The 72,089-nt window shown below is 44.0% G+C and overlaps 3 protein-coding genes across 3 annotated transcripts; 2 read left to right on the top strand and 1 right to left on the bottom strand.

Annotated features, from left to right (window-relative positions):
* Positions 1-12,175: 12,175 nt before the first annotated feature.
* LOC123124319 (BTB/POZ and MATH domain-containing protein 2-like) lies at positions 12,176-13,740 on the bottom strand. Its single transcript, XM_044544955.1, has one exon. The coding sequence runs from the start codon at positions 13,680-13,682 to the stop codon at positions 12,342-12,344; it is 1,341 nt and encodes a 446-aa protein (XP_044400890.1). The 5' UTR covers positions 13,683-13,740; the 3' UTR covers positions 12,176-12,341.
* Positions 13,741-14,130: 390 nt separating this feature from the next.
* LOC123124318 (BTB/POZ and MATH domain-containing protein 2-like) lies at positions 14,131-19,879 on the top strand. The gene is made up of 4 exons (XM_044544954.1): positions 14,131-14,341; positions 14,387-15,161; position 15,447; positions 19,643-19,879. The coding sequence occupies exons 1-4, from the start codon at positions 14,176-14,178 to the stop codon at positions 19,877-19,879; spliced, it is 1,179 nt and encodes a 392-aa protein (XP_044400889.1). The 5' UTR covers positions 14,131-14,175.
* Positions 19,880-67,913: 48,034 nt separating this feature from the next.
* Positions 67,914-69,412, top strand: LOC123124317 (F-box/kelch-repeat protein At3g06240). The gene has a single exon (XM_044544953.1). The coding sequence runs from the start codon at positions 67,983-67,985 to the stop codon at positions 69,324-69,326; it is 1,344 nt and encodes a 447-aa protein (XP_044400888.1). The 5' UTR covers positions 67,914-67,982; the 3' UTR covers positions 69,327-69,412.
* Positions 69,413-72,089: the final 2,677 nt, after the last annotated feature.

Here is a 72,089-nt window from a genome sequence, read left to right as displayed (position 1 = left end):
CAGGAAGGTGTAGGTGACTCATCATTTGAAAATTTGCTGAAAATGTTGAAGAATATGTTTCCGAAGAATAACGAGTTGCCCGCCAGTACGTACGAAGCAAAGAAGGTTGTCTGCCCTCTAGGTTTAGAGGTTCTGAAGATACATGCATGCATTAACGACTGCATCCTCTACCGCGGTGAATACGAGAATTTGAATGAATGCCCTGTATGCACTGCATTGCGTTATAAGATCAGAGGCGATGACCCTGGTGACGATGTTGAGGGCGAGAAACCCAGGAAGAGGGTTCCCGCCAAGGTGATGTGGTATGCTCCTATAATACCACGGTTGAAACGTCTGTTCATGAACAAAAAGCATGCCAAGTCGTTGCGATGGCACAAAGAGGACCGTAAGTCCGACGGGGAGTTGAGACACCCCGCTGATGGAACGCAATGGAGAAAGATCGACAGAGTGTTCAAAGATTTTGCAGCTGACGCAAGGAACATAAGATTTGGTCTAAGTACTGATGGCATGAATCCTTTTGGCGAGCAGAGCTCCAGCCATAGCACCTGGCCCGTGACTCTATGCATCTACAACCTTCCTCCTTGGTTGTGCATGAAGCGGAAGTTCATTATGATGCCAATTCTCATCCAAGGCCCTAAGCAACCCGGCAACGACATCGATGTGTACCTAAGGCCATTAGTTGAAGAACTTTTACAGTTGTGGGCCAGACCTGGTGTACGTGTCTGGGATGAGCACAAAGGAGAGGAATTTGACCTACGAGCGTTGCTTTTTGTAACCATCAACGATTGGCCTGCTCTCAGTAACCTTTCGGGACAGACAAATAAGGGATACAATGCATGCACGCACTGCTTACATGAGACTGAAAGTGTACGTTTGGTTAATTGTAAGAAGAACGTGTACCTGGGTCATCGTCGATTTCTTCCCCGAAATCATAACGTAAGAAAGAAAGGCAAGCATTTCAACGGCAAGGCAGATCACCGGCCGAAGCCTGCGGAACGTACTGGTGCTGAGATATTTGATATGGTCAAGGATTTGAAAGTCATCTTTGGAAAGGGTCCTGGCGGACAATCAGTTCCGCGGGGAGTTGACGGGCACGCACCCATGTGGAAGAAGAAATCTATATTTTGGGAGCTAGAATATTGGAAAGTCCTAGATGTCCGCTCTGCAATCGACGTGATGCATGTTACGAAGAATATTTGCGTGAACCTGCTAAGCTTCTTGGGCGTGTATGGGAAGACAAATGATACAAAGGAAGCACGGCAGGACCAGCAACTTTTGAAAGACCCAGATGACCGGCATCCGGAATGGTTTCAAGGTCGTGCCAGCTACGCTCTTACCAAAGAAGAGAAGGTCATTTTTTTTGAATGCCTGAGCAGTATGAAGGTCCCGTCTGGCTTCTCGTCGAATATAAAGGGAATAATAAACATGGCGGAGAAAAAGTTCCAAAACCTGAAGTCTCACGACTGCCACGTGATTATGACGCAATTGCTTCCGATTGCTTTGAGGGGGCTCCTACCGGAAAATGTTCGAGTAGCCATTGTGAAGCTATGTGCATTCCTCAATGCAATCTCTCAGAAGGTAATCAATCCAGAAGATCTACCACGGTTACAGAACGATGTGGTCCAATGCCTTGTCAGTTTCGAGTTGGTGTTCCCACCATCCTTCTTCGATATTATGACGCACCTCCTGCTCCACCTAGTCGAAGAGATTTCCATTCTCGGTCCTGTATTTCTACACAATATGTTCCCCTTTGAGAGGTTCATGGGAGTATTAAAGAAATATGTTCGTAACCGTGCTAGGCCAGAAGGAAGCATCGTCAAGGGCTATGGAAATGAGGAGGTAATTGAGTTCTGTATTGACTATGTTCCTGACCTTAAGCCGATTGGTATTCCTCAATCGCGGCACGAGGGGAGACTAAGTGGAAAAGGCAAGATCGGAAGGGAATCCACGATATGTATGGACGGTCATTCTATGACTGAAGCACACCACACAGTTCTGCAAAATTCCAGCTTGGTGGCTCCGTACTTCGAGCAACACAAGAATATTTTACGCTCGGACAACCCGGGGAAGCCTGAATCCTGGATTAGAAAGGCCCACATGGAGACTTTCGGCAGTTGGTTGCGAAAACATTTAATGAATGACAATGATGTTGGAGATCAGCTGTACATGTTGGCCAAGAAACCATCTTCGACTATAACGACTTTCCAAGGGTACGAGATAAATGGGAATACATTTTACACCATCGCCCAAGATAAAAAGAGCACCAACCAAAACAGTGGTGTCCGCTTTGATGCAGCAACCGAGAATGGGCAAATCGTCACATATTATGGTTACATAGAGGAGATATGGGAACTTGACTATGGACCCTCCTTTAAGGTCCCTTTGTTCCGGTGCAAATGGTTCAAGCTAACAGGAGGTGGGGTAAAGGTGGACGAGCAATACGGAATGACAATGGTGGATTTCAACAATCTTGGTTACCTTGACGAACCATTCGTCCTTGCCAAAGATGTCGCTCAGGTTTTTTACTTGAAGGACATGAGTAGCAAACCGAGGAAACGGAAAGATAAGAAAACGATCAGTACATCATGCGATGATCCAAAGCGCCACATTGTTCTTTCAGGGAAAAGAAACATCGTGGGAGTGGAGGACAAGACAGACATGTCAGAAGATTATAATATGTTTGGTGAAATTCCGCCCTTCAAAGTGAACACTGACCCAAGCATTAAGTTAAATGATGAGGATGCTCCATGGATACGGCACAATCGTAAGCAAGCAGGGACACAAGGGAAGAATTGATGTGTAATAATTTATTGTACCAAACTTTGTATTTGGTCGATGAACTGAATGATGTATCAAACCTTTTGTCAAACCTTCAAGGGATTTTAAAATGAATTAGTTTTATTTTTCTGATTTTTTTGATATATAATTGTATTTTTAAGATTTTAAAATGAATTAGTTTTATTTTTCTGATTTTTTTGATATATTATTTGTATTTTTAAGAAATTAAAATGAATTAGTTTTATTTTCTGATTTTTTTGATATATAATTATTTTAGATTTAAAATAAACAAAATATAAATTAAAATTTTAATAACATAAATAAAATTGATTCAACTAAAATTATCGAAGTATTTTCTGTTCAAAATCATTGAAAGCTAAAAGAATTTTCATAAAGAACTTTTTTTGTTAGAAACTTTAATAGCAAAAATAATTATCACAAAGTAAAATAAATAAGTAATTAAAAACAAAATAAAATAAATAAGTTTTTTGTTGTAAGTAGAAACAAAACAAAATAAATAAAGCAAAAAAGAAAACAAAAAACAGGCAAAAAATAAAAAATATGCCTCCTACTGGGCCACCACGGCCTGAATACGACTAGAAACCCATCAATGGGCCAGGATTCAGGCCCGCAGAAGGCCCAGTAGGCCCACAAGCACATAGTGACAGAATAGGCCCGTAAGCCTGCATTTGAGAGGAGCTCGAAGTGGTGAGCGCAGCCGCGCTTATAAACCACTGTCGAAGCCTCTCGGCTAGCGAGGTGGGACTAAACATCCCACCGCACCGCGCCAGTTCCAGCACAGACCCTTTAGTCCCGGTTGGGGAGGCGGACCGCGACTAAAGGGTACCCTTTAGTCGCGGTTGTTGTCCCCAACCGCGACTAAAGGGTCTTTCTGCGCGGGAACGAAAGCGGCGCCAAAACCCTTTAGTCCCGGTTGGGGAGGCGGACCGCGACTAAAGGGTACCCTTTAGTCGCGGTTGGTGTGGCCAGCCGCGACTAAAGGGTACCTTTAGTCGCGGTCCGCCTCCCCAACCGGGACTAAAGGTGCGTCTATAAATACTGCACTTAGCAGTTTCCGCCACTTCCCATTCTTCCTCTCTCGACGCCGAAGCCCTGCCCCGACGCCGATCGACGCCGAAGCCCTGCCCCCGACGCCCGAAGCCCTGCGCGCCGCCGCCGCCGTCCCCAGTGAGCGCAGCCTCCGCCCGTGCCCTGCGCTTGCCCGCCGCCCGTGCCCTGCCCTTGCCCTTGCCCGCCGCCCGACGCCCTGCCGCCCGCTGGCCCTGCCTGCCGTCCTCCGCGCGCCGGCAGAAGAAGAAAAAGGAAGAAGAAAAAGGAAGAAGAAGAAGAAAGAAAAAGGAAAAAGGAAGAAGAAGAAAGAAGGAAGAAGAAAACAAAAGAAGAAGAAAGAAGGAAGAAGAAAACAAAAGAAAAACAAGAAAAAGGAAGAAAAAAGGAAAAAGGAAGAAAACAAAAGAAAACAAAAGAAAAAGAAAGAAAACAACAGAAGAAAAACAAAGGAAGAAGAAAAAAAGAAAGAAGAAAAAAAAGGAAAACACAAGAAAAACAAACAGAAGAAAAAAACAAAGAAAACAAAAAAACAGAAGAAAAACAAAGGAAGAAGAAAAAACAAAAGAAAACAAAAAAACAAACAGAAGAAAAAAACAAAAAAAGGGAAACACAAGAAAAAAGAAAAAGGAAAAAGAAAGAAAAAAGAAAACAAAAGAAAACACAAGAAAAACAAACAGAAGAAAAAAAGAAGAAAAAAACAGAAGAAAAAAGGAAAAAGAAAAAAAGGAAGAAAAAAACAGAAGAAAAACAAAGGAAGAAGAAAAAAAGAAAGAAGAAAAAAAAGGAGGAAGAAAAAAAGGAAGAAGAAAAACAAAGGAAGAAGAAAAAAAGAAAGAAGAAAAAAAAGGAAGAAGAAAAAAAGAAAGAAGAAAAACAAAGGAGGAAGAAAAAAAAGGAAGAAGAAAAACAAAGGAAGAAGAAAAACAAAGGAAGAAGAAAAAAGAAAGAAGAAAAAAAGGAAGAATAAAAAAAGAAAGAAGAAAAACAAAGGAGGAAGAAAAAAAAAAGGAAGAAGAAAAACAAAGGAAGAAGAAAAACAAAGGAAGAAGAAAAAAAGAAAGAAGAAGAAAAAAGGAAGAAGAAAAAAAGAAAGAAGAAAGAAAGAAGAAAAAGGAAGAAGAAAAAAGGAAGAAGAAAAAAGAAAGAAGAAAGAAAGAAGAAAGAAAAAGGAAGAAGAAAAAACAAGAAAGAAAAGGAAGAAGAAAAAATGAAAACCAAATGAAAACCAAAGAAAGAAGAAAGAAAAGGAAGAAGAAAAAAGAAGAAAGGAAGAAGAAAGGAAGAAGAAGAAAGAAAGAAAAAGAAAAAGGAAGAAGAAGAAAGAAAGAAGAAAGAGGAAGAAGAAAGGAAGAAGAAGAAAAAAAGAATTTTTACTTAAAGAATCTTATTTTTTAATTCCTCCTCCTCTATGTCCCCTTAATCTTATTTTTTAATTCCTTTATACTTAAAGAATTTTTACTACATGCAGGAGTGACATATGGCGGACGATAGAGCCGAGCCGCTTAGGGATCCGGAGGCTGAACGTTATTTAATGGGCATCATCAACAACGAGATTCCTTATGTGCCGGGCTCAGAATATGAGCAACAAGAGGATGTAGTCTCTTCTTTTCTGAACCTTGACGGTGGAACAGAGATTGTCGATGATCAAGAAGGTGAAGGAACGGACATTGTCGACGGAGGTCAACCGTCAACAACCGACGATCTCGAATTGCAAGTAGCAACCACCTCCGGCGAGGTATATATATACATTGAGCCTCTCGTGATACAAACTTACTGAAATGTGAATACATATGTATTAACGCGCGCGACTCTCTTTCTTTTTTTAGCCCTCCGGATCGAGTACGACAAAGCGTGGCAAATCCAAGGCGATGAAAACAGGAGAAACATATGCCATTGAGTTTGTCAGTGAAACCGGCAAGCCCCTACAGCACACCTCAAAGTTTATCAACCAATGCGGAGTCGTTGTTAGAGACAACGTCCCGATCACCGTCCAGGAATGGAAGGAGCCAAAGAAGGCACGTCTTGGTTTCAGTTTTGTCGACAAGAGAACGAAAAAGGATTGCTGGAGAAAGCTTATGGAACATTTCATTCTACCTCCGGAATACAACAAAGTCGATGAATTCGGTAACGAGGTTCCGGGTGGACGTCAGAGGAGGAGGCTAGTTAAAGAGTTCGCTCTTCAGAAGATGGGCGAAGCATTCCGGAACTTCAAGAAAAATTTAACCCGTGACTATGTCAACAAGGGCAAGACTCCGGATTTCAATGGACAACATGAGAAACTGAAAGATGATTGGCCAGAATTTGTGAGGCAAAAGCAATCGGAGCATTTCAAGGAAATATCGAAAAAAATAAGGATAATGCGAGTAAGAAAAAGTTCCATCATATTATGGGGCCAGGAGGATACCGCCTTTCGGAGCCTAGGTGGCAGAAGATGGAGGAGGACCTGAGGGTGCGAGGAATCCCTCTAGGTACAGAGGGATGGGACCCAAGGGCCAAAAGCTGGTGGTACGGGCATGGGGGATCGCTAGACCCGGAGACAGGGGTGTGTGTTCACCGGCAGAGACAGTTTGCTCCCACCCAAGCCCTTATTGACGCAATGACCCAAGCTCAAGAGGGCTTGATCAAGTTCAACAGAGAGAAAGACGCACTGACAACAGCCCTCGGGAATGATGAACACGGAGGACGTGTACGAGGCAAAGGCAAAGTTCCGTGGAAAGTAGGGTTTTCCCAGGACAATGACCCGTACTGTTACAGAAGCCGTAAGAGAAAGACGGACCGGGATGCAGATCTTATGACGAAGTTTGCATCGGAACTCCATGAGTTGAAGCAGACCGTGCATGAACTAGTGAAAGAAAAATCGGCTGCAGGGCCGCATGAAGATCATGAAGCGGATCGCGGAAGCCAGCAGCGGAGAAGCAGCGTGGCTTCCACGGATGCCCCGCCTGGTGCTAGTGCACCGATGATCGAGATTCGTGCACCGGAGCCTCACTACCCCGTGGATGATGTAAAGGAGATGAAAGAATGTGATCTGCATTATCCCGTGGGGAACGTTTCCACGAAGGTAGCTAGCGGCAGTGCTTTACCCTGTACACCTGGAGCACTCCACCACAACAACCCCATTGCATATGGCTATGCTCGTGTCACGGTGGAAGACATAGTCCAAGGGTTTGAGGACCTGGAGATTGACAAACCTACACCCGAAGGGGAGAGAAGACTTGGAGATGTCAAGCGCCAGTTCATTCTATGGAAAAAGAAGTACATAGTGTTTCCAGGCGAGGCGCCAAGGCTAGCAAGTCCACCCCCTCCGATGGTGGTGGTGGTGGTGGTGGCGGTGGTGGCGGTGGTGGTGGTCGTGGTGGTTCACCTACACCTCCTTCACGCCATTCGACGCCGTCCCCCGATCCACAACCTCCGGCGGGTACGACGCCCCCCAATCCTCCTCCGGCGGGTACGACGCCCCCCAATCCACCTCCGGCGAAGAAGCAGAAGCAGGCGGACAGCAAGGAAACCCGCTCCTGGACTATTAACCCGGACCCTTATGTACCTAAGACCACAAGGGTACCGGAGCCATCACTGAAGCCTCTCCTCCCAAGGCCTGGGGAACTTAGTGAAGCTGAAACCAAATTGGCCGCGTCTGCTGATTATGAGAAATGGAAGGCGGATATGAAGGCGAAAAAAGAGCCTGAGCCCAAGCAAGTATTCACTGAGAAGCAAAAGAAGTGGGCTAAGGATTTTTTGACGACACCGTCCCAAGCCGAGCTGAATATGCCTGACGACTATGGACATGAACTTCGTAGGCAAGCAAAAATATTGAAGGAGGAGAAAGAAGAAAGTAAAAAAAGCGGGAAACAAGTTGACCAGCTCGGGATGCAGAAGAAACAATCGATCCCCCCGCTCATAGTGAAAGCCGGTCCGGAAGAGGACCCCGAGATCATAGCAGCTGCGGCAGCACTTGGATTGACTGTAGCGAGTGCCATGAAACAAGCGTCCGAGATGGGTTTGACTCTTCGTGCCTTCTTAGGCCTTGAGGATGCGCCAGTATGTGAGATAGCATTACAATATGTGCGGAATGGGCCTCTCGTCGAGCCTGCGCGGGAAAAGAGTCTACCACCACAAATGCGAAATCTGCTACGTTGGTACAAGCAATTCATAACATGGGCCGACAAAGAATATATTTATGCGGATGTTACAGATGAGCATCACACCAAACGGTACTCTGTAGAAGTTCATATGAGTGAATTGTTCCAGCTGTTCAATCTGCGCGACCTCGACAAATCTATGCTGAGTTGCTACGTTCTGTAAGTGATTTATTTCTACCTCATCTCGTTCTTCATTGCCTGCACTATATATATATATTGTCCTAACTATATTGTTGCGTACGCTATTATGCAGATTGAAGATTTGGGAATGCAAAATAAGAAACATCCATGATGTTGGGTTCATTGACCCACATATCGTTAATGGACATGTGTTACAACATCACCCCGAAGACGTGGAGAAAGACTTGTACAAGTTTCTTAGAAAGCATCAACTCAAAAGTCATATTCTATTTCCTTACCATTTTGGGTGAGTGTTTCTCTCTTGTGCCCATTCTCTTTTGTTTACTCCATGCATGGTATGTCTAATCGATGAGTTATGCATGACTGTGCATGTAACGTGTCCGCAGGTTCCACTGGATTCTGCTAAATATTGAACTTCACACCTCCAGAGTTCTAATCATGGACTCTATGGATTCGGATCCAAAGCGTTGGGCCGACATGAGAAAAATGCTGCAAAAGTAATTATTTTCAATCATTTGAGCTCTATATCGATCGGTCTCTTTCGTTCATTTCCTAATATCAAGTAACTAATAACTCCCTTGTTCATTTAATTTTCTTTGCCCTGTAGGGTTTGGAGACGGTTCTCAGAAGAAATTGTCGGTGAATTCAAACATGAGCTAGATTTCAGAAGGTTAGTTAATGTGGATAAGCAGCCACCGGGGACCAATCTATGTGGATACTATGTTTGTGAGAACATCCGGAGACACACCTCTGAGCGGAAGGCATCGGATAGCGTGCGGAACGCGACGGATAACTTGCGGAGGAGGCTTAGTCCAGAAGCTCGCTTCCGACCAATTCAAGAAGAATTAGCAGGATTTTTCATGAGGGAAGTCATCAATCCTAAAGGAGAACACTATACCGAGGACGAAGAAATTTATATGCATACCCGAGATTGAAACTTGTACGAAGTTGTATATGGTCATCCATCCTAATTGTGTATGGAAACTTGTTCGAAGTTGTATATGGTCACCCGAGATTGAATATATATTATATATTCCTCTTGAATTCTTCTTGTTTGAAATTTCATATGCATGTATATAGTAGCGTAGAATATGTGTACTGAAACTTTATCAAAATTAAAATAAAACACAAAATATAATATAAAAGAAATAAAACACTCCAAACTAAAAAGAAACCAGGTTTAGGGGGGCTAAAACCCTAAACCTGCGGAGGAGGCCTTTAGTCCCGGTTGGCCACGAGAACCGGGACTAAAGGTCCTCCGCCCCGACGGACCACGGGCGCCCACGTGGACGGGCCTTTAGTCCCGGTCAGCCACAAGAACCGGGACTAAAGCCTTTAGTCGCGGTCCGTAAGAGGCGCGACTAAAGGGGGGGGTCTTTAGTCGCGCATATTCAGTCCCGGTTGCACAGCCGGGACTAAAGGCTGTTGCGAACCGGGACTAAAGGGCTTTTTTCTACCAGTGTAATCTTGCTTGAATTTAACAAAACAAGTAGCTAAATAAAGCAATTCTTAATATGGTTCAAGAACATTACTTGCCTCTCTAGAGGAAGGTGGGTTGTATCAACAAATTTCTTTGACCATCCAATAGCCCAATCAGAATTCCAATCATTGAAATACTTTCAGTATAGTTACACATGCTCGGTGTATTATATCTGTACATACTTCATTTTTGTCTTACATAAATGACACAATACCATTTGAATACTGTGAATCAACAATGTTAATCATCTTATGTTTCATATCCCACACATAAGATGACCAACCTTGCTTCATTGGTACGCCAATGATTAACTGAATTTGTTTGAATGAACAAATCATAATGAACTTACAATGAAATATTGGTACCAAATAATTCATAACTATCAACAAATTACCATTCTCGTAGATGCAACATCATACTTCATATTGCTGCCAATTAATATATCATGAATTGACTTCACCTTCGTTACATCATTTTTTGCAAAAGCAAATGTCTGCATTTCACTTTGACAATATTAATAACCATTTAAGATGTTGGCATCTTTAAATAATACTCTGGTTCCAGAAACATCTGACTCTATCATAAATTGTCAAATATTATATTCTCATCATCCAACTGATTTAGCCTCCAAGCACATACAGTATAAACTTCGTGATACATATATTTTTTGCCAATTGGCATGAAGATCTCCCGTGATAGATCAATGAAGCTGTTTTGGCTCTCACATGAAAGATATATTGAGAAGATACTTGAAAGGTTTAATATGAAAGATGTAAAATGTGTTATCTCTCCACTTGTAGACCATCACAAACTGAATTCTAAACAATGTCCTACAAAAAAGAAGGAGAAAGAAGAAAAGAGGAAAGTACCATACCAATTTGCTGTGGGCAGTTTGATGTATGACATGGTATGCACTAGGCCTGATATTGCCTATGCAGTTGGAGTTGTTAGCCGGTTCATGACTAATCCAGGTAAAGCTCACTGGGAAGCAGTGAAGTGGATTCTTAGGTATCTCAAGGGAACTTCTACATCTTCTTTATGCTCTGTAGACGATGATCCTATATTGCAGGGCTATACAGATGGAGATTATGCAAGTGAGAAAGTCCACATCTGGATAGCTAATGACTTATGCGGGGAGCAGTGTCATGACAATCAAGATTGCAGAAATGTATTTCTGCGTCAACTACAGAAGCTGAGTACATAGCAGCAGTTGATGCTGGCAAGGAAGGTTTGTGGATGAAAAACTTCTTGCAAGAGCTCGGCATGAATCAAGAAAAGTATGCTCTGTTTTGCGAGAGTCAAAGTGCTATTCACCTTGCCAAGAATTCAAGCTACCAGTCTCGAACCATGCACATTGATGTGAGATATCATTGCATTTGAGAAGTTGTGAGTTCCAAGTTCCTGAAAGTTGAGAAGATCCATACCAACGACAATGGTTCAGATATGATGACCAAGATATTGCCAAATAAGAAGCTACAAGCATGCTGCAAGGTAGCGGGCATGGCTATGCTCCCCTCATGTGTCCGAGGGGGAATTTCTTGGGATATCCTTCTCATGTAGGATGTGAGGATATGCCCATTTGAAGCCTTTTAGGCAGCCCAAAGAGGTGCATAAGCCCACTACCCATTAGGTTTATGACCTAGAGTCATTTTGGACTTTGCACATGAGAGGATAAAAATGATTTACCCTCCATTCAGCAGCCACTATCAAGGGTGACGAAAATCGGTTTGGCCTCCATTGAAAAAAAAGAGAAACCAAGAGAGAAACGGAAGAAGAGAAAATTTGAAGGAAGAAGCAAAGGAAGCTCCTCCCCGAGGTTGTGATGGTCCAGATCCACTACTTCGTCTCCTTGAAGCTGCGCTTCCACCATCTTTGGTGAGATTGCTTCAATCCCTAGCTCTTGAGCCCCAAATTTTATTGTATTCATCTAAGATTCAGAAATCTCGATGTATGAGATCTTCTAGTGCTATCTAGAGAAGAATTTATTGTATCACATATTTAATAATAGTGAAAGAGGATTTGGGTGGCGTCGACACGTGGTTTTCCCCCTCAAGTTTTGGGGGGGGAGGGGGGTCCACGTAAATCCGGTGTCTTTGTGTTGATGCTTGATGTTGTCCAGAAAGTTACTCCTACCACCAAATAGTGTCCGGGAAGCGTCTTGTGTGCCGAGTTACTAGTTTTCTATGTATATATGCTGCGGATTTACTCTTTCGCGATCGGCCGCTCCAGCACTCGATTCGAACCAGCGCACAAGGCAAAACAGGATTTCCAGGCAGGGCCAACCACGTGTGACAACCAGCCAACAAGGGATGGTGTTGTGCGCATCCACACGAAGGCACCATCGTCAAGGCCCACCCAGAGTCAACACTAATCGCCCCCCCTGATTTTCAGGGGGCCCACCTTAATTAATCCCCTAATCCTCAAAGAAAACAACTGCCTACTTTCCAAATCAGGAGCTGTCCGAAACCGAGCGCTCCAACGAGCGCGTGCGAGTTAGCAATCCCCTATATGCTGTTGCATTTTTTTTCCGTGCTAAGCAAGGCTCCTTGAGTGTGACAAATCCTCTCCCAGCTCTTACCTCCTCTTTTAACATGGTAGGAGGTGAGAAGGTATTGTTTTCACGAAAATCCATCTCTGCACCCGAGCTCAATTTTCATGACTTCATTTTTCATCATTTTCTAGCAAAATATAAAAAGGATCTACATGATGCACACAAACACAATTATGTTTGATCAATTTTTAGACGACCAAGAAATGATGGTAGCAATATCACGAGTCAGGTCGGGATGAATAGGGGTTCGACGATCAGGTGTCTCGCTTGAAGACGTGTGCGTTTCAATGCTCCTAGAGCAACCAAGATGCATGTGGTGAGTCGGTTCAGGTAGTTTATCCCCTTCGGTTGTCCTGAGGACGAGCCCGTGGTTGTCGTCTTCCTCCCATTGTTGAATTCTTCGCCGGCGATCTTGGTGGGTTGCAAGCTTGGACAATATATCCTTCAATAGACCGGGGTTGCTTTTACACAGATGGCCGAAGCCGTCGGTTGCCATGACTGCATTTAGTGTGGTCGAGGACGTGAGGAGAAACTCGAAGCATGCCTCCCTGAGACGGTGACAGCCATGTTGCTCAGCCAGCAGCAGCGTGGTCGCCGCCGTGCTCGCATCGATGTGAGTCCACAGTTTGTCCTCGCAGACCAGCTTGAGCCTCTCCATGTCGTACCTGTCAGCGGCCTTCAAGAGATCCTGAGCCATCGCAGCACCATCCTCTATTGTCTCCGGCGGAAGCTCGTCGGTGTATGCAAAGTGCAGCAGATTCCTGAACACCTCGGCTCTCATGTCGTCGATCCGTACGTATGCGTTGCGCTCTTCCATCGCGCCATAAAGCTCGGCCTCGAATACCGGCGACCGCGCCGCGAGCACGCACCGGTGCGCCGCAAAAGTCTCCCCGCCGACGTCGAGCATCACGTTTGCGCCCTGCTTGCTCCGCAGGAGGTCACCGAAGTGTTGGGCCCAGTCGGGCGGTGGTATGGCGGCCACGACGGGCCGCGGAGGCGGTGCAGTCTCTCTAAGGAACTCGACCACGGTGATGTTGCACCTGACCCAGAAACAGTCGTCCTTGAGGAGGAATTCTTCGAGCTCTTCAAGCCGGATGAAATTTTCATAGCCGCAGAAGGCACCAATGCACGCAAACCGGCGTATGACCCCGGCGCCAGGTCTACGGTAGCGCGGCATCGGCTCCCCGGTGGTTGGGTCGAGGACGTCGAACCCGATCTCGGCCTCGACGGCGCGGCCGGCGGCGGCATCGTCAAGAACGGCGAAGACGGAGACGGAGTCGTCGGTCTCCACGCGATTGCCGTTGGGGTAGAAGGCGATGTGCCAGCCAGTTGTGCCTCCTACATAGAAGGATTTGGACCGGAGCCCCTTGCCGGTGTCGAAGCTCTTGCTCATCCATGAATATCCTTGGATCTTGAGCACGTGCTGCACGGTCGTCCTGCTAGCGCGGAGGGTGGTGTTTGGGATGGACTGGTGAACGGCGACGGGGTGCTGATGCGACAACGCTGCTTGTCCGGCGGCCATCGCCTGCAGCCGGTGACCGTGGATGTCTACGGTTTATTATTGGAAACCCTAATGTTGTTTTTTATTGGAGAAGATAGGAGGACCATAATGAAAACTCTAGTGTCTACGTATCTGATTCATATAATAGTCACACGTGTAACTGTAGCAGGAGTCAGGAGACATACAAATAACTCCAAGGTGGGTTTTTTCTCTTTTTGCATCGAACTCCAAGGTGGTTTGCCCGTCTCAACAAGGACACACATACAATACAAGTGTAATGCATACCTTTTTTTTGCAACTGTGTCTCAACAAGGATACATACATACATACATACATACCGTCTCGTATACCATCTGCCTGTGGGTCATCTCCACAAGATTTACGGACCCAGCACGAGTCGACCGATCGGGAGTTGATAAGGGCCGATCAAAAGCAGGTACACCTAGACATACGGAAAACCTAAATAAGATCGATCACCGGCATACCCACCCGCATCTTTTTGCCGCTGCCGGCGATGACCATCAGACTCGACGTCAGAGCTCCCACCGGCGTCGCGGTCTCAGACTCCACCCTCCGTGCCAGCATTACGAGCGTGCACCACGTGCTCAAGATTCAAGGATACTCATCGATGATGAACAGCTTCCCCATCGGCAAAGCCCTCCGATCGGAATCCTTCCGCGGTGGAGGCCGCACTAGCTGGCACATCGACTTCTAACCCAACGGAGAAAGTCGCGAGAGCAGCGGTTTCGTGTCCATTCATGCTGTTCTTGATGCTGCCTACCTCGCCGTGAAGGCAGATATCGGGTTCGACATGCTCGACTCCACCGGGGAGCTGCTGCCGCGCTACGCTCAAGCTAGTAGCGACGTGTGCAATTTTCGTCTGTTCGGCGCTTACCGGGGCTACGACAAATTCATTGCGCGGGAGGAGCTGAAACTCCTCGACTGTTTCTCGGTCAGGTGCAACATCACAGTCATGGAGTTCTTTGCGGGCGGCGCCACCCCTTGCCCTCGTCCTCTACGACCCGTCGTGCCACCGCCTGATTGGCGTCGTGAGCTTTTGCAGAACGGGCAGGGTGCAGACGTGAGGTTCCTAGTTGGCAGGGAGACTTTCCCCGCGCACCGCTGCGTGCTTGCGGCGCGGTCGCCGGTGTTCAAAGCGGAACTCTTTGGCGTGATGAAAGAGAGCAGCGCCGCCGGCATAGATATCCACGGGATGAGGCCCGAGGTATTCAGGAATCTGCTGCGGTTTGTGTACACCGAGGAACTACCACCCGTGACAGAAGAAGAGCAGGATGAGGCTGCTATGACCCAGCATCTCCTGGAAGCCGCTGACAGGTATGGCATGGAGAGGCTCAAGCTGCTCTGTGAGGACAGGTTGTGCGAGCACATCAATGTCAGCACGGTGGTGACCACGCTGGTGCTAGCTGAGCAACATGGCTGCCCCGGGCTCAAGGAGGCATGCTTCCAGTTCCTCCTCGATTCCAATTCAACCACACTGGAGTCCAGATGGCAACAGGGACGAAACCCATCAGGTTTTGCCTTCCCAAACCCATCCCCACGAGAAAATCGCAAACCCGTCCCCGTCCCCATCACCGTGCGTGGGGCTAGTTTTCCACCCGTCCCCTAAACCCATCAGGTTTCGGGGAACCCACGAGAAATCAAAATATTTAAACAAACATAGTGGCGACAAAGAACAACATTTGAACAGCAAAACAAGCACATTTCAGCAGCATAACGAGAGCAAATTTCAACAAAAAAATAGTAGATGGTTCAACAGCTATATAGAGTTTATTTCAGCAGATTTAAACAACATACATAGTATATTTCAGAGGCAGCAACATAAGATAAATAGTAGCAACAATGATATCATTTCAGCAGCAACATAGTATATTTCAGCAGCAAAACAACAGCAAATTTCAGCACAATACTCAGCAAATTTCAGCAGCAACATAAGCATATTTCAGCAACAAACAAAAGCAAATTTCGGTCATACATTGTTCAACAAGATGTCCAATTATAGAAGTTCTGAAATAGAAATCATGGTTCACACATCACGAGCACACATGATACGAAATTGTCCAATACATAAGTTCTAAAATAGATTTTGTAGTTCACAAATCAATTTAAAGTGGTCATCATCATGGCATCTTTCACATCTCCAAGCCTCCAAAAGACAATCTTCAAAGCATGCCAATTCAGAGTGCCAAGTCCTATAGAAGATCAAAATTCACTCAAGCTAAAGTTAAATATGAAAAATATGCAGATTGGTATATGAAATGTGAAAGTACTTTGTACTTCACCTGCATTCCCTCTTGAATGTCTTGAAGACAACTCCAAAAGCTTTGTCCATCTTCATTGTCAGCATCTATAAGAATGAAACAAGTAGTAATGAACATCTAATGAAACATTGCAGCAAGATAATGATAAACTATATGATGATATGTAAAGAAAGACACACCTTTATATTTGTTTCTTATCCAATCTTGTGAACACATCAAGGCCTCTAAGATTTCAGGGGTAAGACGACTACGGTGGTCACTTAGAACTCTACCACTTGTGCTGAATGCTGATTCTGAGGCAACCGTGCTGACCGGAGTTGCAAAAACATCACGTGCTAGCAGCCTCAAAGTTGGATAGCGTGTTCCAGAAACTTTCCACCAATCTAACACACTAAACTTATCTTTGGACAATGGAACTAGCTCATCTTCCAAGTAACGGTCTAGTTCAGATTTCATCCTAAAGATGCAGGCCTCTTTTGAGCAACACGTGCATTGAAGAGTGACATAAGGGCTGGAGCTTCCAAAGAAGAGACTAAGGAAGATGGTAGCCCATGATCATCATCACTCTCAAGATTGTACTCCTCCAACAATGTGCATATCTTGGCAATTATTCCATTAACACGGTCCTCACATTCTGGACTAGAAGGACTAATACCATGCAACATAGCAAAGCAAACAAGTAACATTTCATTTTTGTACCGAGGATCAAGAAGTGTAGCCATTCCCATTAGACCTTGAATATTAGTCCAATACTTGTTAAATTTCTCTTCCATGCTAAATGTCATGGCTTCTATCACCTCATTACCGCAAGTTGACCATTGCCTCATATTCATTTTAATTTCACAAATCTTGGGAAAATAGATGTTGGCAGTTACATAATCTGTCCCGGAAAACATTTCAGTGATTTCAAAGAACAGCCGCAGCCTTTCTACAACATCACTAGCAAATGCCCATTCTTCCTTAGTAGGGAGACTCTCGTATTGCTTCTCAACCTTCTTTAATCGCTCAAATACAACCTTATATGGTAGAGCCACACTAAGCATTGTGAAAGTTGAATTCCACCTAGTCTTACAATCAAGTATTAATCTTCTTGTTATTTTGACCTTTTGAAACTTAGCAATTTCCTCAAACTTCTCTATTCGTTTTGGTGAGGCAATCCAAAAAGCTACACTATCTCTAATCTTTTCAATTGCTGGTTTCATAGCATCTAAGCCATCTTTGACAATTAAATTCAGAATGTGGGCACAACAACGCATGTGAGTCAAGGTACCTTGCAACATGAGTTTGTCCTTCCCTATCCTCTTCACCAACAAGTCAATTGTCTTGTCATTTGAAGAACAATTGTCAACAGTCACCGTTGATAGCTTCTCATCAAGATTCCAAGATATCAATGATTCATGAAGTTCTTCGGCTATAACTTCAGCGGTGTGAGGAGCTGGCACATAAATAAACCTACAAATGCAATGAATATATGTTATACAACAGCATATGTTGATAAAAACAACACCAAACAATTTACTACAGCAGCAAATGTTGATAAAAACAACACCAAACAATTTACTACAGTAGCAAATGTTGATAAAAACAACACCAAACAATGTACTACAGCAGCAACTATCGATATAAACAACACCAAACAAAGAACTACAACAGCAAATATCGATTAAAACACCAAAGAATGTACTATAGCATCATATACCTCATGATAACACTCCTAAGTTTCCAAGAGTCATCAATGAAATGGCCTGTGATTGCCATGTATCCTTTCTTTTGATTGTCAGCCGTCCATAAATCAGTAGTGATAGCCACTCTTGATCGATTTGCAGCCATGTACTCGATAGCCTTCTTCCTTTCAACTTTGTAAGCATCCAGAATATCCTTCCTATGAATAAAGAGGTGACAATCAGACATTTAAGATATTAAACAAAACATAGCATATTAGTAGAACAATTCACAATTGCATAAGACATACCTAATAGTGTTTCTTGTCACCATAGTAAACAAGGGTTGCAATGCACTAACAAATCTTCGAAACCCCGTATGATCAACTATGGATAAGGGGTACTCATGCAGCACAATCATGGAAGCAAGCATCTTTCTAGCAAAAACTTGGTTAAAATTATAGTTCTCCACCGAAACTTTTCCTTGGCTACTAGAACTGAACCTCAAAGAAGATTGGCTCAATGTTTTACCATTGCTATGGACCTTCTTCATAGTACAAGACGCCAAATGAACATGAAGATGCTTTGTCCCATTCTTTGATTCCCCTCCAAGTTTCTTCTTACAATGCAGACATTGTGCCTTCCATCTCCCACGGACCCTCACTTTCTTGAAATCAACCCAAACAACTGATGTGAGCTTTCTCTTGGAACCAACTGCATGTCCTTCTTCCTCTCCATCCTCATCCTCATCGTCATCTTCCTCTTCATCTCCTTCATCCGCAGCTTCCTCTTCATCCGTAATTTCAACATGTTCTCCAACAAACATTGCATCATAATCGACGGATTCATCAAATTCTTCGTCCACATCCACAGATTCAGGCACACTACCTGTAACTGAATGTACAATTGCAGTTTCTGTTGACGGTGTCGTCAATGAATCAATTAACCTATCAAAAGAATAAAAACAAAATTATTAGCTTCGGTGTACATAGTGGCAGTAGCAATATGGACTCTACTATATATATTTCTTGCAAGTCTACTAAAAACAGTAGCAATTTGTACATGTAGCCTGCAATATGATGACCAGAAAAAACATGCTGCATATTGTTTGTACAACGGTTCCGAATCTATTTTGTTTCTTTCCTGCAGAAGTGTAATAGCTTCAACTTAACTTCTGAAACTTTCATGAAAAAGACCATATACTACAGTCTAAACCAAACCCTAGCAAATCTAATCCATGAATTCACAAAAAATTAACATCATCCATCACAAACCCTAGCACCATCCATCTCAGATTGTGAGAGATTGGGGTTACTCACCTTGTCTTTAACTTCTTGCGGACGTTGTAGTTGGATGGAGGCTCGGGAATCGGATTTGAAACCCCCCTGCCTCCTCTTCCACGAAGGCCACGACCTGCTGCCCTTCCACCACCGCCGCGCGTAGTTGTAGTAGAGAGAGGAAGGCGGCGAGTGGCTGCAGACTTCGCCGGCGGCACCGGCGGCGGCGCCCTTTCACCAGACTTGGGACGGGAAGAGGCCACCATGGGGTTTGTCACCGGTGGCGACGCCCTTTCTCCAGATCAGACCGGCGGTGGTGGAGAAGACGTGGAGGGAGGAGGCTCACCGGCACAGATTGTGGTCGGCAGATCTTGCGAGATGGGATCGAGCCAGGCGGCGGCTGGGGTCCTAGGTTTAGGGTTAGAGCGAGGGGGAAAGGAGCGAGCGACTGGCCACCCCAGCGAGGGCGGTTTGGCCTTCGACACTGCGGGGTGGGGGGGGGGGGCTCGGTCGCTCTCAGGCTTAGTTTTGGGTTGGGCCGCACCGGAGCACTGCTTCGTAAAAAAATGTATTTTGCCGGGTTTGCCGGGTTTCGGGTTCGGGGACTACCTAAACGGGTGCAAACCCATGAAATGTGTCGGGTTGTATAATGTGCCCAACAACAGCCCCGCGGGGATGAAAAGACGCCCATTCCCGTCCCCTAATAAGGTAAAAACCCGCGGGGACGCGGGTTTCGGGGCCCCGTTGCCATCTTGACACTGGAGGCAGTCATGGCAACCGATGACTTTGACAATATTCTTAGTAACAGCTGTCCTAATCTATTCAAAGAGTTGATGTCGAGGCTTGCTTCCTCTGCCTCTCTCCACGATTGGCAAATAATTGATCGATTGGAGGAGGAAGACGACCTTACCCTCTGCACAACCGAAGGGGGTGAGCTCCCTGAACCGGCTCATGGCATCTTGCCTTTGGGAGCGAGAGCACCAAAACGCATGCGTCTTTAAGCATCCAACCTGGACGTGGATTTTTAGAGCTCGGGTTTCTGGACATCCCTTATCTTTACCCTGCAACATTGTTTTGAGATTCGTGCTAGACAACTAACTTAGTACATCAGATTTTCTCTTTTTTGTTTCTTGAAAATAAAACAACATATGAACTTCAAACTTTGCAAGACACCAAAACATTCTAGCTAGAATGTGAGAAAAAACTTTCAGATTTTTTGTCAAACATAAATATACGAAATTAGATTTTTTGTATTAAAAAATATACTTTTTAGTATTTATATTGCACGAAAAATTTCGAAAGTTTTTCCCACATTCTAGTAAGAATGTTTTGTTGAGCTGCCAAGTTTGAAGTTCATATATTGTTCTATATGGGAGCAACAAAAAAGACAAATATACTCGCACGAATCGCGATGCAAAAATGAATGGCTAGATAAGGGGTGTCCCAAAGCCTATGCTCTACCAACTCCTACTTAACGTTCATCAAGCTGAGTTCAAAGGTTACAAGAAACATAGCAGCCGTCGTCTTCTCACGTTCTCGACAGCCGCCTCACCCAAATCTTACCAGCCGTGTCCTACCTCCGGTCTTCCATTCCTCTCGCAGGTGCAAGAGACTAGTAGTGGTTGGGCTAAGTCTCGTCTCGCCCGACGTCCCAAGTATAAGTCGTACGCGCACCCTACACGCGGATGAATCACTACTCCTAGTATATATAGAGATAGAAATGGCTTTAGATGGTTGAGTTGAGCTTGGGAGAGGAGGTCCATGGGCATGAGGGAAGACCATGCCACGGATCAATGAGGTGGCAAAAGTGAGACCACATAATGATGATGATAGGAGGCCATGCCACGGATCAATGAGGTGGCACAAGCATGTGAAAATCAAACTAAATTTTCTTAATTCAGTGGAGCTATTCTATTCTACTTTTTTTAGGGTGTCAAAAATCTATTGTTCGAGAGTTTGTAATTTATATTTCTAATGTTCATGGCCACAATAATTAGGGTGCCAAAAATCAATTGTTCATAATTTATATTTCTAATGTTCATTGCCACAATAAGGAACTTACCTTTCATTCTTAACGACCTAGACACACCAGTCCAAAGCTCCAGGAGATTTGTACGTCTTTTTCATGAAGACATGTGTGGAAATTCAATTTGGTTGAGACACGAACAGACATGTATATGCACTGAGCGAACAGTCATTCATTCATGGGGAATAACCAAAGAAGCATGCATCAATTCGTTGATTCATGGGAAATAATCAAAAGGATTCAGCCAGCCAGCCAGCCAATCTTGGAGTTGGCCCTAGCGATTCAGTCAAAGACTTGAAATCAAAATCATCATCGCCACCACAACCTCATAACATTCAGCGGCAACAAGCTCGGATAGATTTACATATCCTAGAAAGACATGCGGGATCACATGCTACATATCAACTTCCCTCGCTCCTCCCGTCCATGAGAATGCCACTTCCTGTAATATTCAAAGAAACGGCCGAGTCAGGTCTCTCTCTAATCTAATGAACACAACAACCCATCGCTAATACTTGGTAAAATATCAAGTAGATAATATATATCTCTTCTTATCCAATCATATCAAACAAGACCAAGAATCACTTGGACCAGAAATATGAACTCCAAAGGCCAATCTTATCGGCGACACAATAGCATAACCATGATCTGGAACTTAAATCTAGAAATCAACATCATCTGGACATAAAGTTATAAACGATAACTCTAACTTTATATGTTCTCCGGCGGTAACTTGCTAACACAAATGTTGTCCCTTTTGGTGCTTAAAAAGAATTAGGCACATTTATTATGGTCATGCTATGAGTGGATGTCACGTTAAATTTGTGATTCTAAGACTGGAAATCAAAGTCCATTATTTCTCCACTATTTAGATGTAGGTCCAACGTCAAACCATCCGATGGAGCTCAATAGGTGGAATGGAACATATATGTAATTGGGGAGTTAGGGAGAAGATGCATACCAGGGGCTCTGAATGCTGACCAAAAGAAACAAAAAGTTGCTGGTTCGATCCTCCATTTCTTCCTGCAGTAGATCTCATGCAGGCAGGCCAACAGACTTGCTGGTGATATTGGACGCCTTCTCCCTCGCTTACACGATCACTTCAGCACCTGCACGAGGAAACAACATAAGGGAAAAAGGGCAAACTAGACCCCGGTTATCAATATAATAGAAACACAAAATGAAACCCTGCAAATCTGGAGTTCAGGGAACATAATAGATCGGGAGTTCCGCCGCCGCAAGCTTCTGTCGCCACCAAAAACCAATCGGGACCCTGTTCCGGCATCCTGCCGGAGGGGGGGAACCCTCACCGGTGGCCATCTTCATCATCCCGGTGCTATCCATGACGAGGAGGGAGTAGTTCACCCTCGGGGCTGAGGGTATGTACCAGTAGCTATGTGTTTGATCTCTCTCTCTCATGTTCTTGGTGATTCGATCTTGATGTATCGCGAGCTTTGCTATTATAGTTGGATCTTATGTTGCTTCTCCCCCTCTACTCTCTTGTAATGGATTGAGTTTTCCCTTCGAAGTAATCTTATCGGATTGAGTCTTTAATGATTTGAGAACACTTGATGTATGTCTTGCCGTGCTTATCTGTGGTGACAATGGGATATCACGTGATTCACTTGATGTATGTTTTGGTGATCAACTTGCGGGTTCCGCCCATGAACCTATGCATAGGGGTTGGCACACGTTTTCGTCTTGATTCTCTGGTAGAAACTTTGGGGCACTCTTTGAGGTTCTATGTGTTGGTTGAATAGATGAATCTGAGATTGTGTGATGCATATCATATAATCATACCCACGGATACTTGAGGTGACATTAGGGTTTTGGTTGATTTGTGTCTTAAGGTGTATTCTAGTACGAACTCTAGGGCTGTTTGTGACACTTATAGGAATAGCCTAACGGATTGATTGGAAAGAATAACTTTGAGGTGGTTTTGTACCCTACCATAATCTCTTCGTTTGTTCTCCGCTATTAGTGACTTTGGAGTGACTCTTTGTTGCATGTTGAGGGATAGTTATATGATCCAATTATGTTATTATTGTTGAGAGAACTTGCACTAGTGAAAGTATGAACCCTAGGCCTTGTTTCAACGCATTGCAATACCGTTTGTGCTCATTTTTATCATTAGTTACCTTGCTGTTTTTATATTTTCAGATTACAAAAACCTTTATCTACCATCCATATTGCACTTGTATCACCATCTCTTCGACGAAGGAGTGCACCTATACAATTTACCATTGTATTGGGTGTGTTGGGGACACAAGAGACTCTTTGTTATTTGGTTGCAGGGTTGTTTGAGAGAGACCATCTTCATCCTACGCCTCCCATGGATTGATAAACCTTAGGTCATCCACTTGAGGGAAATTTGCTACTGTCCTACAAACCTCTGCACTTGGAGGCCCAACAACGTCTGCAAGAAGAAGGTTGCGTAGTAGACATCAAGCTCTTTTCTGGCGTCGTTGCCGGGGAGGTGACTGCTTGAAGGTATATCTTTAGATCTTGCAATCAAATCTTTTAGTTTCTTGTTTTATCACTAGTTTAGTCTATAAAAGAAAACTACAAAAAAATGGAATTGAGTTTTGCCTCATACGCTTCATCTTTTTAATATCTTTCGTGAGTATGATGGAAAGGAAAATTGTGCTCAAGTGCTAGAAGAAGAAATCTATAGAATGTTTGGCACTAAATATTTGAATGATGAGCATGATTGCAATGTTGTTAGTATGAATTCCTTGAATATCCATGATGCTAATGATATGCAAAGCCACAAGCTTGGGGAAGCTATGTTTGATGAAGATGATATTTTTAGTCCCCCAAGCTTTGATGAGAAAATTTACTATGATGAAAGCATGCCTCCTATCTATGATGATTATTGTGATGACACATATGCTTTAAAGAATAGTGATAACCATGAAACTTGTCATCTTGATCTTAATTTTCAATCACGTGATAGTTATTTTGTTGAGTTTGCTCCCACTATTGTTGATGAGAATAAATTTTTTTATGTGGAGAGTAGTAAAATTTCTATGCTTGTAGATCATGAAAAGAATGATTTAGGTGCTGGTTATATTGTTGAATTCATTCATGATGCTACTGAAAGTTATTATAAGGGAGGAATGTATGCTTGTAGGAATTGCAATAATATCAAGTTTCCTCTCTATGTGCTTAAAGTTTTGAAGTTATGCTTGTTTTACCTTCCTATGCAAGTTGATTCTTGTTCCCATAAGTTGTTTGCTCACAAAATCCCTATGCATTGGAAGTGGGTTAGACTTAAATGTGCTAGTCATATTCTTCATGATGCTCTCTTTATGTTTCAATTCTTATCTTGTATGTGAGCATCATTGAAATCATCATGCCTAGCTAGGGGCATTAAACGTTAGCGCTTGTTGGGAGGCAACCCAATTTTATTTTAGTTTCTTGCTTTTTGGTTCTTTTTAGGAATAAATAATCCATCTAGCTTATGTGTAGATGTTGTTTTATGTTTAAATTAGTTTTTGTGCCAAGTAGAACCTTTGGGAAGACTTGGGTGAAGTCTTTATGATCATGCTGTAAAAAACAGAAACTTTAGCGCTCACGAGATTAGCTAAAACTTTTTACTGGAGAGTGCTATTTAGTTGATTCTTTTTGCAGATGATTACTAGACAAATTCCTCAGGTCCACCAATTTATTTTAGAATTGTTGGAGTTCCAGAAGTTTGCATTAGTTACAGATTACTACAGACTGTTCTGTTTTTGACAGATTCTGTTTTTCGTGTGTTGTTTGCTTATTTTGATGACTCTATGGCTAGTAAAATAGTTTATAAACCATAGAGAAGTTGGAATACAGTAGGTTTAACACCAATATAAATAAAGAATGAGTTCATTACAGTACCATTAAGTGGTGTTTTGTTTTCTTTCGCTAACGGAGCTCACGAGATTTTCTGTTAAGTTTTGTGTTGTGAAGTTTTCAAGTTTTGGGTAAATATTCGATGGACTATGGAATAAGGAGTTGCAAGAGCCTAAGCTTGGGGACCCCAAGGTAATATTCAAGGATAACCAAGAGCCTAAGTTTGGGGATGCCCCGGAAGGCATCCCCTCTTTCGTCTTCGTTCATCGGTAACTTTACTTGGAGCTATATTTTTATTCACCACATGATATGTGTTTTACTTGGAGCTATATTTTTAATCACCACATGATATGTGTTTTGCTTGGAGCGTCATTTTATTTTCTTTTGTTTTGCTTGCTGTTTGAATAAAATACCAAGATATGAAATTCTTAAATGAGAGAGAGTCCTCATATAGCTAGATAATTATTTAACTACTCATTGATCTTCACTTATATCTTTTTGGAGTAGTTTGTCATTTACTCGTGTGCTTCACTTATATCCTATGAGTAAATGGTTGAATGATTTGAATGTCATAAATCTGAAATTATATATGTTTCATATGCCTTTCCCATGGGGAGTAATGCCTTTACATATAAGAAGTAAAGGTGGTAAATTTTTTGAAGGTTAGCAAACTGTATTGGTCACTTGAACAATTCATGAAAGAATATTGAAGGAAGAGAGATTTCACATATAAATATACTATCTTGGACATCTTCTATGATTGTGAGTCCCATTAATTATTTTCAAACCTGAGCAAATTAGTTGAAGTTGGACAAGGAAGACAACATAATGAGTTATGCTTGGTTATATTTGTATAAGTTATATTGTTATGGATCCTCTAACATGTGGTGCTTGCTATTTAGAATCCTTTGCTAGCCAAAATATCTGTACTAAGCGGGAATACTGCTTGTGCATCCAAAATCCTTGAACCAAGTTCCTTCCATGAGTGTCCACCATATCTACCTATGCGGTATTTACCTGCCGTTCCAAGTAAATTTGCATGTGCCAACCTCTAAACCTTCAAATAATAATCTGTTTTGTATGCCCGAATCGCTCATGTAGCGACTAGGGGCTAGCAGTATCTTCCATGCTAGGTGGGTTATTCTCATGATGAGTGCACTCCGCTCATCATTCACGAGAAAATGGCCGGTAACTGGGATGCCCAGTCCCATGATCAAAAGATCAAAATCAAATAAAAAATAATTGCAAACAAAACTCCCCCAGGATTGATGTTAGTTGGAGGCACCTGTTGTTTCGAGCAAGCCATGGATTGATGATTGTTGGTGGAGGGGGAGTAAAAATCTTTACCTTTCTGTTTGGGAACCGCCTATAATGTATGTAGTATGGAAGATATTGGGAACTCTTGGTCGTTATGTTGACAATGAAAGCATACCTCTCAAAATTATTTTCATCTATGTTTTTGCTTCGAACTCTGGCACCTCTGCAAATCCCTGCTTCCCTCTGCGAAGGGCCTATCCTTTACTTTTATGCAAGAGTCAGTAGTATTCCTCCTCATTCCAACCTACTCTTTAGTTGGCAATCATCATGTGGTGGAGAAAGATCTAAGCATATATGGCCATTCAAATATATTTGATCATGAATTATTATTGTTGACAATTATCTATATGATAAATAAGTTGGGAGGCGAAACATTAAGCCCCTATCTTTCTCTGTGTTCGATGGATGCTATTTGTTCTAAAAATATGCTTTGAGTGGTAGCAATCATGGAAGACTAAATGATAGTTGAGTATGTGGAGTTTGCTGAATCAAAGCTCTGACATAGACTCTTCCTGAAAATAAGATGAATTGCAATTGTTTGATGACTGAGAACATAGTTTGTTAGTTTTCAAGAAAGTTTATGATCTATACTTTAACATGTGAATAGTTTGTTACTTGATCATGAAAAGTTCTATGAGTTGAGCTACTGTTATGACATATAATGATGCTAGAAAAGGTGATTGAAATTATCATTGATCAAACTTATGCACCTGCTAGCATTCACACTTCATAAATTCTTTCTTTTATCATTTACCTACTCGAGGACGAGCAGGAATTAAGCTTGGGGATGCCGATACGTCTCCAACGTATCTATAATTTATGAAGTATTCATGCTATTATATTATCCATCTTGGATGTTTTATGGGCTCTACTATGCACTTTTATATTGTTTTTGGGACTAACCTATTGACCCAGAGCCCAGTGCCAGTTCCTATTTTATCCCTTTTTTCAGTGTTTCGAAGAAAAGGAATATCAAACGGAGTCGAAACGGAATGAAACCTTCTGGAGAAGTTATTTTTGGAAGGAAAGCAACCCGGGAGACTTGGAGTGCACGTCAGGAAAGCAACGAGGGAGGCACGAGGCAGGGGGCGCCCACCCCCTGGGCGCGCCCTCCACCCTCGTGGGCCCCTCGTGGCTCCCCTGATGTATTTCTTCCACCTATATATATCCATATACCCTAAAACGATCGGGGAACATAATAAATCGGGAGTTCCGCCGCCGCAAGCTTCTGTAGCCACCAAAAACCAATCGGGACCCTGTTCTGGCACCCTGCCGGAGGGGGGAACCCTCACCGGTGGCCATCTTCATCATCCCGGCGCTCTCCATGACGAGGAGGGAGTAGTTCACCCTCGGGGCTGAGGGTATGTACCAGTAGCTATCTGTTTCATCTCTCTCTCTCTCTCGTGTTCTCGGTGATTCAATCTTGATGTATCGCGAGCTTTGCTATTATAGTTGGATCTTATGTTGCTTCTCCCCCTCTACTCTCTTGTAATGGATTGAGTTTTCCCTTTGAAGTAATCTTATCGGATTGAGTCTTTAATGATTTGAGAACACTTGATGTATGTCTTGCCGTGCTTATCTCTGGTGACAATGGGATATCACGTGATTCACTTGATGTATGTTTTGGTGATCAACTTGCGGGTTCCGCCCATGAACCTATGCATAGGGGTTGGCACACGTTTTCGTCTTGATTCTCCGGTAGAAAATTTGGGGCACTCTTTGAGGTTCTATGTGTTGGGTGAATAGATGAATCTGAGATTGTGTGATGCATATCATATAATCATACCCACGGATACTTGAGGTGACATTAGGGTTTTGGTTGATTTGTGTCTTAAGGTGTTATTCTAGTACGAACTCTAGGGCTGTTTGTGACACTTATAGGAATAGCCCAACGGATTGATTGGAAAGAATAACTTTGAGGTGGTTTCGTACCCTACCATAATCTCTTCGTTTGTTCTCCGCTATTAGTGACTTTGGAGTGACTCTTTGTTGCATGTTGAGGGATAGTTATATGATCCAATTATGTTATTATTGTTGAGAGAACTTGCACTAGTGAAAGTATGAACCCTAGGCCTTGTTTCAACGCATTGCAATACCATTTGTGCTCAGTTTTATCATTAGTTACCTTTCTGTTTTTATATTTTCAGATTACAAAAACCTTTATCTACCATCCATATTGCACTTGTATCACTATCTCTTCGACGAAGGAGTGCACCTATACAATTTACCATTGTATTGGGTGTGTTGGGGACACAAGAGACTCTTTGTTATTTGGTTGCAGGGTTGTTTGAGAGAGACCATCTTCATCCTACGCCTCCCACGGATTGATAAACCTTAGGGCATCCACTTGAGGGAAATTTGCTACTGTCTTACAAACCTCTGCACTTGGAGGCCCAACAACGTCTACAAGAAGAAGGTTGTGTAGTAGACATCAATAACCAATAGCGGAACCTGGATGCTCATATTGGCTCCTACATATTCTACGAAGATCTTTATTGGTCAAACCGCATAACAACATACGTTGTTCCCTTTGTCATCGATATGTTACTTGCCCGAGATTCGATCGTCGGTATCACCATACCTAGTTCAATATCGTTACCGGCAAGTCTCTTTACTCGTTCCGTAATGCATCATCCCGCAACTAACTCATTAGTCACATTGCTTGCAAGGCTTATAGTGATGTGCATTATCGAGAGGGCCCAGAGATACCTCTCCGATACACGTAGTGACAAATCCTAATCTTGATCTATGCCAACCCAACAAACACCTTCGGGGACACCTGTAGAGCATCTTTATAACCACCCAGTTACGTTGTGACTTTTGAGAGCACACAAGGTGTTCTTCCGGTATTCGGGAGTTGCATAATGTCGTAGCCTAAGGAACATGTATAAGTCATGAAGAAAGCAGTAGTGAAACTGTAACGATCATAATGCTAAGCTAACGAATGGGTCTTGTCCATCACATCATTCTCCTAATGATGTGACCTGTTCATCCAATGACAACACATGTCTATGGTCAGGAAGCTTAACCATCTTTGATTAACGAGCTAGTCTAGTAGAGGCATACTAGGGACAATTTTTTTGTCTATGTATTCACACATGTATCAAGTTTCCGGTTAATACAATTCTAGCATGAATAATAAACATTTATCATGATATATGGAAATATAAATAACAACTTTATTATTGCCTCTAGGGCATATTTCCTTCAGTCTCCCACTTGAACTAGAGTCAATAATCTAGTTCACATCGTCATGTAATTTAACACCAATAGTTCACATCACTATATGATTAGTTCACATCGCCATGTGACTAACACCCAAAAGGTCTACTAGAGTCAATAATCTAGTTCACATCGCTATGTGATTAACACCCAAAGAGTGATCATGTTTTGCTTGTGAGAGAAGTTTAGTCAACGGGTCTGCCACATACAGAGCCGTATGTATTTTGCAAATTTTCTATGTCTACAATGCTCTGCACGGAGCTACTCTAGCTAATCGCTCCTGATAGGTCTCCGTTGTATCTACTTTTCCAAACACTTTTGCCCTTGTTTTGGACTCTAACTTGCATGATTTGAATGGAACTAACCCGGACTGACACTGTTTTCAGCAGAATTGCCATGGTGTTATCTTTGTGCAGAAACAAAAGTTCTCGGAATGACCTGAAACTTCATGGAGATTATTTTTGGAAATAATAAAAAATACTGGCGAAATAATCAAGGCCAGGGGGGCCACACCCTTTCCACTAGTGTGGGGGGTGCGCCTGCCCCCAGGGCGCGCCCCCTGCCTCATGGGCCCCCTGGTGCTCCACCGACCTCAACTCCAACTCCATATATTCGTGTTCGGGGAGAAAAAATCAGAGAGAAAGATTCATCATGTTTTACGATACGGAGCCGCCGCCAAGCCCTAAACTCTCTCGGGAGGGCTGATCTGGAGTCCGTTCGGGGCTCCGGAGAGGGGAATCCGTCGCCATCGTCATCACCAATCATCCTCCATCACCAATTTCATGATGCTCACCGCAGTGCATGAGTAATTCCATCGTAGGCCTGCTGGACGGTGATGGGTTGGATGAGATTTATCATGTAATCGAGTTAGATTTGTAAGAGTTTGATCCCTAGTATCCACTATGTTCTGAGATTGATGTTGCTATGACTTTGCTATGCTTAATGCTTGTCACTAGGGCCTGAGTGCCATGATTTCAGATCTGAACCTATTATGTTTTCATGAATATATGTGAGTTCTTGATCCTATCTTGCAAGTCTATAGTCACCTACTATGTGTTATGATCCGGCAACCCCGAAGTGACAATAATCGGGACCACTCCCGGTGATGACCATAGTTTGAGGAGTTCATGTATTCACTATGTGTTAATGCTTTGGTCTGGTACTCTATTAAAAGGAGGCCTTAATATCCCTTAGTTTCCGCTAGGACCCCACTGCCACGGGAGGGTAGGACAAAAGATGTCATGCAAGTTCTTTTCCATAAGTACGTATGACTATATTCGGAATACATGCCTACATTACATTGATGAATTGGAGCTAGTTCTATGTCCCCTATGTTATGATTGTTACATGATGGACCGCATCCGGCATAATTTTCCATCACCGATCCAATGCCAACGAGCTTTTCACATATTGTTCTTCGCTTATTTACTTTTCCGTTGCTACTTTTACCATTACTACAAAACCCAAAAATATTACTTTTGCTACCGTTACCGTTACTTCCATACTACTTTGCTACTAAATACTTTGCTGCAGATACTAAGTTATCCAGGTGTGGTTGAATTGACAACTCAGCTGCTAATACTTGAGAATATTCTTTGGCTCCCCTTGTGTCGAATCAATAAATTTGGGTTGAATACTCTACCCTCGAAAACTGTTGCGATCCCCTATACTTGTGGGTTATCAAGACTATTTTCTGGCGCCGTTGCCGGGGAGCATAGCTCTATTCTTTGAGTCACTTGGGATTTATATCTTCTGGTCATTTTGAAGAACTTGAAAGATGCGAAAACTAAAATTTATCCCTCAACTACGAGGGGAGGTAAGGAACTGCCATCTAGCTCTGCACTTGATTCACCTTCTGTTTTGAGTAAGCTTGCGACACCTAAACCTGCTTCGGCTATTAATTCTGATATGTCGCATGTTATTGATGATGCCACTTCTACTATGCATGATACTTATGATGAAACTACTTCTATGTTTGATACTACTGTGCCACTTGGTGAATTTCTTGATGAACAACTTACTAGGGCTAGAGAGAATGAAATTATTGAAACAGATAATATTGATGAAAGTGATGATGAAGACTCTCCCCCTAAATATGAATTGCCTGTTGTGCCTGAGGGCTATGTTATGGATGAAGAAACTGCTAGAGACTTTCTTGCTTGCAATGATAGAGTTGATCTTAAGAAATTATTAGCTAACCTGAAACAAAAAACTTTGAATGCTAGAATGAAATATGATCCTGCTTATGCTACTTCACCTATCTTTGTTACTGATAAGGATTATGAATTCTCCGTCGACCCTGATATAATTACTTTGGTTGAATCTGATCCCTTCTATGGCTATGAATCTGAAACTGTTGTGGCACATCTTACTAAATTAAATGATATAGCCACCCTGTTCACTAATGATGAGAAAGCTCGCTACTACTATATCCTTAAAATATTTCCGTTCTCATTAAAGGGTGATGCTAAGATATGGTTTAATTCTCTTGATCCTGGTTGTGTGCGTAGTCCACAGGACATGATTTATTACTTCTCTGCTAAATATTTCCCTGCTCATAAGAAACTAGCTGCTTTGAGGGATATATATAATTTTGTGCAAATTGAAGAAGAGAGTCTCCCACAAGCTTGGGGGGGGGGGGGGCTTCTCCAATTACTTAATGCTTTGCCTGATCATCCTCTTAAGAAAAATGAAATACTTGATATCTTTTATAATGGACTAACCGATGCTTCCAGAGACCACCTGGATAGTTGTGCTGGCTGTGTTTTCAGGGAAAGAACACCAGATGAAGCTGAAATTCTATTGAATAATATGTTGACCAATGAAAATAATTGGACACTTCCTAAGCCAACTCCTGAGCCTATTCCTAAACCAACTCCGAAGAAGAGGGGTGTTCTATTTCTCAGTCCTGAAGATATGCAAGAGGCAAAGAAATCTATGAAAGAAAAAGGCATAAAAGCTGAAGATGTTAAGAATTTACCTCCTGTTGAAGAAATACATGGTCTTAATTTACCGCCTGTTGAAGAAATACATGGTTTTAATCCATCACCTATTGAAGAAACACATGGTCTTGATAACCCGACACAGGTAGTAAAGGTAAATTCTCTCTATAGATTTGATGAAGGTGATATCCCTCGTTATAAGTCTGCTAGCCAATGCTTAGATGAGTTCGATAATTTTATTGTCAAACAAGAAAACTTCAATGCTTATTTTGGTAGAGAATTAAAACACAATTCCGATATGCTTGAACACTTGAGTGATTATATGTCTAGAGTTAAAGGTGAACTTAGACTCATTAGTAAACATGCTTCTATGGTTACCACTCAAGTAGAACAAGTACTTAAAGCTCAGAATGATTTGCTCAATGAATTTAATAGTAAGAATAATGATTTTTCTGTTAGAGTGGCTACTAGAACTAGTAAAATGACTCAGGATACTTTGTATCCTGAAGGCCATCCTAAGAGAATTGAGCAAGACTCTCAGAGAAATAATACTGATGCACCTAGTCCTTCTAAGAAGAAGAAAAATAAAAATGATAGGACTTTTCATGCTTCTAGTGAACCTGTTGCTGACACACCTGAGAATCCTAACAATATTTCTATCTCTGATGCTGAAACACAATTTGGTGATGAACATGAACCTAGTGATAATGTTAATGATGATGTTCATGTTGATGCTCAACCTAGCAATGATAATGATGTAGAAATTGAACCTGCTGTTGATCTTGATAACCCACAATCAAAGAATCAACGTTATGATAAGAGAGACTTTGTTGCTAGGAAGCACGGTGAGGAAAGAGAGCCATGGGTTCATAAACTCATGCCTTTTCCTCCCAAACCATCCAAGAAAAAGGATGATGAGGATTTTGAGCGCTTTGCTGAAATGATTAGACCTATCTTCTTGCGTATGCGATTAACTGATATGCTCAAAATGAATCCTTATGCTAAGTATATGAAAGACATTGTTACAAATAAGAGAAAGATACCGGAAGCTGAAATTTCCACCATGCTTGCTAATTATACTTTTAAGGGTGGAATACCAAAGAAACTTGGAGATCCAGGAGTACCCACTATACCATGCTCCATTAAATGAAATTATGTTAGAACTGCTTTATGTGATCTTGGAGCCGGTGTTAGTGTTATGCCTCTCTCTTTATATCGTAGACTTGATTTGAATAAGTTGACACCTACTGAAATATCTTTGCAAATGGCCGATAAATCAACTGATATACCTGTCAGTATTTGTGAGGATGTGCCTGTTCTGGTTGCAAACGTCACTATTTTAACTTTGTTATTCTTGATATTCCCGAGGACGATAGTATGTCATTATTCTTGGAAGACCCTTTCTGAATACTGCAGGGGCTGTTATTGATTGCAACAAAGGCAATGTCACTTTTCATGTTAATGGTAATGAGCATACGGTACACTTTCCGAGGAAACAACCTCAAGTTCATAGTATAAACTCTATTGGAAAAATTCCATCGATTATTTTTGGAGGTTTTGAATTTTCTCTACCTACTGTCAAGAAGAAATATGATATTCTTATTACTGGGGACGTGCATATCCCCGTTGAGGTAACATAGTGTTATTCGAAATTTCTCCGGTTTCATGCGATTCGGAATGGGTTTGTTAACAAGACTTGATCAACCTTGTTAGTGGATTCCTTTTGATGAGCATGAGATGGATGAAGTTAGAAAGCACAACCTTCTGTACCTCCTTCTACTTTCTGTTATTTAGTTGAAATAAAGTAAAAATAGTATTTTCTGTCAGTTTTCTGAATTATCCGTGCAATAATAAAAACCCCAAAAATAAAAGTTCACCAAATGCCCCGAAATTGAAATATGATTTTTTCTGGAACATTTGAGAATATCTAGCACTGAGAACACATCAGGGGGAGCTGGCACCTGGCCATGAGGGTCCAAGGCACGCCCACCCCTGGGCGCGCCCCCTGCCTCGTGGGCCCACGGTGGCTCCCCTCCACTTATTCCAGCCACCACACACTCCTTCTTCCTCCCCAAAAAATCACCAACCAGCTCAAGCATGAGTTCTAGCTCATTTTGCTGCGATTTTCGATCTACTTGCTCAAAGCACCTCTCACAAAACTGCTTTGGGGGATTGTTCCTTGGTATGTGACTCCTCCAATGGTCCAATTAGTTTTTGTTATAGTGCTTTATTCATTGCAAATTTGTGCTGCCTAGGTGACCATGTTCTTGAGCATGCATGTCAAATTTATATGGTTCCAAGTAGTTCTAATGCATGATATAGTCTCTAGGCACTTGTGGGAGTAGTTGCTATCAATTTTGTTGAGCTTGGTTCACTTTTATTTGAAGTTACTAAAAATTTCAGAAATTTTTTAGAGGAAGAAACATGTTTAGGAAAATGTATCAAGGTGGTTCTTCAAGGAAGCAAGGACCCAGGCTTGCAATGCGCGATGCTGATGATGAACCACCAAGGGACGCTCTAGTGCGGGCTTGTGAATGGCCTTCAGAGGACTTCATGGATCAAGCAGGAATCAAGGAAGAATTGAACACATATGTGCGTAACGCTGATCTTGGGAGCTTCGAGGCAGATAAGTGCCGTCAGTACCACTATCTCACTAGTTCCTTTGTGAGGAGGTTTGAATTTTCATCTTCACGCAATTCTCAAACTGTCCTATTTGATCTTAATGAAAATTCTTATACTATGGACTTAGAGGATTTTACCACTGCTTGCAAACTTCCACAATGGGGTAGTACTAGTGAACCTCGCAAATATGAATTTAGATATTTTCTTGCTAGTATAACTGTGGGGGAATCTAGAGACATAGCACAAGCTACCATAGGGAGCATTCACTTTCCTGCTATACATTATTTTGCTCTCTTCATAGGTAGCTGCATAAATGGTAAGGATGAAGCATGTCACATGTGTGTCCCTGACCTCAGTGTTCTCAGAAGTTCTATGTTAGGAGATAAACATTATAATATGGGAGCCATTGTTGCACGTAGGTTGCATAATAATAGATTTAATGGAGATTTCTTTGGTGGAATTTACGCAACCCATTTAGCTAATTTTCTCGGTGTAACCATACGTGAGGATGATATTGAGTTGCCTCCTGCTTATTTAGATTATGAGGCTATGGTTCGTCATCGTTTTGTTGAGAGGAACGATCGGTTCCTCCAGTACCGACTAATCTTTGACAGACGACGTACCTATCACGTCGCTCTCCCTGCTTCTACCTTCTTTGACTTTCAGGCAAAGGGGAGATATTTCATAAGGGAGGAGGCGAACGAGTACGACAGGAGGGCTGAGATAGCTCGCCTCCAAGCTGCAGCCCACAATGCAATGACTGCTGCATCTCAGTACGACCCCAACTACAACTATGTATATCCGCCAGGCCAGCCGTGGCAATAAACCAACTTAGGCCAAAAGCCTAAGCTTGGGGGAGTACATATTTCTCACCGATATTACATTCATGTTCACACACTCATTGCTAGATGTCGGTGCTCATACTCTTTCACTGTAATATCCATGCTAGTTTATTTTCTTTTTCCTGCTTTCTTCTTGTGTGTTTGAAAAACCTTAAGAAAAACCAAAAAAAATTAGTGTAGCTTTTAGCTAGTTTATTTTCTTGCTGTAGTAGTAATAATTAAAAGAAAACCCAAAAAGATTTCCCGTTCTTCTTTTGCTTGTTGGGAGCTTTCCAGTGTAAATAGTTTTATTTCCTTTCTTTTTCTTTGGGGTCGATAGGAGAAGACCAAGATGAAATTGTTAAAGTGGCTCTTATATGCATTATTGTTGATTTAACCAAGAGCCCATATTGCCTTGTCTCCTCCTGTTTATTGAATGCTCGCAGATTCCAGCTTAGTCCAATGCACGTGCACTATTATAATTATACACATCGTTCGGTCGTGCAAGTGAAAGGCAATTATGACGATATATGATGGACTGATTGAGATGAGAGAAGCTGGTATGAACTCGACCTCTCTTGTTTTTGTAAATATGATTAGTTCATCGTTCCTGATTCAGCCTATTATGAATAAACATGTTCGCAACAACAATTAGATATTATAGTTGCTTATGCCATGCTTAATTAGCTAGGAGTTTATAATGGTCTATCTTGCGTGCCAACATGCTATTAAAATGGTTGTGATGAGTATGATGGGGTGGTATCCTCCTTTGAATGATTTAAGTGACTTGACTTGGCACATGTTCACACATGTAGTTGAAACAAAATCAACATAGCCTTCACGATATTTATGTTCATGGTGGATTATATCCTACTCATGCTTGCACTCAATGTTTATTAATTTTAATGCATGCTCATGACTGTTGTCGCTCTCTAGTTGGTCGCTTCCCAGTCTTTTGCTAGCCTTCACTTGTACTAAGCGGGAATACTTCTTGTGCATCCAATTCCTTAAACCCCAAAGTTATTCCATATGAGTCCACCATACCTTCCTACATGCGGTATCTACTTGTCGTTCCAAGTAAATTTGTATGTGCCAAACTCTAAACCTTCAAATGAAATTCTGTTTTGTATGCTCGAATAGCTCATGTATCAACTAGGGCTGTCCGTATCTTCCATGTTAGGCGGGTTATTCTCAAGAGGAGTGGACTCCGCTCCTCACGCACGAGAAAATGGCTGGTCACCGGGATGCCCAGTCCCATGCTTTATGCAAATCAAATCAAAATAATTGCAAACAAAACTCCCACGGGACTATTGTTAGTTGGAGGCACTCGTTGTTTCGAGCAAGCCATGGATTGATGCTTGTTGGTGGAGAGGGAGTATAAACTTTACCATTCTGTTTGGGAACCGCCTATAATGTGTGTAGCATGGAAGATATCGCCATCTCTTGGTTGTTATGTTGACAATGAAAGTATGCCGCTCAAAATATTATTTATCTCTATTTCAAAATCGAGCTCTGGCACCTCTACAAATCCCTGCTTCCCTCTGTGAAGGGCCTATCTATTTACTTTTATGTTGAGTCATCACCCTCTTATTAAAAAGCACTAGCTAGAGAGCGTTGTTGTCATTTGCATCCATTACTATTAATTTATATTGAGTATGACTATGACTGGATCTCTTTTACCATGAATTACAATGTTTAGTCAGTCCTTGATCTTTAAAGGTGCTCTGCATTTATGTTTTGCGGTCTCAGAAAGGGCTAGCGAGATATCATCTTGTTATATCATATCATGATTGTTTTGAGAAAGTGTTGTCATCCGAGATTTATTATTATTGCTCGCTAGTTGATTATGCCATTGATATGAGTAAACATGAGATAAGTGTTATTGTGAATATGGTTAGTCATAATCTTTGCTGAAACCTTGAATGTTGGCTTTACATATTTACAACAACAAGAGCACACAGAGTTGGTAAAAGTTTTTCTTTATCACTTTCAGTTTGTCAACTGAATTGCTTGAGGACAAGCAAAGGTTTAAGCTTGGGGGAGTTGATACGTCTCCGTCGTATCTACTTTTCCAAACACTTTTGCCCTTGTTTTGGACTCTAACTTGCATCATTTGAATGGAACTAACCCGGACTGACGTTGTTTTCAGCAGAATTGCCATGGTGTTATCTTTGTGCAGAAACAAAAGTTCTCGGAATGACCTGAAACTTCACGGAGATTATTTTTGGAAATAATAAAAAATACTGGCGAAAGAATCAAGGGCAGGGGGCCCACACCCTTTCCACGAGGGTGGGGGCGCGCCTGCCCCCCTGGGCGCGCCCCCTGCCTCGTGGGCCCCCTGGTGCTCCACCGACCTCAACTCCAACTCCATATATTCGTGTTCGGGGAGAAAAAATCAGAGAAAAACATTCATCGCGTTTTACGATACGGAGCCGCCACCAAGCCCTAAACTCTCTCGGGAGGGCTGATCCGGAGTCCGTTCGGGGCTCCAGAGAGGGGAATCTGTCGCCATCATCATCATCAACCATCCTCCATCACCAATTTCTTGATGCTCACCGCCGTGCGTGAGTAATTCCATCGTAGGCTTGCTGGACGGTGATGGGTTGGATGAGATTTATCATGTAATCAAGTTAGATTTGTTAGGGTTTGATCCCTAGTATCCACTATGTTCTGAGATTGATGTTGCTATGACTTTGCTATGCTTAATGTTTGTCACTAGGGGCCGAGTGCCATGATTTCAGATCTGAACCTATTATGTTTTCATGAATATATGTGAGTTCTTGATCCTATCTTCCAAGTCTATAGTCACCTACTATGTGTTATGATCTGGCAACCCCGAAGTGACAATAATCGGGACCACTCCCGGTGATGACCGTAGTTTGAGGAGTTCATGTATTCACTATGTGTTAATGCTTTGGTCCAGTACTCTATTAAAAGGAGGCCTTAATATCCCTTAGTTTCCGCTAGGACCCCGCTGCCACGGGAGGGTAGGACAAAAGATGTCATGCAAGTTCTTTTCCATAAGCACGTATGACTATATTCGGAATACATGCCTACATTACATTGATGAATTGGAGCTAGTTCTGTGTCACCCTATGTTATGACTGTTACATGATGAACCGCATCCGGCATAATTCTCCATCACCGATCCAATGCCTACGAGCTTTTCACATATTGTTCTTCGCTTATTTACTTTTCCGTTGCTACTTTTACAATTACTACAAAACCCAAAAATATTACTTTTCCTACCGTTACCGTTACTTCCATACTACTTTGCTACTAAATACTTTGCTGCAAATACTAAGTTATCTAGGTGTGGTTGAATTGACAACTCAACTGCTAATACTTGAGAATATTCTTTGGCTCCCCTTGTGTCGAATCAATAAATTTGGGTTGAATACTCTACCCTCGAAAACTGTTGCGATCCCCTATACTTGTGGGTTATCAGCTCCCACTTTCAATATGTATCCAGATTGAGACTCAGAGTCACCTGGATCAGTGTCAAAGCTTGCATCGACGTAACCCTTTACGACGAACTCTTTGTCACCTCCATAACCGACAAACATATCCTTATACCACTAAGGATAATTTTGACCGCTGTCCAATGATCCACTCCTGGATCACTATTGTACCCTCTTGCCAAACTCATGGTGAGGTTCACAATAGGTCTGGTACATAGCATAGCATACTTCATAGAACCTATGACTGAGGCATAGGGAATGAATTTTCATTTTCTTTCTATTTTCTGCTGTGGTCGGGTTTTGAGTCTTTACTCAACTTCACACCTTGCAACATAGGCAAGAACTCCTTCTTTGACTGTTCCATTTTGAACTACTTCAAAAATTTGTCAAGGTATGCACTCATTGAAAAAACTTATCAAGCGTCTTGATCTATCTCTATATATCTTGATGCTCAATATGTAAGCAGCTTCATCGAGGTCTTTCTTTGAAAAACTCCTTTCAAACACTCCTTTTATGCTTTCCAGAAAATTCTACATCATTTCCGATCAACAATATGTCATTCACATATACTTATTAGAAATGTTGTAGTGCTCCTACTCACTTTCTTGTAAATACAGGCTTCATCGCAAGTCTGTAGAAAACTATATGCTTTGATCAACTCATCAAAGCGTATATTCCAACTCTGAAATGCTTTGCACCAGTCCATGGATGGATCGCTGGAGCTTGCACATTTTGTTAGCACCTTTAGGATCGACAAAACCTTCTGGTTGCATCATATACAACTCTTCTTTAAGAAATCCATTAAGGAATGTAGTTTTGACATCCATTTGCTAGATTTCATAAAATGTGGCAATTTGCTAACATGATTCGGACACACTTAAGCATCGCTACGAGTGAGAAAATCCCATCATAGTCAACACCTTGAACTTTGTCAAAAACCTCTTTCAACAAGTCTAGCTTTGTAGATAGTAACACTACTATCAGCGTCCGTCTTCCTCTTGAAGATCCATTTATTTTCTATGGCTTGCCGATCATCGGGCAAGTCAACCAAAGTCCACACTTTGTTCTCATACATGGATCCCATCTCAGATTTCATGGCCTCAAGCCATTTCGCGGAATCTGGGCCCATCATCGCTTCCTCATAATTCGTAGGTTCATCATGGTCAAGTAACATGAACTCCAGAATAGGATTACCGTACCACTCTAGTGCAGAACGTACTATGGTTGACCTACGAGGTGCGGTAGTAACTTGATCTGAAGTTTCATGATCATCATCATTTACTTCCTCACTAATCGGTGTAGGTATCACTGGAACTGATTTCAGTGAAGAGCTGATTTCCAATTCGAGAGAAGGTACAATTACCTCATCAAGTTCTACTTTCCTCCCACTTACTTCTTTCGAGAGAAACTCCATTTCTAGAAAGGATCCATTTTTAGCAACAAAGATCTTGCCTTGGGATCTGTGATAGAAAATGTACCCAACAGTTTCCTCTGGGTATTCTATGAAGACACATTTCTCCGATTTGGGTTCGAGCTTATCAGGTTGAAACTTTTTCACATAAGCATCGCCGCCCCAAACGTTAAGAAACGACAGCTTAGGTTTCTTGCCAAACCACAGTTCATATGGTGTCGTCTCATCAGATTCAGATAGTGCCCTATTAATCATGAATGCAGCTGTCTCTAATGCATAACCCCAGAACAATAGTGGTAAATCGGTAAGAGACATCATAGATCGCACCATATCTAATAAAGTACGGTTACGATGTTCGGACACACCATTACGCTGTGGTGTTCCAGGTGGCGTGAGTTGCGAAACTATTTCACATTGTTTCAAATGAAGACCAAACTCGTAACTCAAATATTCGCCTCCATGATCAGATCGTAGAAACTTTATTTTCTTGTTACGATGATTTTCCACTTCACTCTGAAATTCTTTGAACTTTTTCAAATGTTTCAGACTTATATTTTATCAAGCAGATATACCCATATCTGCTCAAATCATTCGTGAAGGTCAGAAAATAACGATACCCGCCGCGAGCATCAACACTCATCGGACCGCATACATCAGTATGTATTATTTCCAATAAATATGTTGCTCTCTCCATTGTTCTGGAGAACGGAGTCTTAGTCATCTTGCCCATGAGGCATGGTTCGCAAGCATTAAATGATTCATAATCAAGTGATTTCAAATATCCACCGGCATGGAGTTCCTTCATGCGCTTTACACCAATATGACCTAAACGGCAGTGCCACAAATAAGTTGCACTATCATTATTAACTTTGCATCTTTTGGCTTCAATATTTATGAATATGTGTATCACTACGATCGAGATTCAATAAACCATTTACATTGAGTGTATTACCATAAAAGGTTTTTATTCTTGTAAATAGAACAACAATTATTCTTTGACTTAAATGAATAACCGTATTGCAATAAACATGATCCAATCATATTCATGCTTAACGCAAATACCAAATAACATTTTTTTAGGCTCAACACTAATCCCGAAGGGAAAAGGAGTGTGCAATGATGATCTTATCAACCTTGGAATCATTTCCAACACACATCGTCACCTTGCCCTTAACTAGTCTCTATTTATTTTACAACTCCCGTTTCGAGTTACTACTCTTAGCAACTGAACTAGTATCAAATACCGAGGGGTTGCTATAAACACTAGTAAAGTACACATCAATAACATGTATATCAAATATACCTTTGTTCATTTTGCCATCCTTTTTATCCGCCAAGTATCTAGGGCACACTACTAGGGAAAAGCCTAGCAGCAGCACGGGTTCTAGGTGTATCAGTAGCGCGGGTACTAGCACTATTAATAAGGCGCTACAGCTAACCCGTAGCAGCAGCGCGTGCACGCCCGCGCTACTGCTATACAAGTGTAGCAGCAGCGTGTTGCGTGGAAGCTCGCTACTGCTAATAGCTCTAGCGCGCTTTGGCCGCACGCGCTACTACTACTGTCACGCTGCTGCTAACTTTTCTCCACTCGCTACTGCTAATTTTAGTAGTTTTTGATTTTTTTTCTGCATATTTGTTTTGTATTTGAACATGCTTTATACAAGAATCTTTAGCAGATACAAATGTCATCATGATACACATACAAATGGCTGCGAGACCACAAATGTAATCATAGCATATACATACAAATACTCTCATCATAATCATCATCCAACACAAAGTGGTATCTCATCATCATCTCGAAAATAGCGATACATGCAAGTCTCGAATACTTGCAACTACAACGTCATCCATCTAAACAATGGTATACGCGAGAAGAGCTATCACTATGAGTGAGAGCGGAACTATGCAGTACATGAGGCGACGGTTACGAGTCCTCTCTCGTGCTAGCGTGAACCTCAAGTAACTAGCTTCTCCTTCTTGTCTGCTTTTGAAGCCTTTATGGCTGGCGCCCGAGACCCCATTCACTTGCGCCTGACACTCAGGCCACTCGTTGTACACCCCCGGAACCTTCCCTTTGTACACGACATAGCACTGCCATCTCGCCATCAAGAAACTAGGTACCTGTTAGAGATGCATCTTCATCAAGAGGATGTACAATCATATGCAACAAAATATACTAGAGCAACACGAAAAAGAAAGGGTTAGCAACTAGATGCAACATACAGTACGCAAACTAATTAACTAGAGGTACGCAGGTCATCGTACCCAAACTAACAAAGTAGCATTACGCAAGTTCGGCAGGGACCGTGGACATCACAAAGTTTCATCGCTACAGAAAGTATACAAGTTCAACCGACACATATCATCATCATCGGCATCGTAAATCACTAGAAGTTCCATCCTTCCATATCATCGATGATGAACCCTAGCTTCTTGAACGGCGTGAGGTCATGATGTTGCATGCCTATGCGAGTTCGGACGTCAGCTCGCGATATAGGGCCATGGTGGAACATCCCCTTCTCATCGACGACTTCTTTCATGATGATCGTCGCAATGTCCCTTTGGATGCGAAAGAAGTCATCTCTAAGTTTATAATCCGCTTCTCCATGAGATTCTACCCACTTGTGGATATGATCATCATTTCTGCTTGTCATGCGAAGCTTTTGGTGATCCGCGCTGAACTCAATCATGAGATGGAGGATGTAGAATCCATCTTTCTTGCTTGGTTTTGGGACATGGATGCAGCAACAGTTAGTTTTATGCGCGAAACCCATCTTCTTGTTCCTTTGTTTCCTGATCTGCATGTGGCCACCTCTAATGCTGAAGCCTTGGAGAGCATCATCTAGAATATTCATTATGTGGGTGTAGTCCTTCTTCTCGTAGTCTCTGGAAGGGTCGAAATACACGGCGTGGGAGACTCGCGGGTAAAGAACGATAAGGACGGCGCGCCCATTGCTGCGGGGAAAAGACACCTCAAATTATTCTCCATATGAGCGAGAAGGAATGATTGAAATGTATGAAAGGGTTGTCCGAAAGTGACTTACTTTGGATGATAAGGCAGGAGGACAATTTCCTGGTCCTTATTCTGTACCATGAAGTTTTGGAGGTAGTCCCTAGCAGTTTCACGCTCAAAGTCGCCGAGACTCAAGAAAGACTCGTGCATGTAGTACGGATCCGCCACACAGATTTGCGAGACTTCTTCTCTCTTCATGACGGAGCTCATATGTAGCGCAAAAAGGCGGACGATTGTAAAATCGAGCCGCCTTGTCAGAAACATCTCAAAGATATGGTCAAACCGCAGGAAGAACACCTCCGCGGGCCGTGTGTCAACGTAGCACTTCCCCTCAGGCACACGAGCCGCGGTCGGATATCCTGGATCCTTCGAGGCTAGTAGGCTTTTCTCAGTCGACATCACATGGTCGTGCAGTCTCCTGAGATCCCCTGATAGTGCCTCCAGCGGTTTCGGCGGTAGCATCGGCTCGCCCGTGAGATGGAACATGGCCGCACCTTTCACGGGTACACGCTCTTCAGAATCCATCGTCTGGCTGCTATGTGCTCTGGCTTTTTTGGAGGCAGCTATCTTCCCCGATCTCTTCCTCTCCTTTTTCTTGGGCACACCTTCCAGACCCTTCCTTAACCCTTGCCCCAGTGTTCCCGGACTAAGCACTGCACGATCCCTGGCTAGTTGAGCCTGTGTTGAGGCGGCATCTTAAGGCGTGTCCTGCGAGGATTTCATGAAGAGAGACTTTTTGCAATCCCTGCTACGACCTTCCTGCCCGGCAGATCATCCATATCCTCATTAGCATGCTGATAGCCTGATTCGCCATATGGTTGACTCATCATATCAAAGTCACACTCATACGCGTTTGTATTGAGGAAAGCCATTGGGTCGACCTCCGTCTCATCATCCATTCTCTGTTCTACAGGACCGATTACATCAGCCAGTACTATTGCACCCCCTTCATCACGTCGTCTGCCGCTCTCATCCGGCACTACAGGAGCTAGTAATTGTGTAGGCGGGGTGGTGATCTCCGCACATGCTTGTTGATGTGTGGTTATTGGTGTGCTCTCGGCCGGCTCCAGATGAATAAGATTCTTCGGCCATAGCAGCACCCAACCCTTGCAGCTTCCAATCCACGGTGGGGTCTCGTAGTCCTCTCCCACATGCTGTACTGGAGGAGGCAAATCCTCATGTCCCGATTTCACACTGGACAAGTTAACCTTGAAGTGCCCAGCAGGGATCGGCTGGTTGTGGAACGTGGGTTGCAAGGGGTTCATTACCATCCCCTTTCCCACGTCCACCTTCTGGCCTTTGATCAAGTAGAGTATGGTGCACGGGATTTCTTCGGCCTGCAAACACATGTCTGTGGCGTAAAACATCCGAAAGGCAACGAAAATGGAATATTCTATATATATATATATATATATATATGTGTGTGTGTGTTGGTGCGACATGTAATTACCGTGAGGGCGTCGAGCTCGGCCAAACACGAAGGCCCACCTAGCGCGCCAGAGACTGAGGACGGGCTGCTATGAGCGGGAGCAACTGCGAGAGGAGGCTCGGTTGCGTGAGCAAGTGATGGTGCGGCGGTGTTGTTGTTCACGGAGTTGCTCCCGACGAAACTGGGCAATGGAAAATCATGTACCGTCTTGTCTGAATTTTCCTTCGTCCAGTTGATGATAGCTGGAACCAAGTTAGTAGCGAAATCATTTCTGCAGGCAGTTACAGCTGCATTGGCTGCCTACTGTAGCAAATCATTTTCTCCTCGGCTGTTTTTTCGCATCCTCAGCTGCTTTTTTCTCGGCCGCAAGCTTCACCTTCGTGTCGATGTCCGCCTGACTAAACTTCTTTTTCTGCTTCTTGGCCTCCGGGCCCTCGTTGTAAAACACCTTCCACGTGGCGCCGTCTCTAGCGCCGTGCACACGACCGTATTGCGGCCGCTGGCCCAAAGGGAGTCCCTTAAGTTCGTCCAAGGCCCGGTTGAGAGGAGTGTCCCACTTGGGCCTCATCGGAGAAGTAGGGCTTTCGGCTGCAAGCTGGTGTTGCTTCTCCTGCAGAAGGAGCGTGAAACGTTTAGGAATGTGTAGTCAACTAGATCTGGAGCTAAATGTAAGGAGGTAAAAGAATAATTACCAGTAGTCTAATCAATTTCCTTGTGATCTGGTCCATGTAAAAAACCTTCTTTTCCTTGTCCCACTTGTAGCAGGCCCTGATGAAGTCACGCTCCAAGGGGTTGGTGTACTTCGCGAAGGGGTCTGGGATACCTGTGGCTTCACGTTCTGCGTCCTCCTTATCCCATATGGGCCTTTTACCGAGGTAGCCACGGCTTCCGAGGTGATGCTTCCCCATGTTCCTTTGCTGAAGGCTCTTCAATTTCGCAGCCTTAGCCTTGGCTGCCTCGGTAGCGCAAGTGTCCTTGAACTTTTCGAACCCCTCTTCCGTAAGTGTCGGATTTTCCTCCAGAATCTTGGACAGGGGTTCCTCAGCCTCAATAGCTCGTTTCACCGTCCCTTTCCAGGAGGCCAAATCATTGCTAAACATGCCCATGGCGTGATTGTTAATCTTTTTCATCTTCGGATCATCCACGGTTGTTCTATGTTATCATCCCGGTCGGGGAACTTGAATCTCTTGTGCAACTTCGTGAGGAGCAACTGCGTCAAATGTTCTTTACTCCTTAAGTCATCGTCGTTGATACTCACGCATTCCCGTAGGATGCATCCTACTTGGTTCCCATAGCACTTGCGAGGTTCTTCCGTCTCTAATGGCTCAAACTTGCCAGGTGCCATCTTTGTGATCACCAGTCGTCCAATCCCTAGTTCGTTAGGTTTTCATATCCTCTACTTCTTCTGCTTCTTCTTTTCGGTAGCGGCATCGGCGCTGGTACCTTCCCCGCTGGTATCTTCCCCGCCGGTACCTTCCCCGCCGGTCTCGGCGCCACCATCGGTGCCGGCACCGTCGATGTCAGCGTCAGTACCATCATCGAGGCCGACCTGCAAACCTTGACTTTGGAATTGCTTAGCAGTCAAATAGTCGAGGTACTCTTGTTCACCCTCATAATCCATCTCGTCTGCATCTTGGTCAGAAGGCCTAGTTTCTTTGTTGTTTGACATGTTTCCTATGATTAAGTCTCCTCGTTTAATTCTAAAACTATGAGAAAATGAGAAATGACATAAAAAAGAAATCTATGTTTGCCGAAATGTCTTTTCCCAGCAACTCCCAGCACTCGATATGCCTACTGTTTAGCACAAATCATGCCAAAATTCACGGAAAATTTCGGCATGACCTTTGCTAAAAAATGGACATATCGAGCGCCTGAAATTCACTGGAACGAAAATGAATCAACATTTCGGCATAACATAGGCCACTAGGATCATTTACCCTGCACATAATCATCATGTCCAAATGACATGTCCAAATTCCAAATATGACATGTACAAAACATCACATGTCCACTTCAAATTTGCATATAAAAGGAAGAAAAATATAGAACTTGAAGAAAAAACCTAGCTAAATTCATAACTAAATATATAACCTAATTAACCATCTGCCCTAACTAAAACCTAAGTAAATTAACCAAAAAACCTAGCTACCAGAGAGAGGAGGAGCGGTGGGGGCTTACAGAGGGTGCAGGCCCGACGACGGCCGAGGTTGGGAGGGGTCGGGGTCGGGGTCGAGCGCTGGGGCCGGAGCCGGGGTCGGGGTTGGGGCCGGGGCCGTGGGCGAGCGCCGGGGTCGGGGCCGGAGTCGGGGTCGGGGGCCGGGGCCGGCGCCGGGGTCGGTCGGGGTCGGGGGCGAGCGCAGAGGCGCGGCGAGGGCAGGGCTCCGGAGGCGCGACGGGGGAAGAGAGAGTATGGGGATTTGGGGGAAAAGAGGCGGGATAAAGCGAGGAGTGGGGATTTGGCGGGTTAAGTGGGCATAGCAGTAGCGCGTTTAGGCAAAACGCGCTATAGCTACTCCAGGTAGCTATAGCGGTTTCGTGTAGAAACCGCTACTGCTATCTTGACAACCTATATAACAGTTTTCCTGTTTGTTTCCTTCTTATTTCTTTTCCTTTATTTTCTCTCACTTTTCTTTTCTTTTTTCCGAGAGCAGTGAACGAAGGGAAGGCGATATATATTGCATCATTTGACGGTTAAATATGTATACAAACTAGGAACATATATATTACATCATTGGACCCATGCATAATAATGGCTAAGTGTGTATACAAAATAGGAACATATATATTACATCATTTGACCGATAACATATGGTTCCTCAGCGTTGACGTTTTCGTTTTTGAGTCAGCTTCTTTCCCTTCTTGTTCGTTGAAGAATAATTGAGCTCCTCATTGTGACTTTGCCTTTTCCATGGAGTACGATTTTTCTTAGGTAATGTAGTATTGATTCTTCTTTTGACGTATACTTCATCATCATCACCATCTTCCCTCATTGGGTTGCCGTACTGATCATAGTCTTCCTCGTTTTCGATTCCATCCATTCCAATGATGTTCCTTTTGCCTCTCCTCACGACAACACGGTTGGGATTGCACGGGTCGGTTTTGAAGAAGCATTGTGTCACGTGCTTAGCGTGTACCCATGGCTCGTTTTTTGCGATAGCGTTCACGGTAGCGCTCTTGGCGTCGGGTATAGTCATGGTAGTGAAATTCCGGTTTTCTCTTTCGACATTCTTAGCCCATCTGACACGGAACATCGTCGTGTTCTGCAGTCCAGAGTAGTCAAGCTCCCAGATCTCCTCGGTCCTTCTGTAAAATCTTTCAGTTGCGCCGTTGTCGTTGTCGGTCATGCATTCCATCGTCACCCCTGAGTTCTGATCATCACTGTCCATATCTTTGGCCTCTGTGTAGAATGTGTATCCGTTGATATCGTATGCCTGATAGGTTACGAGGTTGGGAGAGGGGCCATGTGCCAAGGCGTATATGAGTAATCCGTCCTTAGAGCCCTCCTCCCAGGGATTAGCAATAATATGCTCTTTGAACCAGTGCAGGAAAGTGGAGTTGTGTTCTCTAGTAACTTCGGCGTCCGTCCTGCATACCCCCCGGTCATGATACTTCTTTGTGATAATTTCTTTGTGTAGTGCCACGAAAGGATCTACCTCATCTAGGTGTTGTAGCACTACCAAGTTTGCTCTGTCAAAGTCGTTGCGTCGATCTGAGTATGCCACGTGCAGTTCCCTGTGACCGTTGGAGTGACCTTCTCCTTCGAGCCTCCCATCGTGCTTGTTAACGGGCAAACCAACACTAACACCAGGTGGCTGGTCTGCGCCATATAGAAAATTCTTGCAGAAAGAGATGCACTCTTGTGTCAGATAGCCCTGGACGATGCTTCCATCCGGACAGGACATGTTACGAACGAATCCTTTGATGATCCCATTCATCCTCTCAAACGGCATCATGTTGTGCAGAAATGACGGCCCCAGGTCTATTATGTCGTCCACAATATGGACACACAGATGCACCATCACGTCAAAGAACGCGGGCGGGAAGTACATCTCAAGCTCATTCAGTATCACAACGATCTCTTCCTGTAGCCTTCGGAGCTGCTTCACACTGATCGACTTTCGAGAGATGACGTCGAAAAAGTTGCAGAGACCAATAAGCGTGTCACGGACGTGCTTGTCCATTATCCCTCTAAGGGCAACAGGTAGTATCTGCGTCATCATCACATGACAGTCATGGGACTTCATCCCGCTGAACCTTTTCTTGTCCGTGTCTAGATATCTGCTTATCTTGCCACAGTAACCGGAACTAACTTTGACTCCGGTAAGGCACTTAAGGAATTGATCAATCTCAACCTGACTTAAGGTGAAGCAAGAAGGGGGGCAATAATCCCCTTTCTTTATTTTCTTGCCCTTCTTCTCCCGCGCCTCTGTCTCCGTCGTTGTCTCGTCTGACTTTTTACGGGGCGGCATGTGCAGATCTTCCCTGATATTCAAATCTTGCAAGTCTTTTCTTGCCTTCGGCCCATCCTTGGTCTTATCCGGCATGTTCATCAGTGTCGCGAGCAAGCTCTCAAGGACATTCTTACATATATGCATTTGATCAAGGCAATGAGGTGTATCGTGTTTGTGCCAGTACTCCAAGTCCCAGAACACAGACCTCGTTTTCCATACCTTCAGCAGCGGCTCCGGCGCCTTTTTCATCGTCTTTCCCGGCGCAGGGCACTCCTTCCATTTTTTCAACAGCTCATCGATTTCGGTGCCGCTCCGCTTACGTGAAGGTCCTCGATGCTCAGCGTGACCATTGAATAGATCTCCACGGTTTCTCCACGGGTCGTCCTGTTCGAGCCATCTTTGATGCCCCATGTATACGATTTTCCCAGACCCGCCATCTTTCCTTGACGTTAGCTGCTGAGACGTCATATCATCCATGCACCGCGTGCATCAGGAATATCCATGGCACACCTGGTCTGCGACATATCCGTAACCAAGATAGTCGTGCACCGTCGTGATCAGCGCGGCTCTCATGTAGAAATACTCGCCTTTGCTACCGTCCCATGTCTTGGCCGGTGTTTTCCATAACGTGCTAACTCCTCTTGAAGTAGCCCCAGATACAAATTAATATTATTTCCTGGTTGTTTCGGCCCTTGAATAAGCATGCTCATGTGAATGTACTTCGACTTCATGCACAACCAGGGGAGAGGTTGTACATCCATACAAACACGGGCCATGTGTTATGGTTGGTGTTCTGGTTGCCAAACGGATTCATGCCATCGGTACACGCCCCGAGCACGATGTTCCTTGCATCACATTTCGAAATACCGGTAGAAGTTGTTCAACGCTCTCCACTGGCTTCCATCCTTGACGTGTCTCAGCTTCGGATCATCTCCATCGTCGGGCTTCTTCCTCTCTGCGTGCTAGCGCATTAGCTTTTCTTCCTTGGGATCTATGAAATACCGCTGGAGACGGGGAGTGATCGTTAAGTACCATACAACTTTCTGGGGACATTTCTTCTCGGCCTTCTTGTATCGAGAAGTATTGCACACCGGACAGCTTGTTTTTTCTGCGTGCTCCTTCCGATAAATTATGCAATCGTTGACGCATGCATGGTATCTAACGTGCGGCAGATCAAGAGGGCACACAATCTTCTTGGCCTCATCAACACTAGTAGGACATAGATTCCCCGCGGGAAGAACATCCTTTAGGTACTTGAGATGCTCATCGAGGCTAGTGTCGGTCCATCTGCTTTTAGCCTTCGTCTTCAGGAGTTGGAGCATGAAACTCAAGCGGGTCACCTCAGGATTGCAACCATCATACAATGGAGTGTTCGAGTCTACCACCGTTGCTCCAACTTAGCCTCCTCTCTAGAAGCAGCTCTCTCAGTACTCGTCTCCTTGCGAAGTAGTGCTTGAACATGAGGGTCCCGCATGATTGAACTTAGTACCGATGAACTCTGCTGCGTGGAGTCCACGTTCTCACCGCCGCCATGTCCGGCCCCTTCTCCTCCGCCATGTCCGGCCCCTTCTCCGCCGCCATGTCCGTCCTCTTCCCCGCCGCCATTATCGATCATCTCTTCGTCTTGCCCCGTGTCGTCATTGCCTGCCCCGTCGGCGTCCTCAACATCGTCATCCTCATCTTCAATTATCCACCGAGTATAGCCATCCATGAAACCAGTCATGAGCAGGTGCGCTTCGACACGACCATCGTCATAGGGGTCGAGCCAAACTATTCCTTTGCATTTTCGACACGGACATAAAACCTCTGTCCGGTTATTTTCTTTCATGTCCTGCATCGCCGACCGCAACCACCTGTCCATCATCGTTCCACTGACCATCATGAACGTCTGAAAGGTAATAATAAACAAATTGATTATTGCGTGCATGCATCAAAGTCATACAAAAATTCGGCATGACCTTCCCTAAAAATAGGACATATAGATCTAGAGTTTGCCCGGGATTCGCCGAAACGGAAATAAATCGACATTTCGGCAAAACATAGGCAACTCAAAAGCACAATTTGGCATCAACTCGTGCCACACACACAATTTCCATCATATTGCCCAATTATCATATCACACACACATACACATATTTCCATTTTGCAAAAGCATGAAATTTTAATCACCTCTATCTCGAGATCGAGCACACGGGTGGAGATGATGATGTAGGGAGATCAAAAGTGCACAAAGCTCTTCTTGACAAAGATAGATCTAGTTAGGGGGCAAATAGGTGATACGTCTCCAACGTATCTATAATTTTTTATTGTTCCATGCTATATTATATTCTGTTTTGAACATTATTGGGCTTTATTATACACTTTTATATTATTTTTGGGACTAACCTATTAACCGGAGGCCCAGCCTAGAATTGTTGTTTTTTGCCTATTTCAGAGTTTCGCAGAAAAGGAATATCAAACGGAGTCCAAACGGAATGAAACCTTCGGGAACGTGTTTTTCAGAACAAACGTGATCCAGAGGACTTGGACCCTACGTCAAGACATCAACCAGGAGGGCACGAGGTAGGGGGCGCGCCTACCCCCCTGGGCGCGCCCTCCACCCTCGTGGGCCCCCTGTTGCTCCACCGACGTACTTCTTCCTCCTATATATACCTACGTACCCCCAAACTACCAGATACGGAGCCAAAAACCTAATTCCACCGTCGCAACCTTCTGTACCCGTGAGATCCCATATTGGGACCTGTTCCGGAGCTCCGCCGGAGGGGGGCATCGATCACGGAGGGCTTCTACATCAACACCATAGACTCTCCGATGATGTGTGAGTAGTTTACCTCAGACCTTCGGGTCCATAGTTATTAGTTAGATGGCTTCTTCTCTCTTTTTGGATCTCAATACAATGTTCTCCCCCTCTCTCGTGGAGATCTATTCGATGTAATCTTCTTTTGCGGTGTGTTTGTTGAGACCGATGAATTGTGGGTTTATGATCAAGTTTATCTATGAACAATATTTGAATCTTCTCTGAACTCTTTTATGTATGATTGGTTATCTTTGCAAGTCTCTTCGAATTATCAGTTTGGTTTGGCCTACTAGATTGATCTTTCTTGCAATGGGAGAAGTGCTTACCTTTGGGTTCAATCTTGCGGTGTCCTTTCCCAGTGACAGTAGGGGCAGCAAGGCACGTATTGTATTGTTGCCATCGAGGATAACAAGATGGGGTTTATATCATATTGCATGAGTTTATCCCTCTACATCAGGTCATCTTGCTTAAAGCGTTACTCTGTTCTTATGAACTTAATACTCTAGATGCATGCTGGATAGCGGTCGATGTGTGGAGTAATAGTAGTCTATGCAGGCAGGAGTCGGTCTACTTGTCTCGGACGTGATGCCTATATACATGATCATACCTAGATATTCTCATAACTATGCTCAATTTTGTCAATTGCTCAACAGTAATTTGTTCACCCACCGTAATATTTATGCTCTTGAGAGAAGCCACTAGTGAAACCTATGGCCCCCGGGTCTATTTTCCATCATATTAATCTCTCATCAACAAGCTATTTCCGTTGCCTTTTATTTTGCTTCTATTTTACTTTGCATCTTTATCATAAAAATACCAAAAATATTATCTTATCATATCTATCAGATCTCACTCTCGTAAGTGACCGTGTAGGGATTGACAACCCCTTATCGCGTTGGTTGCGAGGATTTATTTGTTTGTGTAGGTGCGAGGGACTCGTGCGTGGCCTCCTACTGGATTGATACCTTGGTTCTCAAAAACTGAGGGAAATACTTACGCTACTTTGCTGCATCACCCTTTCCTCTTCAAGGGAAAACCAACGCAGTGCTCAAGAGGTAGCAAGAAGGATTTCTGGCGCCGTTGCCGGGGGGTCTACGCAAAAGTCAACATACCAAGTACCCATCACAAACCCTTATCTCCCGCATTACATTATTTGCCATTTGCCTCTCGTTTTTCTCTCCCCCACTTCACCCTTGCCGTTTTATTCGCCCTCTCTTTTTCGTTCGCTTCTTTTTCGCTTGCTTTGTCGTTATGGCTAGTCCTCTATCTTCTCCGTTGTCTCCCGAGAATGAAGTTCTAAATTTTAAGCAAAGGGAGGGAGAAAATCTAAAAGACGCTTGGTATAGAATTTGCAATGCTCAAAATAGATCTACCAGGAAGCAATCTACTTCCGTTCTTCTCCGCAATTTTTATGTAGGCGCTACTCCTTGGTACAGATATATCCTTGATACCATTACCGGGGGGAATTTCTTGGGTAGCCATACTTTTGATTCTTATAATGTTATGATAGATTTGTTTGGCTCACCACCTCTTTTGGTTAATAGAACTATGTTAACTTTGGAGCATGTAATGCAAAGGCTTCAAATTATTGAAAATAAAGTTGCTACCATAGAGTTAATTGAAAATCTGGATAAAAAGATCCACAACCAAATTACCCAATATGGATCTAAAGTAGGAGTCACTTTGAAAAAGATTAGGGAGAAGGAACCCATAGTTAATGAAAGAATAAATCAAGATTCCACTAGAATCGATAAACTTGAGGGTATCATTACCAACTTGAGAACCGCTTTTTCTTCCGTAAAGAATACTCCAAGACCTCCAACTAAAATTGCCAAGCTTATGTATGTTCCTAAAAACAAGGGTGAATCCTCTAGTAAGGAAACTGCGGATCTCAAATCTATAAGTATTCATCCCAATCTTTTTGCTATCATTAAGGAACCATTTGCTACAAATGAAGTTTTTGATTATGTGCCTAGGAGTTTGATAATTAATAAAAATAAAGAAACTCCTAAGGATGATAGATGTCTTATTAAAGAGTTGCCTACCAAAGATGGCAATACCTAGATCTATCCTTGCTTTTATGCCTAGCTAGGGGCGTTAAACGATAGCGCTTGTTGGGAGGCAACCCAATTTTATTTTTAGTTTTTTTTGCTTTTTGCTTCTGTTTAGGAATAAATATTTGATCTAGCCTCTGGTTAGATGTGTTTTTATATTTTAATTAGTGTTTGTGCCAAGCTTAACCTATAGGATCTTCTTGGATGATAGTTATTTGATCTTGCTGTAAATTCCAGAAACTTTCTGTTCACGAAAATAATTGTTAAAAATCACCAGAACGTGATAAAATATTGATTCTAATTGCTGCTGATCAATAAAAAATATTCTAGGTCGTCCTATTTTGGCTGAATTTTTGGAGTTCCAAAGGTTTGCGTTAGTTACAGATTACTACAGATTGTTCTGTTTTTGACAGATTCTGTTTTTCGTGTGTTGTTTGCTTATTTCGATGAATCTATGGCTAGTAAAATAGTTTATAAACCATAGAGACATTGGAATACAGTAGGTTTAACACCAATATAAATAAAGAATGAGTTCATTACAGTACCTTGAAGTGGTCTTTTGTTTTCTTTCGCTAACGGAGCTTACGAGATTTTTTGCTGAGTTTTGTGTTGTGAAGTTTTCAAGTTTTGGGTAAAAGATTTGATGGATTATGGAACAAGGAGTGGCAAGAGCCTAAGCTTGGGGATGCCCATGGCACCCCAAGATAATCTAAGGACACCTAAAAGCCAAAGCTTGGGGATGCCCCGGAAGGCATCCCCTCTTTCGTCTACTCCCATCGGTAACTTTACTTGGAGCTATATTTTTATTCACCACATGATATGTGTTTTGCTTGCAGCTGTAACACCCACGATGCGGCTATATCTCCCACGTGTCGAGGCACGACTTAGAGGCATAACTGCATTGTGGTTTGGTCGCAAGAAGGGTCATCTTCACACAATCCCATGTAACGAACAAGAATGGGATAAAGAGTTGGCTTACAATCGCCACTTCACACAATACATAAATAAACATACATCATTCAGAGTACACACATAGACCGACTGCGGTCAAAGCCAAAAGAAAATAAGACAACCCAACTGCTAGATCCCCGATCGTCCCAACTGGGCTCCACTACTGATCAACAGGAAACGAAACAACACAACGAACAAGAGCTTCATCGAGCTCCCACTTGAGCTCAGTTGCATCACCTGCACTGGTATCCTCGGCACCTGCAACTGTTTTGGAAGTATCTGCGAGTCACGAGGACTCAGCAATCTCACACCCGCGAGATCAAGACTATTTAAGCTTAAAGGTAGGAAAGGGTAAGGTGGTGAGGTTGCAGCAGCGACTAAGCATATATGGTGGCTAACATACGCAAATAAGAGCGAGAAGAGAAGCAACGGAACGGTCGTGAAGCTAGCAATGATCAAGAAGTGATCCTGAACTCCTACTTACGTCAAACATAACCCAGAAACCATGTTCACTTCCCGGACTCCGCCGAGAAGAGACCATCACGACTACACACGCGGTTGATGCGTTTTAATTAAGTCGAGTGTCAAGTTCTCTACAACCGGATATTAACAAATTCCCATCTGCCACATAACCGCGGGCACGGCTTTCGAAAGATAATACCCTGCAGGGGTGTCCCAACTTAGCCCATTATAAGCTCTCACGGTCAACGAAGGATAAACCTTCTCCCGGGAAGAACCGATCAGTCTCGGAATCCCGGTTACAAGACATTTCGATGATGGTAAAACAAAACCAGCAAAGCCGCCCGATGTGCCGACAATCCCGATAGGAGCTGCACATATCTCGTTCTCAGGGAAACACCGGATGAGACATCCTACGAGTAAAACCAGACCTCGAGTTTCCACGAGGGGGCCCCGCAGTCTACTCGGTTCAGACCAGCACTTAGAGAAGCACTGGCCCGGGGGGTTAAAATAAAGATGACCCTCGGGATGCGCGACTCCCAAGAGAAAAAGGCTAGGTGAGGCAAATGTAAAACCAAGGTTGGGCCTTGCTGGAAGAGTTTTATTCAAAGCGAATTGTCAAGGGGGTCCCATAAATCACCCAACCGCGTAAGGGACGCAAAATCAAGGAACATAACACCGGTATGACAGAAACTAGGGCGGCAAGAGTGGAACAAAACACCAGGCATAAGGCCGAGCCTTCCACCCTTTAGCAAGTATATAGATGCATTAATTAAATAAGAGATATTGTGATATCCCAATAGAGTTCATAATATCCATGTTCCAACAAGGAACAAACTTAAACTTCACCTGCAACTAGCAACGCTATAAGAGGGGCTGAGCAAAAGCGGTAACATAGCCAAACAACGGTTTGCTAGGAAGGGTGACAAAGGTTAGAGGTTCATGGCAATTTGAGAGGCTTGACAAGCAAGTGGTAGGTAGCGCGACATAGCAATAGAGCGAACAACTAGCAAGCAAAGATAGAAGTGATTTCGAGGGTATGGTCATCTTGCCTGAAATCCTGCTAGGAAGAAGAACGAGTCCATGAAGAAGACAAACGGACGGAGTCGAACGAATCCTCACAACTCCGGAACGAAACTGAAGCTAACGAGAGAAGCAACCCGGAAAGAAACAAACATTATAGTAAACACACAAACATAAACATGGCATGATGCACAATCAAGTATGATGCATGTCCGTTTTAAAGAGGCATGGCATGGCAAAGTGCACAAACGAAACTACAAGTTAAGTGGAGCTCAATATGCAACGAGTTGCATATTGACGAAACACCACATCAATTCTTTAGTTCTCTCGATTATGTACCCAACAATATTAAATGTTGATTAACATGGCAAGAGGTGGAGCATAATTAAACAACCTATCTAGGCAAGTTTAAATGAGGCCGGAAATAACAAACGACAATTCCGGAAAATCCTCATGTCATTTAACAATTTTAATGCAAACATCAATTGTAAACATTTAAATGTTGTTATCATGATGCGAATGACATATGCAAGTTTTTAAGCAATTTTTATGAAAACGTTGTTATAATAAGATATGGGGCAAGATAAGAGCATTTGTCACCGTGGTGGAAGAAAGGGTGCCACGGCGACGAATCCGAAAATGATGCCACGGCAACATATCGGTTCCGGTAGCTTATGGAGATACCGGCGCAAAAGGAAGCGTGGCGTGAGCGTGTCATGCAAGATGGTGGGGTGCTCCCGACTACCGGGTGTCCCACATGTCGGTGGCATGGAAACAAGGAACGCGCAAGCGACAACTGGGACACGGTGCAAACACGAGCATCTCATACAACAAAGCATTCGCTCCACGGACGTCGTCTCGGGTTATACCTTCGAAGCATGACTTTTGAAACGGATCATGTTCGGTGCGATGTAGAGGAAGCAGACGTTCTCGGGAGGGTCGTCGTGGAAGTAGTGGTACACATCTCGGGGAGGGACTTGACGAATCCACCGTTTTCGGGGCGCCGGTAGTTGTACACTTGGTTTTGTCGGATCCATGGCGACGGTAGAGGTACAGACGTTCTCGGGTACTTGTCGGTCCGGTCTTGGTGTAGATGTACATGGCAAACGTAGTGGTACTCGACGTCTTGTCGAACCCAAGCGACGGTAGTCGTACACGACGCGTTGTGGAAGTAGTTGAACTCGCGGTCTTCACGGCAACGGTAGTCGTACACGTATCGACGAGGTACTTGACGTTTCGGTGTGTAGTCGTTCGAGCATCCGTGTGGTCTTGCCGTTTTTGTCAAGTTCGACTACACCCGCCATGACCTCGGAGTTGGACCGCAAGTGGCAAAGGGACGAGCAGGCAGGGTGCAGGGGTCGTCAAGGAGGAGGTCGACCATGGTCTTGCTGAAGCTCCGGCACGGGGAGCAGCAGGGCAAGGCTACGGCAGCAAGGGGCGGCAGAGGCAACGGAGGCGCTGGCACGCTCACATCAGAGCAGAAGATCATGGGCGTCTCTGGAGCATCGAGCAGGAGCAGCAGTGAGGCGAGGCGCTAGAGGGCGCGGCGCGGCTGGACGAAGGCCATGGCCGCGGTCGATGGAGGAAGGCAAGGTGACGCAATGGCGAAGGGGCATGGCTCCGGCGGAGCTGCTCGCTGGCGGCGGCCGGAGGCAGAGGCGAGGAGGCGGCGGCGATCCAGCGATGCGGTGCAGGAGGGGGAGGCGCGAGGAAGGAGCAGTGGCGGCGGAGCGATGAGCACGGCCGACGCGCTTGAGGGCCGGCACGGTGGCCTCCATGGCCGGCGGCCATGCGGTTCGCGCAAGGAGAAGGGGCGCCATGAGATGGGGCCTGCAGAGGGAAGGAGGCATGGCGGAGCAGAGAGCTCGGGGCGCCGGCGGTGGGTGTCGACGCCATGGGAGCGAGGAGGAGGTCGGTGGCGAGGCTTGGGGATCGGGCGCGAGGAGAGGGAGAGGGGGTCGGGCACTGGCGGCGGTGTGGGAGGAGATGGGGATGGAGATAGGCTAGGGTTAAGGGGGTGCGGCTGGGCCTTGGGCCAAAAGGACTGCGGGGAAGCAGGCCGGCCTGGCTGCTGGGCTCTCTCTCACTCTAAAAATAAATAAATAAACAAAACAGAGATGAGAAAGAAAAGAAAGAGAGGTTAGGGGTGGAGCTCCGGAATATGATGAAAGAATATATGGCAAGGTTGGAGACCAAGAATTAAGATAACAAAGGCATTGGGATAATTTGCAAGTGCGTTATGGTGATTCCCAAAGAATGGAATACTTTGTTATAGCTCCTTAATAATATTGGGAGGATATATGTTATAAAGAGAAATCACCATGTGCATTTCCCTCGATTTAAATGGATCGAAGATCCATGCAATTTACATGGTTGAGTTTTTTTAAAATTAAATGACATGATGGCATGCTGACATGATGCAATGCAAAAATAAAAGAGCAAGCACAAATGAAACACACAGAGATCACAAAAATATGGAAGTCTTCTGAAGCGTCGGTCTTGGGGCGTTACAGGAGCGTCTTGTATTATTTGAGTCTTTATTTGTTAGTTTACCACAATCATCCTTTCTGTACACACCTTTTGAGAGAGACACACATGATTCGGAATTTATTAGAATACTCTATGTGCTTCACTTATATCTTTTGAGTTATATAGTTTTTGCTATAGTGCTTCACTTATATCTTTTAGAGCACGGTGGTGATTTTGTTTTATAGAAACTATTGATCTCTCATGCTTCATTTATATTATTTTGAGAGTCCTACAAAACAGCATGGTAATTTGCTTTAATTATGATAGGCATTCAAGATTAGTAAAAAAATTCTTATGAGTGTGTTGAATACTATGAGAAGTTAGATGCTTGATAATTGTTTTGAGATATGGAGATGATGATATTAGAGTCATGCTAGTTGAGTAGTTGTGAATTTGAGAAATACTTGTGTTAAAGTTTGTGATTCCCGTAGCATGCACGTATGGTGAACCGTTATGTGATGAAGTCGGAGCATGATTTATTTATTGATTGTCTTCCTTTTGAGTGGCGGTCGGGGACGAGCGATGGTCTTTTCCTACCAATCTATCCCCCTAGGAGCATGCGCGTAATATTTTGCTTTGATAACTTGTAGATTTTTGCAATAAGTATATGAGTTCTCTATGACTAATGTTGAGTCCATGGAGTATACGCACTTTTCCTCCTTCCACCGTTGCTAGCCTCTCTAATACCGCGCACTTTTCGCTGGTATCATACACCTACCATATACCTTCCTCCAAACAGCCACCATACCTACCTATCATGGCATTTCCATAGCCATTCTGAGATATATTTCCATGCAACTTACCACCGTTCCGTTTACTATGGCACACTCCATCATTGTCATATTGCTTTGCATGATCATGTAGTTGACATCGTATTTGTGGCAAAGCCACCGTTCATAATTCTTTCATACATGTCACTCTTGATTCTTTGCATATCCCGGTACACCGCCGGAGGCATTCACATAGAGTCATATTTTGTTCTAAGTATTGAGTAGTTAGTAAATAAAAGTGTGATGATCATCATTTTTAGAGCATTGTCCCAAGTGAGGAAAGGATGATGGAGACTATGATTCCCCCATAAGTCGGGATGAGACTCCGGACGAAGTAAAAAAAGAAAGAAAAAGAGGCCATAAAAAAAGAGAGAAGAAAAGGCCCAAATAAAAAAATGAGAGAAAAAGAGAGAAGGGACAATGTTACTATCCTTTTACCACACTTGTGCTTCAAAGTAGCACCATGATCTTCATGATAGAATGTCTCCTATGATATCACTTTCATATACTAGTGGGAAATTTTTCATTATAGAACTTGGCTTGTATATTCCAATGATGGGCTTCCTCAAAATGCCCTAGGTCTTCGTGAGCAAGCGAGTTGGATGCACACCCACTTAGTTTCTTTTGTTGAGCTTTCATATACTTATAGCTCTAGTGCATCCGTTGCCTAGCAATCCCTACTCAATCACATTGATATATATTAATGGGCATCTCCATAGCCCGTTGATACGCCTAGTTGATGTGAGACTATCTTCTCCTTTTTTGTCTTCTCCACAACCACCATTCTATTCCACATATAGTGCTATGTCCATGGCTCACGCTCATGTATTGCGTGAGGATTGAAAAAGTTTGAGAATACTAAAAGTATGAAACAATTGATTGGCTTGTCATCGGGGTTGTGCATGATTTAAATATTTTGTGTGGTGAAGATAGAGCATAGCCAGACTACCAGATACGGAGCCAAAAACCCAATTCCACCGCCGCAACCTTCTGTACCAGTGAGATCCCATCTTGGGGCCTGTTTCGGAGCTCCGCCGGAGGGGGCATCGATCACGGAGGGCTTCTACATCAACACCATAGCCTCTCCGATGATGTGTGAGTAGTTTACCTCAGACCTTCGGGTCCATGGTTATTAGCTAGATGGCTTCTTCTCTCTTTCTGGATCTCAATACAATGTTCTCCCCCTCTCTCGTGGAGATCTATTCGATGTAATCTTCTTTTGCAGTGTTTTTGTTGAGACCGATGAATTGTGGGTTTATGATCAAGTTTATCTATGAACAATATTTGAATCTTCTCTGAACTCTTTTATGTATGATTGGTTATCTTTGCAAGTCTCTTCGAATTATCAGTTTTGTTTGGCCTACTAGATTGATCTTTCTTGCAATGGGAGAAGTGCTTAGCTTTGGATTCAATCTTGTGGTGTCCTTTCCCAGTGACAGTAGGGGCAGCAAGGCACGTATTGTATTGTTGCCATCGAGGATAACAAGATGGGGTTTATATCATATTGCATGAGTTTATCCCTCTACATCATGTCATCTTGCTTAAAGCGTTACTCTGTTCTTATGAACTTAATACTCTTGATGCATGCTGGATAGCGGTCGATGTGTGGAGTAATAGTAGTAGATGCAGGCAGGAGTCGGTCTACTTGTCTCGGACGTGATGCCTATATACATGATCATACCTAGATATTCTCATAACTATGCTCAATTCTGTCAATTGCTCAACAGTAATTTGTTAACCCACCATAATATTTATGCTCTTGAGAAAAGCCACTAGTGAAACCTATGGCCCCCGGGTCTATTTTCCATCATATTAATCTCCCATCAACAAGCTATTTCCGTTGCCTTTTATTTTGCTTCTATTTTACTTTGCATCTTTATCATAAAGATACCAAAAATATTATCTTATCATATCTATCAGATCTCACTCTCGTAAGTGACCGTGTAGGGATTGACAACCCCTTATCGCGTTGGTTGCGAGGATTTATTTGTTTGTGTAGGTGCGAGGGACTCGTGTGTGGCCTCCTACTGGATTGATACCTTGGTTCTCAAAAACTGAGGGAAATACTTACGCTACTTTGCTGCATCACCCTTTCCTCTTCAAGGGAAAACCAACGCAGTGCTCAAGAGGTAGCAATAGGTCACTTAACTAAATGCTACATCTACCTAGCTAGCTAATTTGGGAGGAGAAAACAACTAGTGGAGGGGGAAGGAAAGAGAGAAAGGAGATGCATTAATGGAGGTGGTGTGGTTAGCTAGGAGTAATGAATAGAGAGAAAGGTAGGTAGAAGAGGGAGAGTAATGGGGAGAGAAGTATTGAGGAAGAAGAAGAGTGAGAGAGGGAGGATGTGGGAGGTAGGGGAAAGGGAGGAGAGGAGATGGGCGAGCCGAGGACGGGTGGAAAAAGGTGGTGGGGTGCTGCCTCTTAGCAGTAGCGCGGGTGGAAAAATGCGCTACTGATAAGAGCGTAGCAGCAGCGTGCTTTTCTCACACGCGCTACTGCTAAACGGGGCCAACCGTGTGGACAATTTCGAAATTAGCAGCAGCGACGTGAGTAAAAAGCGCGCTACTGCTATTGCATTAGCAGTAGCGCGCATCGTGACACCGCGCTGCTGCTAAACTTAGGTTGTTGGTTACTGTCGGTCGATTTTTGTAGCAGCGCGGTTTAGCCCTCACGCGCTATTGCTAAATTTGCATCAGTATCGTGTTTCTCTTAACCGCGCTACTGCTAATTAGCAGTAGCACTTCTTTTTGTGTCGCGCTGCTGCTAAGATTCTGTGTATAAGGTTTTCCCTAGTAGTGGCAGTTCCACTTTCAGTGACCATTTCCTTTGCAGTAGAAGCACTCGATTTAAGGCTTGGGTCTAGCTTTGGGCTTCTTCATGGGAGTGGCAACTTGCTTGCCATTCTTCTTGAAGTTCCCTTTCTTTCCCTTGCCCTTTTACTTGAAACTAGTGGTCTTGTCAACCATCAACACTTGATGTTTTTCTTGATTTCTACCTTCGCCGATTTCAGCATCGCGAAGAGCTTGGGAATTACTTTCGTCATCCCTTGCATATTATAGTTCATCACTAAGTTCTAGTAACTTGGTGATAGTGACTAGAGAACTTTGTCAATTACTATCTTATCTGGAAGATTAACTCCCACTTGATTCAAGCAATTGTAGTACCCAGACAGTCTAAGCACATGCTCACTGGTTGAGCTATTCTCCTCCATTTTGTAGGCAAGTACTTGTCAGAGGTCTCATACCTCTCGACTCGGGCATGAGTCTGAAATACCAATTTGAACTCTTGGAACATCTCATATGCTTCATGGCGTTTCAAAACATTTTTGAAGTCCCGGTTCTAATCCGTAAAGCATGGTGCACTAAACTATCAAGTAGTCATCATACCGAGCTTATCAAACATTCATAATGTCTGTATCTGCTCCTGCAATAGGTCTGTCATCTAGCGGTGCATCAAGGACATAATTCTTCTGTGCAGCAATGAGAATAATCCTCAAATCACAGACCAAGTTCGCATCATTGCTACTATCATCTTTCAACTTAGTTTTCTCTAGGAACATATCATAAATAAAAAGGGGAAGCTATTTGCGAGCTATTGATCTACAACATAGATATGCAAATACTATCAGGACGAAGTTCATGATAAATTTAAGTTCAATTAATCATATTACTTAAGAACTCCCGCTTAGATAGACATCCCTCGAGTCATCTAAATGATCACGTGATCCATATCAACTAAACCATGTCCGATCATCACGTGAGATGGAGTAGTTTTCAATGGTGAACATCACTATGTTGATCATATCTACTATAACATTCACGTTCGACCTTTCGATCTCCAGTGTTCTGAGGCCATATCTGCATATGCTAGGCTCGTCGAGTTTAACCCGAGTATTCTGCATGTGCAAAACTGGCTTGCACCCATTGTATGTGAACGTAGAGCTTATCACACCCGATCATCACGTGGTGTCTCAGCACAAAGAACTGTTGCGATGGTGCATACTCAGGGAGAACACTTATACCTTGAAATTTTAGTAAGGGATCATCTTATGAACCAAGAAAAATAAGATGTATAAAAGATAAACATCACATGCAATCAAAATATGTGACATGATATGGCCATCATCATCTTGTGCCTTTGATCTCCATCTCCAAATTACCATCATGATTTCTATCGTCACCGGCATGACACCATAATCTCTATCATCTTGATCTCTATCAACGTGTCGTCATATGGTCGTCTTGCCAACTATTGCTTTTGCAACTATTGCTATCGCATAGCGATAAAGTAAATCAATTACATGGCACTTGCATCTTATGCAATAAAGAGACAACTATAAGGCTCCTGCCAGTTGCCGATAATTTCAAAAACATTATCATCTCATACAACAATTTATATCTCATCATGTCTTGACCATATCACATCACAACAAGCCCTGCAAAAACAAGTTAGACATCCTCTACTTTGTTGTTGCAAGTTTTACGTGGCTGCTACGGGCTTAGCAAGAACCGTTCTTACCTACGCATCAAAACCACAACGATTTTTCGTCAAGAGTGTTGTTTTAATCTTCAACAAGGACCGGGCGTAGTCACACTCGATTCAACTAAAGTTGGAGAAACAGACACCCACTAACCACCTGTGTGCAAAGCACGACGATAGAACCAGTCTCATAAATGCGGTCATGTAATGTCGGTCTGGACCGCTTCATCCAACTATACCGCCGAATCAAAGTATGACATGCTGGTAAGCAGTATGACTATTATCGCCCACAACTCTTTGTGTTCTACTCGTGCATATAACATCTACGCATAGACCTGGCTCGGATGCCACTGTTGGGGAACGCAGTAATTTCAAAAAAATTCCTACGCACACGCAAGATCCATCTAGGTGATGCATAGCAACGAGCGGGAGAGTGTGTCCACGTACCCTCGTAGACCGAAAGTGGAAGCGTTAAGTAACGCGGTTGATGTAGTCGAACGTCTTCGCGATCCAACCGATCAAGTACCAAACGCACGGCACCTCCGCGATCTGCACATGTTCAGCTCGGTGACGTCCCTCGAACTCTAGATCCAACTGAGGCCGAGGGAGAGTTCCGTCAGCACGATGGCATGGTGACGGTGATGATGAAGTTACCGGCGCAGGGCTTCGCCTAAGCACTATGACGATATGACCGAGGTGCAAAACTATGGAGGGGGCACTGCACACGGTTAAGACAAAATTTGAGTGCCTTTGGGGTGCTCCCATCCCCCGTATATAAAGGAGGGAGGGAGGAGGCGGCCGGCCTAGGGGGCGCACCAAGCATAGGGAGTCCTACTAGGACTCCCAAGTCCTAGTAGGATTCCCTTTCCTATTCGGAGTAGGAGAGAAGGAAAGAGAGGGAGAGGGAGAAGGAAAGGGGGGCCGCGCCCCCACCCCTTGTCCAATTCGGTTTGGGCAGTGGGAGGCGCGCGCCACCTCTTGGCCATTCTCCCCTGTCTCCACTAAAGCCCAATAAGGCCCATTACTTCTCCCGGTGAATTCCCGTAACTCCCCGGTACTCCGAAAAATACCCGAATCACTCGGAACCTTTCCGATGTCCGAATATAGCCTTCCAATATATGAATCTTTACCTCTCGACCATTTCGAGACTCCTCGTCGTGTCCGTGATCTCATCCGGGACTCCGAACAACCTTCACATAATACAAATCGTCATCGAATGTTAAGCGTGCGGACCCTACGGGTTCGAGAACTATGTAGACATGACCGAGACTCATCTCGGGTCAATAACCAATAGCGGAACCTGGATGCTCATATTGGCTTCTACATATTCTATGAAGATCTTTAACGGTCAAACCGCATAACAGCATATGTTGTTCCCTTTGTCATCAGTATGTTACTTGCCCGAGATTCGATCGTCGGTATCACCATACCTAGTTCAGTCTCGTTACCGGCAAGTCTCTTTACTCGTTCTGTAATGCATCATCCCGCAACTAACTCATTAGTCACATTGCTTGCAAGGCTTATAGTGATGTGCATTACCGAGAGGGCCCGGAGATACCTCTCCGATACACGGAGTGACAAATCCTAATCTTGATCTATGCCAACCCAACAAACACCTTCGAAGACACCTGTAGAGCATCTTTATAATCACCCAGTTATGTTGTGACGTTTGATAGCACACAAGGTGTTCCTCCAGTATTTGGGAGTTGCATAATCTCATAGTCTGAGGAACATGTATAAGTCATGAAGAAAGCAGTAGCAATGAAACTGTAACGATCATAATGCTAACCTAACGAATGGGTCTTGTCCATCACTTCATTCTCCTGACGATGTGACCCCGTTCATCAAATAACAACACATGTCTATGGTCAGGAAACTTAACCATCTTTGATTAACGAGCTAGTCTAGTAGAGGCATACTAGGGACACTTTGTTTTGCCTATGTATTCACACATGTATCAAGTTTCCGGTTAATACAATTCTAGCATGAACAATAAATATTTATCATGATATAAGGAAATATAAATAACAATTTTATTATTGGCTCTAGGGCATATTTCCTTCAGCGTTATGAAAGAACAACATATTACGATCCCCGTGCATCAACCAATTTGCATGGCCTCTTTGTAGCCAGAAGATTTCCTCTTGGTCCAAAAGGTTCTCAATTACCACAATAATTTCCTTCTGTCGATAACGGGACTCTGTATTCAGGGGGCCACGCCTCAGTCTCTCTAATTATTTTTTAAATTTGTTAATTCTCTGTTTCGGGCCCTTGAGAGTTTCACGATCCCAAGTTTGCAAATCTGCATGCACGGCTCGCGTTCGGTCAGCAAAAGAAAGGCCAATACCTACTAGCTTTGCTCTTTCCCAAGAGGCCTTAACAATTTCAGTGACAGTCTCTTCCTTCAACCACCTATATATCTTCAAATTGCTTTACACGCCCCTCTGGTCGTCTGAAGATTCCATTCAAGACCAGTGGACGATGATCCGAAGGAACATATTCTTCATTAATCACCGCCGCCCGAGGAAATTTGTGTGTCCACCCTATATTGCAGATGGCTCGATCGAGGCACTCTCGAATTTCGCCTCTTCTCCAAGTAAAAGGGTCGCCGATATAACCTAAATCCTCCGGCCCACAATCCATGAAACATTCACGAAAATCCCTCATCATTCCATTTGGTCTCGCATTGCCACCCTCTTTTTCCGAAGAAAATAAAATTTTGTTAAAATCCCCCAGAACCATCTAGGGGTGGTCGCCCTTACTGTGCAAATTACGAATATCCTCCCAAGATAAATTGCTTTCATTCCAGTTCGGACGACAATAAAGCTGGGTTAGCCGTCACTGTACAACATCCTCCTTCATAAATAGAATATCAACAAAATAAGACGAAACATAGTTCGACTCAATTTTATTCAACTTATGATAGAACATAACTAGGCTGCCGGCCTGAGCATCACTTTCCACTACAAACATAGAATCAAAATTTAAGACGCGACGCAGCTCATCGGGTGCAACTTGACCCTGACCGTTGGGCACACTCTGGGGAAAAGAACGTCGGAGAGGGCCCGGAAAACTTGCAACGCGCGACCAACTCCTGACCCCTGTAAACCGGGACCCACACGAGCCCTCTAGCGGCGATCCGATTGAACCACGAAGCAGCGTTTCCCAAAAGCTAGAGGATACGTATATACTCGGATACGTGCAGCTAATCAATGATCTGTATCAGTTGGCTCAACTAGGTCCTGGAATATCCTCGTTGCAAAAAAAAAAAAAAAAAAAAAAAAAAACTGGAATAACCAACTCCCGACGTGTATTCGTGACCAGCACACGGATACGGCCGGATTCTAGCACTGATCGATCTCCAACTGCACACTATATATGTCCCAACATACAAACCTCTTTTCTCAAAAAAAACATACAAACCTCTTACCTCTGCCAAGAAGAGCTAAATCGTTTCAACGGCGTGCATAGCAGTGCGTCTCTGCGGGCGTCCATGGCTAAGCGGCGCAGATGTGCCGAACTCCCCGATCATCTCATCGAGGAAATATTCCTGCGGTTGCCAGCCAAGTCGGTGCTTGGGTGTCGCTGCCTCTCCCGCGCCTGGGCCGCCAAGCTCTCCTCGGAAAATTTCAAAGACCGCCACCACTGCATGGCCAACCTCCACGGCGGCCCCAGGATCTTTGGCACGCAGCACTGGATATACGCCACGGAACCGAAGGTGCTAGCACCACTCACGATCATCCCGCGCGTCATCCCGCTTGATAGTTTCCCACGTCTTGGCACTGCGTTACCATCATCGATTGAAGGAGAAGAAGAGGATGATGCACCACCCGGGCCCATTGTCGCGCACCTGGTCACAGCGCAGTGTCGTGGCCTCGTCATAGTGACAATCAGTCCCACAAGAAAGACTTTTCTCCCCGACATGTCCTATGTTTGCAACCCGTCTACCGGGCAGATGACAGCTTTGCCGGAGGGCCGGACAACGGGCTACCGAGGTTCTAGCGAGTACAATGAGAACTATTATCGCCTAGGGCTCGGCTACGACGTCCGCACCAGGAAACACAAGGTCGTGCGCATCTACTACCGCAGGGGTGGCCTCATGTCTGCTGGCTGTGAAGTCTACGTGATAAATGGACCCATGGGGTCCTGGCGGCCGATTGGTGAGAAGCCCATGGGTTGGATAGACCTATACAGTCCGAGTGTCTTCGCGCAAGGGCATGTGTACTGGGTGGCCTATCGACACAGAGAGATGTTCATCATGTCCTTCTTTCTCGCAACTGAGAAGTTTGGGACCATACAACCACCGTTGGACATGGACAACAAGCACATGTATGATTTGACGGAGCTTGGCGGACGACTTTGCCTTTTTACCTATCAATCTGGACAGCATTGCAACATCTGGTTGTTGAACCAATATGGATCAGCTGGAGCTTCATGGGAACTGCAATACCGAATCAACGCATCACCAGAAGTCATGTTATTCGGGGCCAGCCCGCTGGCTATCATCGACAACGGCCGCCGCATACTCCTCACACAGCCTAGCTTCCCATACCAAATATATGCATACAACCCTGTCACTCATGAGATTGAGAACCTCCTCGACTGGAGCGGTTCATCCATCTCGAGTCCCACCTTGGGCATAAGTTATGTTGCTGTATACGAGGAAAGCCTCGCCTCGCCAGGGCGGCAGCCTTGCAAAGAAACCATCTTGATCTCCTCAACGTCTACACAGGCCCTATGTCTATTGCTACAACTACAATACCTGTCACAACACACCATTGGAAGGCTTATGTGTGTCTGCCGTAGCTGGCGATCCATGATCTGCAGTAATCAATAGAGTGAATTTCAGTTTTTACCCCAAACTAGTTTGAGATTTGGCAGAATTTTATCCATTATACCACATTTAGCAAAAACTTTGCCAAATTTTACCCCTTCTAATTTTTTATATGAAAATTCTAACCAGTGGTTCTCAATTGTCTCGTTCACATGCCAGTTCTCCACGTCAAAACCCTGGGAGGCCTACGGGCAGAGGGGTCAAAAAAGTGTCTCGTGTTTCTCTATAGATCATCAAGTCGACGTATATTAGATTCGTTTGTAAGCTAGCCTCCATCAAAAAGCATCCACCAGCCTGCGAGCTAGAATGAATTTCAATTTTTACCCCCAAATTAGTTTGAGATTTGGCAGAATTTTATCCGTTATACCCCGTTGCACCTCTTTTAATTTTGTCATTATGAACATTCTGACCAGTTGGTCCCAATTGTCTCGTCCACATGCCAGCAGTTTTCTTTTGACGGATTTTCTCCACGTCGAAACAGGTCCATACCACTTCACCTAACCGGACCGGTGTGAGAACCGTACCCAGTTGTAGCTTTTCAAACCTGAGCTTCATGACTGCGTTGCGCGCCCCGTGAGTGTTTTGGTGAGAGCGGAGGCCGCTCTCGCCAAACTTGAGGTGGTGCCGGATGTGTCTTCGCTGCCTGAGCTTCAGATTGGGGTTGCCCCTGATTTGTCCCCATCCCTTGAGATCCTGGTTGGTTCTGCCGATGGGGAAGCAGGCATGTATGGAGATCTCTCCCCTCGTGCTACATCTTGTCGGTTGCCGTTGCCCGTTGTGCCGATTGCTTCTGGGAGTGAAGCCGTTGTCGAGGTCGTGGCTCCGGTGCTGCAGATTATGCTTGAGCTGCAGAAGCTTTGTGGGGAGCCCACTTCGCCTATTTCGATGGTGCTTCCTAAGGAGATGGGGTCGCTTGGTGGGGACTTGGCGATGCCGACTGCGACCTCACCGTTGTCGTTGGAGTCCAGTCAGCCACCCACCTATATGTGGACCGTGGAGGTTTGGATGTTGCTATTGCTCTCTCACCTGAGGTTGTTGCCCAGGTGGCATCCGTGGGTGCCGAGGTTGATGCGATAGGTGCTTTGGCAGCTACTTCTGAGGCGCCGAAGCCCATTCGGTCGCCCATCTTTGACCGTGACGCTATGTTGGCACGTATTGACGAGGTGGTCTTCGTGAAAAAGCTTGACCGTTTGCTCGCCTCCATGGAGGCAACTTGTCCTGGGTCTCGCAATGTGATTGCTTGCCTCCTCGTGGATGAGGTTTCTACAGGCAAAATAAACAAGGTGAAGAAGGCTCTCAGGAGCATAGGCAAGAAGAGTGGCGCCATTGATAAGGCGTCTGCAGCTGCTTAATGGAGAATACCCAGTCTCTTCGTCCTCCATCTCTGAGTGGCTCGTCTCCGTGGATTTCTTGGCATATGATGTATTCAACATTGGTTTGTTGAGGGTTTCTTTGCGACATAGAAGTGCCAGGGTTTGTGGTTGTTGCGTGTTATGTATGGTTGTCGGGTTGACCGTGAGGTCATGGAGTTTCTTTGTTAGCGAGTAGTCCGCATGTGATCTATATGTATCGGTTTTCGCCCGGTTTTCCGTTAATTAACCGGGCAATTCTCTTCTTTTTAATTAATCGATGAGACAAATCTTTTGCCTCCGTTTTGAAAAAAAACCTGTAGTTGATTACCTTTCGCTTGCAAAACAAACAATAGATTAGATGCAATACATGGATTGATTAATTAGATATTTATCGTAATGTATGCATGTGATATGCATGCATAAGTGTGTTCATCACTCAGGATGCAAACAGGGTCGGTTGTGAGAAAAGAAATAGATGGATCTGGAATAATCATGCCATCGACACATGGCTAGTCTAGTCGTTGGAAAACTTGATGCATCGTAATACGTCCAGTAATTATCAGGAGACTAGTAAATAATCTGTGTATGGCTAGTCATCATAATATCTCTAATAATAACATGCCACGGTGATTTAAAAACAACCATCTCATCACAAACCTTCAGGCTTCTTGAGACTATAAACGATTGAACCTAAACATATCTAATCTATACCTCCCAAACTGACATAAAATTGTTCGGGTCGAATACTTGGTCAGCTATTTCCAATGAATATTTGTAGAGGATACACGCTTAATTAGACGTTTCTCATGTAGAAATGGACAACGGTGCTTTAGAAAAGGCCGATTTATTTTTCTAAGCACCTAGCATTATATACAAGACCTAAGAGCATCTACAGCCGGACCCCCGCCTATTCCTTCCCTAAACGCCTGAAACGTCCGCCTGGTCAGTGTCCAGTCAAAAAAAGTTGATCCAACCGGACCCCCCACTTCCTCACTTAACATCCGGACTGACCGGCACACCTCAAACCCGTCCCAAATTTGGGGGGCAATATGAGGCTGCCCGGTCACGCCTGGGCACCTCCTCTCGATCCCACGTGCAGCCACTCAAGCCTTCTTCCTCCCTGATTTCTCTCTCTCTCTCTCTCTCTCTCTCTCTCTCGCGTGCGCGCGGAGCATGCAGCGACGCCGGCGGAGGAACTGGTGCCTCGTGACGACGTTGGAGTGGGTGTGGCCGACAGCGAGGGAGACGGCTGACGACCTCGCGTAGCCCCCGCGTGTGCTTGCTAGCCCCGTGTACCCGCAGACGAGCTAACAGCCGCCGGGGCAAGAAGGTGTTCTAGATGCCACCCCGGGCGCGGGCGTGCGCAGCCGTCACAGCCACGGGCGTGCTGGCCGCCTGAGAGCATCTACAGCCG

The sequence above is a fragment of the Triticum aestivum genome, chromosome 5D, assembly GCF_018294505.1.
Source record: "Triticum aestivum cultivar Chinese Spring chromosome 5D, IWGSC CS RefSeq v2.1, whole genome shotgun sequence".
In the NCBI taxonomy this organism is placed as follows: Eukaryota; Viridiplantae; Streptophyta; class Magnoliopsida; order Poales; family Poaceae; genus Triticum; species Triticum aestivum.
The sequence above is the reverse complement of the archived record's forward strand: the minus strand, read 5'-3'. Positions and strand labels throughout refer to the sequence as shown.

Bases quoted from the DNA above. Each gene is read 5' to 3' on its own strand.
- LOC123124317 (XM_044544953.1), top strand. From the start codon at position 67,983: ATGGCTAAGCGGCGCAGATGTGCCGAACTCCCCGATCATCTCATCGAG.
- LOC123124318 (XM_044544954.1), top strand. From the start codon at position 14,176: ATGACCATCAGACTCGACGTCAGAGCTCCCACCGGCGTCGCGGTCTCA. The intron at 14,342-14,386 runs GTGGAGGCCGCA...AACCCAACGGAG, and splicing joins CCGATCGGAATCCTTCCGCG to AAAGTCGCGAGAGCAGCGGT.
- LOC123124319 (XM_044544955.1), bottom strand. From the start codon at position 13,682: ATGGCCGCCGGACAAGCAGCGTTGTCGCATCAGCACCCCGTCGCCGTT.